The sequence below is a fragment of the Phoenix dactylifera genome, chromosome 9 (genome assembly GCF_051530095.1).
Source record: "Phoenix dactylifera cultivar Ajwa chromosome 9, Ajwa_hap1_PhDact_Kaust_v1.1, whole genome shotgun sequence".
Classification (NCBI taxonomy): domain Eukaryota; kingdom Viridiplantae; phylum Streptophyta; class Magnoliopsida; order Arecales; family Arecaceae; genus Phoenix; species Phoenix dactylifera.
Genome location: NC_143198.1, coordinates 14443495 through 14515583, shown reverse-complemented (window position 1 = coordinate 14515583; position 72089 = coordinate 14443495). Strand labels below are relative to the sequence as shown.

At 40.0% G+C, this 72089-nt stretch overlaps 4 protein-coding genes across 7 annotated transcripts in view; all 4 read left to right on the top strand.

The window, feature by feature from the left end:
• Nucleotides 1-2935, top strand: part of LOC103698186 (5-methyltetrahydropteroyltriglutamate--homocysteine methyltransferase 1-like) — a 6292-nt gene extending 3357 nt beyond the window's left edge. For both annotated transcript variants that reach the window (XM_008780173.6, XM_008780174.6), the window contains exons 6-14: nt 76-278; nt 361-524; nt 759-839; nt 924-1090; nt 1181-1286; nt 1502-1752; nt 1847-1919; nt 2013-2141; nt 2276-2935. In XM_008780173.6, the coding sequence (XP_008778395.2) occupies nt 76-278; nt 361-524; nt 759-839; nt 924-1090; nt 1181-1286; nt 1502-1752; nt 1847-1919; nt 2013-2141; nt 2276-2644 (1543 nt within the window). In that variant the 3' untranslated portion in view covers nt 2645-2935. The remainder of the gene's footprint in view (nt 1-75; nt 279-360; nt 525-758; nt 840-923; nt 1091-1180; nt 1287-1501; nt 1753-1846; nt 1920-2012; nt 2142-2275) is intronic.
• A 10667-nt stretch (nt 2936-13602) lies between these two features.
• LOC120105443 (uncharacterized) lies at nt 13603-20826 on the top strand. Its single transcript, XM_089925636.1, has 11 exons — nt 13603-13680; nt 17618-17849; nt 17923-18167; nt 18284-18487; nt 18590-18682; nt 18772-18873; nt 18970-19362; nt 19467-19531; nt 19763-19971; nt 20063-20142; nt 20517-20826. The coding sequence occupies exons 1-8, from the start codon at nt 13603-13605 to the stop codon at nt 19512-19514; spliced, it is 1395 nt and encodes a 464-aa protein (XP_089781762.1). The 3' UTR covers nt 19515-19531; nt 19763-19971; nt 20063-20142; nt 20517-20826.
• A 20057-nt stretch (nt 20827-40883) lies between these two features.
• Nucleotides 40884-65335, top strand: LOC103697756 (double-stranded RNA-binding protein 1-like). Of its 3 annotated transcripts, XM_039117846.3 has the most exons (7): nt 40884-41224; nt 62738-62973; nt 63058-63277; nt 63433-63606; nt 64529-64990; nt 65070-65113; nt 65178-65335. In XM_039117846.3, exons 1-6 carry the CDS (start codon nt 40975-40977, stop codon nt 65084-65086), a joined length of 1359 nt encoding a protein of 452 aa, XP_038973774.2. In that variant the 5' UTR covers nt 40884-40974; the 3' UTR covers nt 65087-65113; nt 65178-65335. The 3 variants fall into 3 exon arrangements, 2 of the variants coding, with proteins under 2 accessions (XP_038973774.2, XP_038973773.2); XR_016396431.1 differs by having other exon boundaries at nt 64529-65113; XM_039117845.3 differs by having other exon boundaries at nt 64529-65335.
• LOC149752850 (uncharacterized) lies at nt 58944-61871 on the top strand. The gene is made up of 4 exons (XM_089925326.1): nt 58944-60163; nt 60248-60381; nt 60470-60545; nt 60638-61871. The coding sequence occupies exons 1-4, from the start codon at nt 59356-59358 to the stop codon at nt 61660-61662; spliced, it is 2043 nt and encodes a 680-aa protein (XP_089781452.1). The 5' UTR covers nt 58944-59355; the 3' UTR covers nt 61663-61871.
• Nucleotides 65336-72089: the final 6754 nt, after the last annotated feature.

Sequence of the window (72089 nt, the reverse complement as noted above, 5' to 3'; positions counted from 1 at the left end):
TTGTTTGCTTACCTGTACCTCATTGTTTTTCTTTTGGGTAAAAAAGAGTTGAGTCATATTTCTCGCTTATTTCAGGACTGTCACTGCCTTGAAAGGTGTCTCAGGTTTTGGATTTGATCTTGTGCGTGGAACCAACATACTTGATTTGATCAAAAGTTCTGGTTTCCCTGCTGGCAAATTTCTTTTTGCTGGAGTTGTTGATGGGAGGAACATCTGGGCCAATGATCTTGCTGCCTCTCTCAGCACTCTTCAGGCTCTTGAGTCTGTTGTAGGCAAAGGTACTAACACTCACATGCAATTTTTTTCCTCTTTTTGGTTAAAGTTTTAGGCATTTTGGTAATGGTTGTTGTTTGCTCATAGACAAGCTTGTGGTCTCTACTTCCTGCTCGCTTATGCACACTGCTGTTGATCTTGTCAATGAGACAAAATTGGATAGTGAAATTAAGTCATGGTTGGCTTTTGCTGCACAAAAGGTGGTTGAGGTTAACGCACTGGCTAAGGCATTGGCTGGCCAGCAAGATGAGGTACAGTCTTTCATAATCATCAGATGGTGCCTGTTGCTAGTTTTGTCATCCTGCAAATATAAGTTTCAGTGTTATCTGAAGAACAAGTTCTACAAGCAGCTTTGTTTTCAACAACATTGCAATGCACATACCTGGCTTTTAAACAATTTAAACAAGTTTCTTGTGGATATAATTTTGTAATGTTGGGCGGTTTAAATTCCACATTATAGCATCTCATTGTTCCACTATGTACAGGCTTTCTTCTCTGCAAATGCTGCTGCTCAGGCTTCAAGGAAGTCATCTCCTAGGGTGACAAATGAAGAAGTTCAGAAGGCTGTAAGTGACTATAATTTGGTAGCTTATTTCTATTTCTCAGAGAAGTGGTCTTGCTTATCAATTTGACTGTGGCATTGCACTCAGGCTGCTGATTTGAAAGGTTCTGACCATCGCCGAGCCACAAATGTTAGTGCCAGATTAGATGCACAACAGAAGAAGCTGAACCTTCCAGTCCTTCCTACCACCACTATTGGTTCATTTCCTCAGACCATGGATCTCCGAAGAGTACGGCGTGAATACAAGGCAAATAAGTAGGTGCTCTCTCAACAATGGCTTGTCAATTTTTTTTAATGTTTTTTTTTCAGCAAATTTCCTTTATTTATTACTTTGTTTTGTTGCAGAATCTCTGAAGAGGAGTATGTTAAGGCCATCAAAGAGGAAATTAACAAAGTTGTCAAGCTTCAAGAAGAACTTGACATTGACGTCCTGGTCCATGGAGAGCCTGAGGTGGGCAATTTTTCATATGCTACATCATCCTTATAAGATGTGCTCTATTCAATTTTTTAAAAAACTCCAGCATGCAAGAAATGCGATGCATAAAAGATGTGAAGTTGGTTTCCAGAACTTTGTTTATCCTTTTCAACATCTTCATACATGTTTGTCATAACTGTTTGTGTGCAGTTTCTGAAAAAACTCATTTCATCAATGCTTTATTTTCACAGAGAAATGACATGGTTGAATACTTCGGGGAGCAGTTATCAGGCTTTGCATTCACAGTTAACGGCTGGGTGCAATCTTATGGGTCACGATGTGTTAAACCACCCATCATCTATGGAGATGTGAGCCGTCCTAAGCCCATGACTGTTTTCTGGTCGACAATGGCCCAGAGCATGACCACTCGCCCAATGAAGGGAATGCTGACAGGTCCGGTCACGATCCTTAACTGGTCCTTTGTCAGGAATGACCAGCCAAGGTAAGCCCAACTGCCTAAATGCTCATGATGGAGCTTCTAGTGCTACCTTCTCGTCATTTAAGCATATATAACTTGATACATGCTTTGCTACTAGGTCTGAGACCTGCTATCAGATTGCTCTTGCTATCAAGAAAGAAGTTGAAGATTTGGAAGCTGCTGGTATTCAGGTTAGTCTTCCATCGTTGTCTTAATAATTTATTATATACGGTTAATCATTTCCTATACCCATAGTCCTGAGCTGTTGCTTTGCGGTTGGGTAGGTTATCCAAATTGATGAAGCAGCTCTCCGAGAAGGCTTGCCTCTGCGCAAGTCTGAGCAGGCTTTCTATTTGGAATGGGCTGTCCATTCCTTCAGGATCAGTAACTGTGGTGTCAAGGACACAACCCAGGTTCTTTCTCATCCTCAAATGCCTCTACCTTCTTTGGAGTAACCTAAAGATTGAGTTCTAATTCTGTAATTGTCAGTTAAAATCCCCAACTAGATTATTTGTTTTTATCTTGATGCCTAAAACTGTTCTTACAGATTCACACCCACATGTGCTACTCTAACTTCAACGATATCATCCACTCAATCATTGACATGGATGCTGATGTAATCACCATTGAGAACTCCCGTTCAGATGAGAAACTCTTGTCTGTGTTCCGTGAGGGAGTGAAGTATGGTGCTGGTATTGGGCCAGGGGTTTATGATATCCACTCTCCAAGAATCCCAACCACGGAGGAGATTGTTGATCGCATCAACAAGATGCTTGCTGTGCTTGAAACCAACATTCTGTGGGTTAACCCCGACTGTGGGCTCAAGACCCGCAAGTATGCTGAGGTCAACCCAGCACTTTCCAACATGGTTGCTGCTGCTAAGGTCCTCCGCACCCAGCTGGCCAGTGCCAAGTGAAGCTTGCTCCTGCCTGCGTTAATTCCAATGATTTATAGTTGAAGAGAGATTCTCCACTTATCTCTAATAATATATGGGTCTGTGTTTGCTGGGCATGTGGCTAGATTTTTGATGTGGGTATTTTTATCTGTTTCTTTTCTCCACTCAAGATTATTGGGACAGTTTTCTGTCACTGTGTGCCGCGATTAGTTTGAAAGCCAAAAAAAATGCTATTACTTCGTTTTTGATAGGTTCCCCCTGTTTTTATGCTCAATAGCAATGATTCCTACGGACAATAGGGTCTTTTTGAAATTGTGATATCTGTTGACTGATGAAATTGTAATTGCGAAAGAGAACCGATTTTAGACAGGTGTTTGATTCAGATGTCAATATGAATTACTAGTGGAACGGAATGCAGGCGTTCTCCATGCTCCCACATCTGTAGAACTGGGAGTACCAATTACCATGGAAATTGTAATTAGAGTACCGTCTGATGATCTAATTTATATATCATATTTCCCTCCAATATTATACGCCCCTATTTTCCCACTGGAGGTCGGCAAAACTAGTCATATGGACGGTGGTTGAAGATCGGTTTATTTAACTCGCTCTGTATGATTACCTGCTCCATCTGCCCGTGCCATGTCTTCCATCATATATTTACTTTAGTGGCTATTAACAGGTAAACTGAAGCAGACTACTTCTGGCATGATGTCATTATTATTCTTATAGTCCATTGGCATTCGGAAAAGGAATATTTTATTGACCTAGGACAATTTGAATCGCCATACCCGAGGTTATTTTGGCTTGTATAATACAAACATATGATGACTTAATTCACTACCCAGAAAGTCAGCTGAGGTGAATAAATAGAACAGGTCCTACATAGTAAGATTCACCTCTCGTCAATCTTTCGCTCTCTAGGTCATCAGGGAGAAGTGAAAAAAAAAAAAGAAAGATCTTTCACTCTCTAAGCCTTGTCTACAAAGAGACACTGCTTCATTTCATCAATTAGAAAAAAGGAACATATCTGAGATTATACTTAGGAAACTTCGAATCTATATAATGAAAACTATTTCTTCTCATCATTATAACTGGCTAATTGACCATTAATGATCTGAACTTCTCTTCTTGCCTATCACTAATCAAGCATGCACCTAGTCCTCACAAATGATCAGGAGGCCCTGGAAAAAAGCCATAACTCTCTTAAAATCCTCTCTCCTTGTCTATATCATAATTTTCAGTATAAATGGAACATTTGTTTAGTATAATCATCTATAAACATCTAACGAAATAATCCACTTGCAACAGATTGTAGGCTCTGGTGATGCATGTTATAGTAGAACAAAGGAAGAAATCTTGGTCATGTAATTCGGATACATTTCAATTTACAATATGATCATCCAAATATCTACAATTTAGTAGTTTGGAGGGAGAGACGGAGAAAGAGAGAAGCGATAACTAGAATTTAAGCTTGGATCTTAAGAAATCAAATTTCATTGTAGACCATTGAAATTGTATATGTATATGTATGCACAGAGAGAGAGGTGGACTGGATCTGGTCAACCGGATTCCAAATCAGAATCGGTTAGTCCTGAATGGACAATAGGTGCCCAATACTGATAATTTAAGCTATTGGATATAATGTATTATCTCTAAACTGTTTATACACCAAAAATTATGTGATTAGAAGGCTCTAAGCCTATGCATCAAGTAGCCCAAGATGAACAATAGATTTAACACAAAATAAGTATATATATTTTTTGACCACTCGATTATAAGTTAGGAGTCTCATAATTTTTGATATGTAGGTAGTTTATAAATAGTAGATCAACATAATGACTCGGATCATGTATGTTGGGATCCTATCTTCTAACTAGTTAGGACCGGATATATTCTAGCCAACTTCATATAGATACACAAATATCTACATATGCATGTATATATACATATGTATGTGTATATGGATATATAGGGTTTTTTTTTTGTGAATATCCTTTTAAATATTTGAATTTTGATGAATAGCTTTCCAAAATTGATATTGGTACGTATTTCCTCGTAAAACACTATTTTTTGCATGAATACTCCTATATATCAATTCTCCTAGTGCCATTAGTCAAAATAATATATATTTAAATTAAAACTTAATTAGAATTCTAAAATTATATTTTTATTCTTGAAGCAATTAATGAGTTAACGGGTCTTAGGAAATCCGACCTATCTATCTTGCACGCATGGTGGCTCTCTTCCACTCGCGATTAATCTATTCCCATGATCCCCGAAGCACCGCTATTTCCCTAGTCTCTCTCAATCATGATCCAACTCTTCCCTCGACTCGATTCCCGCCGTCGGCAACCTTCTCCCTCTCTTCCCTTCATCATCCGAGTCCCTTTCATTGCCGATCCCTTCCGTTCGTTGGAGATCTTCTCACTACTACCTACCCTCTGCCGGAGATCTCTTCGCCACTCTCTTCGCCTGGGATTTTCTTTTCTTGATGGGGAAGTAGAAAAAAGAATTGAGTTTTGATCGAGTCTTGCTGCTGCTTTCGAAAAGGAACAGAGAGTCAGCTTCTCTCCCTCGCTTGCTTCGTTACCTGTCTCAACGTTCCATCCCATATACGCAGACTGAATTTTTCACTTGCCGAGGTATTGAGGTAATAATCTCTGTTTTTATCTGCTTTTGGAGAGCGGTTTAGCACTCGGTTCTGGTTATCTTCTGGGGTTTGATGTCAAGGGATCTTGATTTGGAGCTTGTTAGCTGTTAAGTTGTTATCCCCATGTAGTAGTTTTGATGGCACGCCATCTGTTTGATAGATTGACTGTGAGGATTTGGAGCTTGTTATCTGTTAAGCTGTTATCCCTGTTTAGTAGTTTTGATGGCATGCCATCTGTTTGACAGTTTGACTGTGAGGATTTGGAGCTTGTTATCTGTTAAGCTGTTATCCCTGTTTAGTAGTTTTGATGGCACGCCATCTGTTTGACAGTTTGACTGCGAGGATTTGGAGCTTGTATGAACATGTGAATGTGATGTTATCCTCACTGTTTTTTATGAACCAAAAAGTAGAATGCTAGCTTTGGAGAAAGTAAAGAGCTTCATAGGTTCTGATGTTAGTTTTTCGTCATAATATAAATTGCTACGGCCACTCAGGCAATACTAATGCAGATCCAACAAGAAGGTCCTTGCTGATTGAGAAGCTAGTTAAAGCTCCCAAAGTTCCTAATTACTCTAGATTTCACTTAGAAAGTAGGACCTTAATCTTCATCCACACATTAGCAGCTTCAGCCATTATTTGATACTATGATTATTGTCATATATTCAATAGGTTCTGCAATTGCAGTTGAAACAATTCTTCTAGGTTATAGCAAAATAAATGTTCCAGTTTTGGTTTGTAGTTCTGACTTGCTTATCTTGTTTAGGTTTCTGTAAGGCCCAGTACTTTGTCATCTAAATTTGGATTGTAGTGCTCTGTTATTTATTAACTTCTAGTTATGAAAGCCTGTTATCATTTAATGACTTCGCATTTTGTTAATGAATCCTCTCATTTGTTAAGGTTCAAATATCATCAATATTGTAAGATTCTTATGTTGTACTTACAATCTGTTAAAGATTCTTCAAATGTCATCAATATTGTAAGGTTCAAACAATCTGTTAATTTCTTCTAGAGTGCTAGTCTGCTCTTTCTTTTAAAGAATATTATCCTTTCTATGTTACAGTTATAACGGGTTGTTGAATTTATTTATGCTTACTAGTTTTTGCTAGAAATGCCAGCTTTTTGAATAAGTTTTATCTTTACCATTTTTGAATAGTTTGGTATGATATATTGTTTGCTGTTAACTCAGTTAGTAAGAACTTACAATCCGAAGACATGCATATTGATTTTGCTATAGATCAATTAAAATACCTTCTTTCTTATTTGAAAAGTTATAGAGAAAATGGATTCATGACTGCTTTGATTTCATCTAAAAAAATTGCAAATAAAATGAAAATAGAACCTACATTTCATGAAAAATGTGTGATCCATAGGAGAAAATAATTTGATGATCATAGTGATGATGGGACAGCAAGATCAGCTAAAGAATCTTTTAGAATTGATTTCTTTTTATATATAATAGATCAAGCTATTTCTTCAATTGAAAATAGGTTTGAACAATTCACCATATATCAAAATATTTTTGGTTTTTTTCTTGATTTTAAAGTTAAAATCTTTGAATGAAGAGAATTTGAAAAAGTGTTGTCTTAATCTTGAAAACTTTTTAAAGTATGGAGAATATTTTGATATTGATGGTCTTGATCAGTTTTTAGAGTTAAAAGTTTTTTTAAAAAATTTACGAACAGAAACTAGTACCCCTATTGATACTTTAAGTTATATAAAAAAAAAGATTTTTTTCCAAATGCATGCATTGCTTATAGGATCTTGTTAACAATACTTGTAACAGTTGCTTCTGTTGAAAGAAGTTTTTCAAAATTAAAGTTGATAAAATCTTATTTGCGGTCAATTATGTCACAAGAAAGATTAAATGTATTAGCTATATTATCGATTGAAAATAATATTTTAATAAATCTTGAGTATAAAAGTTTGATTAGTAATTTTGCATCTCAAAAAGCTAGAAAAATTATTTTTAAATAAAATTTTAAAGTATTTTACACTTATTAAAAAATTATCATTTAAAAAAAAAAGGCCTCTCTTAGTGAGTTTGTCTTAGACCTCCAAATGCATTGGGCCGCCCCTGCGCATGATTACATTAGCCATCCCTGGCGCCGAAAGTAACTAGGATGCTAAAAGTTTGGTTTTGGATCGAGTTTTGCTAGAGCTGTCCTCGCCACCAGAACTCTCCTCGTCGTGGGAATTTGAGCCCTATCATCGCATCTCTTCTCTTCATGATTTGATCCATGGACATGATCGGCTGCCATGGTTCGCTGAATGCCAAGTAAAATGGCTGTTAGTTTCATGTCAAATACTTAAAGAAAAATATTTTAATGGCATATTACTGTAAGGGTTAGAGAAATAATAATCAATTGGTTTACCTCACTGATTACTCTAGCTGATGTTATTTCATTCCAAATTATATCGCTATGAAACCATTGAAGTCTCGCTTCGTGGTTTCTAACTGCATATTCTTATGTACACATATACCGATAATGTATGTACACATATACCGATAATGCATGTGTGACTTTATACACATACATACGCACACAACACTGAACTTCATATCTATTATTTGTTTAGATATATCATTTGCATGTTTGTTTGTGTACACATATGCATGTATATGTGTCCATACATACAGTTATATCGGTACATGTTCGTTTGTGTCAGTACATGTTCATTTATATGTGTTTGTTTATCTTTATGCTTGTTTTGAGTTTTGGATGTTATACATGTTTTGATTGGTATTTTGCTTAGAATGTGCCAAAATATTCTATCAATTTTATCTCTATTTTTTGTGTGGTTATGATTACGTGAACCGGTAAAAGCATTATTCTTCCATTTTTTTCATTTTGTTAGTGCAGTTTTGGTTGATAAACTTTGTCTCTTATAAGCTATATCATGAATGTTTACTTATTCCATGTACGGCTTCTTAAAATGAAGCAACCACTATTCAAATTGAAGGTGAAACTCGGAGGGTATTTTAAGAAGGTTAAGAATTTTGCATGGATGAAGAATCACTTTGGGAGACAAAAGAGCTAATTAGTTGATGTTGATTGTTATTGCTATAAGGACCTATGTGATGAGATAGTGCACACCTTCAATTTGAAGCTTGAAGAGACCATAAAGATTTGGTCTGTGGTTAGAAAATTTATCTCCTAAGTCTTACATGATACTAGAATAGCATAAATCAATGAGTTTGTTTGAGAAGTATAAGGATTTGAAAGAGTGCTTTTTATTTGTCATAAAAGATCCTAATATTATACAACTTTCTCAATCAACACTAGGCAGCCAAGACCAAATTAAAATGTGTAGAAATATTGCGCTGTAATAGGAGAGATTCGAGTGGATGACCAAAGGAAAAACTAAAGGCTTTTAAAAGTGAGCGTCTAGCTGCAATGGGGACTGATATCTTAGTTCTTGCTGTTAAGAATAATGGCTATGTTAATGATGAAACTATATTTCAAGAGGGGAAAGAATCAGATACCAAAATTAATGATTTTGAGAGTAGTTATCATTGTATTTGAAGTAGTGACTCTGATGGTGGTGATGATAATGATGATATCAGAGTATGAGAGAGAGAGAGACATATGAGATGGATATGAGAATCCTAACATGTTAGTAGAACCAAACTGTGCAAATTAAGAACAGTTTAAGGTGACACTGAGTTAGTATGCTATATTGAATGAATTTACTGTAAGTGTTCTTAAAAAGTGAGCCAGGTAAAATGACAGTAAGTTGTAAAGATGAAGCTTGTAATTGGAGACTCTATGCTTCTCTATTATGTAATGGTCATACATTTCAGGTATTAGGATATATCAATCTTTTGCGTTATAGTGCTTATCGATAATGTTGCATGGATTAATATGTTGCTACATTTGTCTGTGTAGGTCAAAAAATTGAAGGAGCCTCATACATGCTCATCTGTGAACAAGTGTGGCAACAAGATAGCTACATAATTTTGGATACGTGACAAGATGATTGATTGGACAAGAAAAGAGGGTGACCTGTAACCTATTAAAATAGGAAGGAGATTGTTACAGTTCCATCATCTTAAGCTTCTATATCATAGAGTTTGGTGAGGAAAGGAGCTTGCATTGTCCATGATTCATGGAATTGGGTAGATTTGTTGAGAGAATGGAGGATTTTATGGAAGAGCTTTTGAGAAGAAACCGAGGTAGTCTGCTAAAGCTAAAGTTAGATGTGGTTGGTGACAAGCATTACTTACACCACTTCTTTATTTCTTTTGGGGCTTGTAGTACGGGCTTCTTAGCCGGCTGTAGATCTTTTGTAGGCCTGAATGGTTACCACTTGAACAGAAAGTTCCGAAGTATGATGATGGCTACTATAGCACTTGATGGAAATAATAGTTTATTTCCAGTTGCCTTTGGTATTGTAGAATCTAAAAATGGTGATAGCTAGACTTGGTTTTTTAGATGTACTTAAAGAATCAATTGAAACTCTAGAAGATCTAATACTTATGTTAGATTGACAAAAAAGACTAGAAGAAGCAGTGAAATATATATACCCCGAAGTAGAACATAAAAAATGCATGAGGCACCTGCATCAAAACTTCCAAACAAAGTTCTTATGATAGTGGTTTAAAATCAAGGTATAGAAGGCTGCAAAGACATTCACAAAAGGTCAACATGATAATATCATGGATCAAATTAAGTAGGCTAGCTTGGAGGTATTCAAGTACCTTAGTGCTGAAAATATTAGTTTATGGAGAAGATCTCAATTTGGCATCACAACTAAGTGCCCGCACATAATGAACAACCTTTCATAGTCATTCAATGCTTGGATTTCTGAGGTTAGATATAGACCAGTTTTTGATTCATTCGATGTTGTAAAGAAAAAAATTATGGTGAAGAAGGAAACTAGAAGGAGAATGGTTGCCCACTGGAAGGAAAATTTAATTCCTATGCTAATGAAGTATATAAGAGAAATTAGCCTTAACTTAGTTATTTATGATGTCTATAGAACTAGTGATTCAAAGTAGAAATTGTGAGTACCCATATGGGTGTGTGTTTAGTCCCACATCGGTTATGCACTAGGTAGATCTTGGTATTTATATAAGACCTAATGGATGAAAGTTGATATTGGATACAAGGTGTTGCCTTCGAAGCTCTACCTAAAAAAGAACTAATGTGAATACACCAAAGATGCACAAATGTAAGCATTGTGGTGAGCTTAGGCATCATATAAAGACTTGTAAAAATCTAGTAGTGGATAAATCTCAAGTTTTAGTATCCTTATTATTTGCACCAAAGAAGCCTAGGAGTAAAAATCTAGTAGTGGATAAATCTCAAGTTTTAGTATCCTTATCTTTTGCACCAAAGAAGCCTAGGAGGTAACACATAGCACTAATCTGACTTAATGATGTTTATCCTATATCAATTGCTTATCACCGAAATATTGCGGCTTAAGGGAAATGGCTCAAGAAGAAGAGTGTCAACCATAGGAGATACATATGCAATGTTCATAGCACCAAGAGGGGGAAAAAAGCAAAGGAAGACCTTGCAAGCAAGCTAGAAGAATGGAAACTATTGATGGAGATGGTAATTCCTACCCACAATCTTGATTTGTATATGACTAGATATACCTATTCTCAACTTTGCACTTTATTTGCTTTCATGTTATTAGGATCACTGTTATAATTGTTATTAAACATAATTTGTTGGTTGATATAGAGTTAAATCTCATTCTTAGTTTTTTTTTTCCCTAATTGTAGATTTGATCTCATGTTTTGCTAGAGTAGCGGAGATTATGTTGGATCTTGATTTGATTTAGTTCTAGAATGGCAATTTGTTCTGTTCTACAATGATGAAGTCATGGTTCAGGAAGTTCTTTTGATTGAAGAAATGTGAATAATTTTTTCCTATGTATTTTTGCATTATGTGGATAAACAATATTTTCTTGCAATGAAGTTAAACTTCTCATGCTTTTGGTTGTTATGTATGAGCTGCAATTCTAATTAAGCAGCAATTCTAATTAATCAAGTAATTTCAGATCTTGCCTAGCTGAAAATTATTTATCAGCAAGTTCTTTAATGTTCAACTGGTGTAAAATGCTATAGCACCTGCTCACATTTTGAATGGAATATACAAAACCACCCTCAAATCCAAGATTTCTTCCTCAAGTCCAACTCCAACAGAATGTTGACCTGTCAAAAATGTCGACCAGAAGGGAGAGCTCGAAAATGCTACTGATTGACTTTGAAGGTCTTAGAAGGTTGGCGCTCATGACTGCTGGAAGGAAGTGCAGATGTCACATGGTGAAAGAATATACAAACTGCTGTTGTACCAAAAAAAAAAAAAAGAATATACAAACCCGACTCGCCATGATATTTCCCTTACACTGGCCGATTACAGGCCTTCTGAATTTATATCTAGTATTAGATCACGTAACTCCGGGGACACACAAATTCCAACATGCTATATGCAAGCTGCTTAATACATTCAGTAGACTACAGATGCAATATGTTTCCATAGATTAGAAAACAGTTTTATCTTTGATTCACATTAAATCAAACATGCCATTGTTTTTAGATGAGCTGACCTGGAAAAAGTAATACATATCCTTTGTACAACGCCTGTATTGACTCCCAAACCAAAATATCAGATGAGACTCTGATATTGTCTGTCTAAAAATAGCTCTAGCACTCATTGTGTTAACGCTGTAGTCTTGCAATGGCATCTTCAAAAGTTCCTCTGTTTGTTGTGGTTCTGTCCATTCAAAACATGCATGGAAACAAAAGAATGACTTGGCTGTGGGAATTGCAAACCAGGTAACGTGGATAGTGTTTAATCTTTTTCTTTCATTTTGTTGGTTTTTGGGCTTCTGATTGGTTATGTACGAAAACTAGGTACCATATGCTTACAGGAATGCAGATATAGAACAGGATCAATGCCTAAAAACTATTAGGACCGTGCAGATAGGTCAGATCAGAAAATGTGTGATGCTTATTATGCGCTAACTAAGAAACACTTTAACCGATAGAAAAATCATATTTACCCACATTCAGAATCTGTACACGAACACTATCTCACCAAGTATAATTTTCCTAACATCACTTGTTCTACAAGCTGCTTCAAGCTACAGCGCGAAATAGCTCAGTCTGGTCGCCTAGGCCAGAGAACCTGCTTTGAGTAAAAGCAATTATAAATAAAATTCAGGACAACTCATTATTTTCCAAGGATATAATGAAACTTCAGAGAAATTTAGATGATATCGGCATATAGCAAACTTTCATGTTTCCTCCAATGATTCACTAGTGAACTTTCACCACTAAGTGATTTTCTTTTTCTTCTCCAAGTAGGCAGACTGCACAAGTTATATAATTACCCAAAAGGACATGATAAAACACATTTAAGAAAAGTGGAGAAATGCAAAAATGGACTCATGGTAAGGAAAAGGCAAAGTTGACTTTCATTTCTTCATTACCATGCATGGAAAACCCAGTCATAAACAATTACAGAATTGATTACATTAAAATAGATTTTGTTTTCTGCGTGAATACCCTTCTAAATGTTGTGCCAACCTAAATGCTTTGGATTACTATTGTAATTGGAACTCTTTGGGTTTTAAGACTCCACCCTTTGTCAACTCCACTTTTTGACAAATTTTCAAATATATCCTGACTTCCCATTCCTTGTAACTCTACATCTATTCTTTTTTTCCCTTTTTTTTCCTACATCCACAAGAATCCCCCAGCTAGAGCCATCAAATCTAGATTGTGCCCTAATTTTTGTCTTTTTCCAAATACAGGAGATACTCTCCATTTCTTTTTATTTTTATTTGTTTTCTTTTTATTTAATTGGTGTTTGTTGACCTCATATGTGCATTGTACATGCACTGAAGTCTCGTTCAAAATCATTGAAACTCATGTTTAAAGGTTTTAGAACTTCCTATTATATTCATTGAGTAGTCATAGGATAGAGAATTCAATGGATTAATGTATTATTAGATTTCATTTATTATTTCAATGTATACAATCTTCTTAATTTGGATCCATGTTGTTTATACGCCATCTCAGCAATCTAGCTAGCAGCTGAGAGCAAACGCCATATGGATCAGGTTTGATGGAACCAAAGTAGATGAGGGTCATGTACTCTTGCTAAACTGGGTAATAGTTCAGCTGCGATATATTTCATTAAGTGAGAAGGCACGGGCTGAAAAAGAAGGGTTTGGTCATGGTATTGATAAGTATGACGAGAACTCAAGACTTGGTCATAATTAACCATAATACATTAGAGTAGATTGAGGCGATTGAAGTGGTCTCAGAGATACTCCCAAGTACAAGAATTCATAGGTCATAATAAAAGAGATGGCCAATATAAGCTATGTCAGGATAAGTAAGACCGATGAGATTATTGGTCTAACAGTTGATGCAGGGCACACTACAGTAAAAGGGGGAAACGCCGACGCTTAAATGCCGACGCTATTGAAAAGCGTCGGTAAATTCTTCTCCCGCGCTAAATTTTACCGACGCTTTTAGAGAGTGTGGGAAAATTGAGGGATTAGACGACGCTTAAAAGCGTCGTCGTAGACTGAAGCCAAACGACGCTTTAAAGCGTCGTTGTTGATGGCCTAAGACGACGCGTATATGCGTGGTTAATCCAAACGGTAAAACGACGCTTATAAGCATCGCCGAAGGCACCTTAAGACCCACCGTCCCGCAGACTTGCCCTAGCTACTCCCGAGCCCCCTCTTTCTCCTCCTCTCCGGCGCTGAAGCCACCGAACCCAGCGGCCTTCGTCTTCCTCCTCTCGGCGTTGCCTTAGCCCCCATCTTCCTCCTCTCCGGTGCGGATCGTCCGACTCCTACCTCCTCCTCCCTCCTCTCCGGCGTCGACCGACCGACCCCAACCCGCTCCGCCCTCCCGAGGTAGTTTTCTTCTCCTCCCTCCTCTCCCTCCTTCTCGCTTGTTCTGCTCCCCACCGTTTCTGTTCAACAGTTTCCCTCCCGCTTTCGGCAAGTAAAACGCTAGCCCTCGTGTTCCGTTCCTTCCACCGTCTCTCCCTCTTCAGTCCCACTCGTCGTGACCTCTCTCTCTCTCGGCTTCCATCTTTCTTCGCGAAATCCCTAAGAGAATTTTTAGGGTTTCGTTGCGCCCGATCCGGGCCGGCGTATGAGGAGGGGCTTCCATCCCGATCACCGCCCGGGGCGGCCGCCATTCCGGCCGGTGCTGGGCCACTTCGCTAGGGAATGCCCTAACGTGAAGTGAGATCTACCGTTGCTAATCCTTCCATCCTTTTTCGGCCTTTTAATTTTGATCTTTTTCCCATCTAATATATGTGTTCTTGGTTGCTGATGATGGGGTTTATCCTTTTTTTTTACATTTCTTTCTTTAAAAATGGATTCTGGAAATGGTTTTCCTTTCTCGTGTTTTGCTTTGGTTTCAATAGATTGTGGCTTATATTGGGCTTTTGTGCTGAGCTTCGAGGGAAAACAGAAATCAAATGGTCTATGTATACACTCTTTGAGGGTCTATCTCTTACACCCCTCTCTCTCTCTCTCTTCTCCGCGACCCACATATGCCTTCTGTTTGATTGTTTTGTTTCGTGTAGTTTGATCTTTGGTGTATTAGTTCTTCGTAATCTTTCTGGTATTTTGTTTTTGTGGCTATTAATTAATCAGTTATGTTCTTGTTTTTTTTTGTGTCTATTTTGGGGTAAATTTTGCGCAGTAAGAATTCCCCTTATTTTTTTTGTTCAAGTGAAGTGGATTGTTTTATGCGTGCCTTCTGTCTGATAGTTGTGATGAGATTGGCTCAAGTTTAGGATATTTTTTTAATGGAAATACGTAGTTAGTTGATTACATGCATATGCTGAAGGTGATGCCTTGCTTTGATTGTGGCTTGTGTCTTTGTGTTCTGCTACCTTTTCATGAAGTGCTATTATTTTTTAATATGGAAAGTTGGGGCATGGTGTTCTTTTGGGTCACTTGTCGACATGAGTGCTGTAAACCTGAGTACTGTTAAGTTGGCTGTGGGAGAATTCTCTGAAGCCAAACATAATTGATATCAGTCGTGGATGCCTTTTATGCTAGTATTCTCTGTTCTTCAGTTTATTTACTTGTTCTTCTTCCTGTTGGGAAAGATAAAATCCTTTTGAAGTTTATTGTATTGTTTTTATTGACCACATCATTTGAGCACTACAGGAAAATTGGGAAAAGGCGACCCTTTTTTGCCGACGCTATCCACAAGCGTCGGGAAAAAATACCCCAGGCGTCACATATCCTCACGCTTCAAAGAAGCGTCGGTGGCTACATGTGTATAAAGCATTTCTGTTGTCCCACCTACACATGTGAAAATTTATGTGTATAAATTGGATATATATACATGTGTATGCATGCATTTATGTTCATAACTCACATGGATGCTCTCAGATAAGCATATAGAGGTGCCATGGATCAGGAAATCACCATATATTGAAAGGTATGCTTAACTGTTCATGTTGATATGATTTTGTCTTGTACAACTCTATTCAGATGAAAATTGAGATTGCTCAAAAATTCAGCCGGTGTCCATCTAATTGTATATAATCATTCCTTTTGTTCTCCCAAAGTTTATTCTGCTTATTAGGTTTATCCCAAGTTTAGAAGCACATATAAATGTATCTAATATCATCTATCATGGAAGAAGCCAATGGTATATAATTATGTTTGGATGAATTTACTTGGTGTTAATTGTCTCTATCTGTATTAGTTCCTTTTTGACAGCCAATCCTTCCCATTAGGAAACAAGATGGAAATCTTGAACTCTTGATTGAATCTTGGGTGAAAATATTTTGTATTTTAATCTCGTTTATAATTTAGATAGTCTGCTAATTAATTATTTAGTTGTGGATTCTGTTGAATAGAAGCTACTGCTGACTTGTTATTCTTCTGCTCAGATTGGTAGATGAGCTTGTTCTTTTGTGCAAAGAATCTGCAGTAAGAAAGAGCCGTGAAGTTATCCGCAATCACATTTTACAATTACTGTTGTTGATTCAGAAGTAAGAAAAAAATGCCCTATTTATTAATTGTTTCATTTTACAAAGCATTTCTTTATACATTTACTTTATACACATGTGAAAATTTACTTGGGTTCTCATGCTCCAAGTAAATTTCTTGGGTTCTCCTGCTCCAATATACATTTATGACATGACACAAGAAAAGAATATGATATGGCACAAGAAGCCCACTTGTGCCTTTCCCTTCAAAGCAACTGCATTTAATGATATGCATTTAACGAGCAGAAATATCAATGGTCCTGGGTTCTTAAAAGATAAATTCATAAAAGAAAAAAAAAACACTTGACAGGAAGTATACATCATATGCTAATGCCATCACCAAAGCATGAAGTAACAGAGGACGCTTGGTTAATTTATTAATTTATTTTTTTTTAGGAGGTACTCCTTGTCATTTGCTGTCTAATGTTTTTAAGGGAATGCAATGAAATCTAGTATGATAAGGCTCTAAAGATCAATATAACTGAAAGAAGTACAAGGAATGCAACTTCAATGAAAGCAGATACAGATATGATGCTCCATTTCAAGGGATAGCTATAAATTCTTCCACTAAACTCATTTTAATTTCATTGGACCAATCAAACAAAACAACAGAGAAGTAGACAACGATGAGTTGTACCGAATTATAGATGTGATTATATGCATTTTGGAAATTATGTAACCAGCACATGCATTAGAGAGTCGTAGTTAAGGCAGTAGAGCATTCAGAAAGTTGAGTACAAAATGTTGGGTAATAAAGTTGATCCAATCAAATGAGTGTGGTAAGGATATTAAAGCTCAAGGTAATGCATGGTGAGAAGAAAAGGTTACAATGGTAGTGGGTGTATGATTGCAATAGTTGAGGACAAATGGAGAACAATTTATTGAAATGGTAAATGCATGCAGAATTAAAAAAAAAGGTGGTCCTTATATATGAGTGAACCTTAGCCTCATGTCAAAGGGCTAGAAACTAAAATTTGGCAGTCTAGGATAACAGGAAGTTATTGGAAAGGATTTTTAAAAGCCCCAAAAGCCAGCAGTGACTGGTGGTTATGGCTAGTAGAATTTTCGATAATAAGGTATAGACAGTAAATTACTTATTGCGCTTCTAAGACCTTACTTATGTGTATTCTATTATCATATTCCGAGTTCTGCTTTTTCCCACAAGTTCAGTTACCATGAAATTGCAGAAAATTAAACTATAGAACAAATCTAAAGCCAAAGTTCTTTTAGCTATCAACCAAAACCCTTTCACACTTAAATACCTTTACTGCAAAGATTCAAGAAGCCAATAGAATTAGAGCAATCAACCACCTATCCTTGTATGACTTTTGAATGTTCTGTTGTTAGAATCAAAAAATAAGGAAAAAACAAAAGGGAGACGATTCTTTTTTGTGCATTCCAGGTAACAATATACCTCGAGGGAGACGATTTAGAGATGTGGAGTTCCAACATTCTCAAGTGGGATCTACTTCTGAGCAGTCCCTGCAGTCCCAGCAGCCATGTGAGCACCAGCAGCACGAGTCAGGATCTCAGCACGAGCCTCCTGCTGATTGTCCGGAGGATGAGCTCCGGATCCAGGGTAATTCGATTTAAAGTTCATATTTTATGTTCATATTTGTCTTCAATTTTTTAAGACTTTTTAATTTTAATAGATGGACAAGGGACGGTGAGGACGAGACGGGGACCCACTCAAGCAAAGGATGTGTGGAAGCTTCCTCCGGGTGAGAAGATCATCATCCGATGCAACGAATTAGGGCAGCCCATCAATAGAGCTGGAAGTCTACTATCAAGCTTTTTAGGATCGGTTGCACGCAAGGGTCAGCTGTGTCCACTCAACTATACGAAGTGGAATGACATGCTTCCTTCGTATAAGGTTGAGCTTCTTAGACTTATACAGGTAATGAATTGAATTTATTCTTTTTAATTCGACACCTCCTGTATATTAATTTGTTTAGTATCATAATTTTATTTTAGATGTTTAATATTATTATAACATTCTGAATCTTGTTGTAGGATAAGTTTGTACTCCCTCCAGAGAGCCATGATTGGGTGCTAAAGTCCCTCAATCGCAAATGGAAAGAATATAAAGTAAAATTGAAGACGGACTTCAAGCGCGAGGGTATGACAGAGGAGGAGGTTGCTCGTGTGACTCCTCCTGATGTATACCCTCAGCAGTGGAGGGAGCTTGTTCACTACTGGTTTTCTGAAAGAGGACAGGTCACGTATATTGTTTCAATATTTTATATTATCTTTAGTATTAATATAGATTGCAAATATATACATTGAATCATATTATACTGTGTGCTTTTATTTTGGCAGACATATTCTAATATTGGCAGAGCTGCACGAGCATCTCAAGCAGTTCCTCATACTTCAGGCTCGAAGAGTTATGCGAGACGTAGAAATGAATTCGTAAGTTCTTTTGAAACTATTTGAAATTTTACTAACATATAGCACGTATCATAATATATAGTTTGCCAATATACTTTCCGTATGTGTAGATAGTAGAGCATGGAAGGGAGCCTGGTGAGGTAGAGTTTTATAAGATGACCCACACTCACCAAGATGGCAGCTTTGTCCGGGACGAGTCGAGAGATATAGTTGTATGTATTCATTTTTTGCTTTGTTCAGAATATTTTTTAAAAAAAATTTAAATTTTTTTAAATATTAATGTGACATTTTTTTTGAGAGATATATAGGAAAGAGCTACAACTCTTATTTCAGAGCGTGTCGGGGAGTCATCATCATCCGATGCGGCCAGTCGCGTCGAGGCTCAGGTCTATACCGAATTAATGGGCCCAGAACGTTATGGTCGAGTGAGGAGTTATGGTGTTGGAGTTACCCCCACTCAGTTGTCTGCAGTGAGCCGATATACCCAAGATGCTAGACAAGGTAGTAGCACTGCAGAGGTTTGTAGTCTGAAGGCAGAGATGGCACAGATAAAGCAGTCATATGAGACAAGGATAGAGGAGATGAGTCAGAGTCATAGGACCGATATGGAGGAGTTGAAGCAGAGCCAAGAGTTGAAGATACAATCTTTGCAAGATCAGCTTGACCATATTTCATCCTTTTTGCAGAGATTTGCTCCTCCGGTACATAACTAAATCTATTTGAATATTTTATGTAATTATAATGTATTCTTGTATGAGCGTGATGACTTTCGTATTTTTAGTTTCTAAAATATTTTTTTTTGTAGGTTGATGATACTTCATCTACTCGTAGAGATGATGATGCCGACCCTTGATACATATTGTAGATTGTGTACGTAGGAATTTGACTTGTATGTTTTTAAAATTTTGGAGATTCCTTTGATTAATCTTGTATGATGATCATGAGATCTTTTTTGAGCAACATGATAAGTAGAATCTATCAAAACCTATGTGCCTTCTTTCGCTTTCCTTCATTGTTAGAATGGAATGCAACATCCATTCATTTGCTTTTCTAATTAATTGCTGTGAGTTCATTTTGAATCATATTTTATTCTATGAGCAGGTCACTTGACAGCTAGGAGTGATGTCTACAGCTTCGGGGTTGTCCTTCTTGAGCTCTTAACAGGACGCCGGTCTGTGGACAAGATATTCTATATTTTCTGATTGTATCAATCTTTTTTCTGAATGGAACAGGCATGGAGGCAGGGCTTATGCTTTGTGATTGCCAGCTTGTCCCAGGATCACTACAGATTGGCATTTATGGACGACTTTGTACGTACGGATCACTTGATACCATTTTCAAATTATTGATCATATTGTTTCTTGATGCAAGGTTCTGAGGTGTACTGTCCTTTTCTTTCAGTGAAACTTAGCATCAAGTCCTTCAAGGTGCCAGAACTTTTTGTTGAGATTCCTCAAAATGCTACTGTTGGTTCCTTGAAGGTACATGATCCCCTAATATCTTTTTATTTCATGTTCTGCTTTGTTACCAACATTATGCACATTCTTTATTTTATCTGTTCCATTTGGTACAGACCAAAGCCTTTGGAATCTCGCATTGACAGGATTTTTATATTTTTATTGTATTAAGCTGCCTGTATTAATGCAATAGAAATCGATAACCCGATAATCTTATAATTGTTTTACTATAGCTGACAGGTTAGCATGTGAATTTGTGAATGTTACGTTCGTGGAGATTACTTAATGTTTTATGACTCTTAAAACCCTACTTCCTCAAGGCTCATTGTAGTTTTGCAGCACACACTTTCTATTATTATATAATCTAACCCAATAAATGGTAATTTTTGTTGTTGCAGTCGCAAGAATTCTTTCAATATCTTTTAGAATGTTTAATGACAATACTCGCCCGAGCAAGGAGCGGAGCAGAGCAGAGCTTAAGAAGACTCCGGTCTGTGGACAAGACTCGCCCGAGCAAGGAGCAGAGCTTGGTTGACTGGGCTCGCCCCAAGCTTAATGACAATATTGTAGAGATGATGATGCCGACCCTTGATACATATTGTAGATTGTGTACGTAGGAATTTGACTTGTATGTTTTTAGAATGTTTTTGAAGTACAATGTAATCAAATATGATAATATGAATGTAATCAAAGTTCTTGTTTGTGACTCGTATTTTGTTATATATGTGATTCAGTGTATTTGTTTTTATTGTTTTGTTAGAATTTAATGTACACAGAGTACTTAAAAATTACTTTCATAAAATTTTTTTTTTTAAAAAAAAAATTAATGCCGACGCTTATAAGCGTCGGGAAAAGCAACCGGAACGTAAAGTATTGGCACGCCTTTAATGACGCTTATAAACGTCGGCGTCTTAGGAAACGAACGACGCTTAAAAGCGTCGGCATAGACCGGTTAAACCCGACCCACGCCCAACCGGAACGTAAACTGGCACGTCTTTAACGACGCTTTTAAGCGTCGGCCTAACCAACCGTTATCGCCGACGCTTATAAGCGTCGGCGTCTTATAAAAGGAACGATGCTTAAAAGCATCGGCAAAGACCGACGACGCTTTTTTAACGCGTCGGGTTAAACCCGACCCACGCGCACCTGCCCGACGTCTGACCCACGCTTTGTGAAGCGTGGGCTAGGAATTCGCCGACGCTTATAAGCGTCGGTAGAGGCAAAAAAAACCGTCGGGAGTTATTCCTTCTTTTGTAGTGGCAACTATGCTCATGAACATACATAGTGAAGAATAACTAGCATTAGTTATCGGAATAGCTAGGAGTGGGGCCCAGACATGGTGGCAATTGTTGGAGTTGGCGCTGATTATTTTTTAAAATAAATAAGTGAAAATTGCACCTTGTAAAAATTCTTTGACAATCAAAATCAATGTTGTTTAACTTATCTTAGTTCTTAATCTACCTCTATCCCTAGCTAGATTGATCTCTTTCAAAATAGTGGTGTGATGGTGGCAAAACTTTTTGAAGGTCAAGGCATCTGGACTCACATTATTCTCTATCCTCCCTTTAATTACTATCTTTCCAGCAAATCCAGCATTAGTAGCATGTCTATAAATCCATCTACCTTTGATATTAGACTTGTGCTAACAAGATCTTTGGCACGCCTATCCCCTTTTGGAGGTGCGGAAGCAACTTAGCACAAATAAATTTTATGACATGCCTTTTGGAACATTGTGTAGTTGCCATCATTCTCTTACAGAAGGAAGACAAAAAAGTAGCTATAGAGAAAGTTGTCGGATTAACCCCGTACACGTTGCGACGATCGCAGCGGAAAGACACGCGCAGGGTTGTTCATCTCATGAACGTTCTATGGAACGTAGATTTCAAAAAAAAAATTAGAGTTCTCTAACTCGGATTTATGAAATCTAAAGGAAAGATTAAAATTAAAAGACTAGATTAATTTCAGATAAACTACAATTCCTAATTATATAAAATTTATAAAGATCTAATCTTTACCTTTGAGCGGATAGAACTTCATCGCTATCTGATGATCGCAGGATTTCTGGTTCTCTTGAAGCCGCGCAAGCGTCCGACCTTTACAAGTATCCACACGAGGTACAGATCGCTCCAAGATCTCACCGGGGTGCTAGCTCCCTTGCAGAGATCACCTTTGATGGCTAAATTTCTCTCCTTTAATCAACTCCTTGATCACTTTGAGAGGAAGAAGAAGGAAGATGACGAACATCGAAGGGGAGGAAGAAGAAGACGGCGGCTCTTCTTCTTTCTCTCTTGCTCACACCAAAGGGAAGGAGGGAGAGGGTGGCGGCAGCAGAGGGCTTCAATGCTATTATGCTTCACACCAGGGTCCTTTAAATAGGCATCTCATACTTATACAGACAAGAAATAATTTCAGAGATCAATAACTTCTTGATTCATCCCTCTAAAATCTGCAACATCTCTTACTTAATTCTATCACAACCCTTACTTAAAAGAGTTTGAAGAGAATCCAAGGGATGTGCTCATGCCATGTGGCAATCCGCGTGAACGAGGAGGAGGAGCATCTGAGCCCTCCATGTGGCATGGGACCTAACTAGGAAGGAGGAGGGGCAGACCTCCTTCTTTCCTTCTTTGCTCCACTCGGCATAAAGGAAGATTTTTTCCTAGTTTTCATGCATTGATTTCCTAATCTAATTAGGAATTATATGGTCCCACTTTATCAATTGAATTCTAATCCAATTAGAACCTAATGTGTCCTCCAAATTGATTTATATGAATCCTAATCCAATTAGGACTTGAATTGGACTTTATGAATCAAGTTCCTTATCTAATAAGGAGTCTTAATTAATTAGGCCTTCCCATCCTTATTCAATAAGGTTAAGCCTAATTTAATTAGGTCCAATTAAATCAATTAAATTGTAATCCAATTACAATTCCTTCTTCTTTTAACTTACTAACTCTTAGCGGGTTGATTCAATTGACAATCAATTTTAATTGCGATTCTAAATCGCTATCCAACCGTCGGAACGATCAAAACCTCTAATGTGTGTGACCCCATAGGTTCTATTCTGACTGGTAGTGAGATATATTATGATCCCTATCATAATATCATCGAAACTTTTTTCAATGGATGAAACGATTTCAACTCTACTCTTAGGGTTCACTGATCACCAAGTGAATGCCTTCGAGTCTCGCAATCCACTAGTGACACCTAGCAGCATATAGTGACAACCCAGCAGAACAGAAGGGATGAACCTCTAGGTGTAGTTAGCGTATGATACAATACCTCTATCATGGATCTTGACATGACAGAGGTTATGGATAACTCATCAAACCCATCATTTGTCTTATGTCAAATTTATTTGACTCAAGTTCGAGATTAGAAAACTCTTTTTCCAGAACTGCCCTGGCCAAGGTCTTTCGAACTTAGTCTCATAAATCACATAGGATCACTCCTAGTCTATCAAGATCGATAGATTCCATCTAGATGCAACCCTAATCCGACAGTAAAACTACTGTAGCCAATCTGCATCACAAGGACCCTTAGGACCCATGTTTACGTGCTCGTCAAACTACAGCAACCTTATCGTGATTAGCAGAGGCATCGCAGGTCTAAGTACTAATCATACAACTGCAGTATCAAGTAAGTCACTGACGAGTGGATAGACATCAAGTGACTTATTGCTTTGGTCACGCTCAGTATTCTTGTTCTCTAACAAGCACTTGCACAATCACCCCAATGTCCCCACACTATGGACTTAAGACTCGTCCATCAAAGAAAGTGATCTGTGCACTAATCTCATTGAATCGATCATCGTTCTACGTGATGATCCTGTTGGAAATTATGTCCTAAATCCAATCAATTGTTGATTGTAAATGTATTTGAATCAATTATAAATAACATGGTATTTATTCATCACCAGAACATCTTCACAAACTCCGATGTGATGAAGTCCTTAGGACTGCTTTGTGTAATGAAATATGATTTTGTCACACAGGTCCTTAAATGTTCATGACCGTATGATATACTATTAATAGGACGATAGTATTATCGGGCGTAGGTCATTGTGTATCATATTTGTTGGTTGTCTTCCAAACCAAAGAGTATAGAGATACTAGTATGGTATACAGGTGAATGGTAGTGTATGTTCACTGAACGTGACCAATTGACGGACTCTCTCTTGTCAAGAGTTGTTCCGAGTGGATATGGGTATATGTATCCTTTAGACCTGAGATTGCAACCGGTGGCTTGCAAGCAACTCACTGTACTTTGGTGCCGGACTACCTGAATTTCTAATCCAGCGACGAAAGGTTTCTGGGTCCAGTCAAGTACTTGTGGTAGTCAGTTGCAGATCAAGATGGGATTGACCTCCCTTAGAAATAAGGGTGAATGCCTTGTGTTTTCAATTAAGTAGTACCCTGGCCAGGGAAAGTCAAATCACTATCACTTGACTTATTGAATTGAAACATATTTCCGGATGGATCGTTTCAGGGTAGACAGACTCTAAACCCATCCTGGGCATTTTCTGGTCAAGAGGATGAATTATGCAGTAACCATAGTCCATAGGTTCTAGAATGTTGCTTTGCATCTATTCGGCCTATCCGGTCGTCGGGTCCCATTGCTAGATGGTTACTTCGATTAGTGCAGGAAGTGTTCTTGTACTACCGGCTTAGGTTCGAACCTGTGAGGTCACACGCTTAGAAGTTTCTGAATTGATCAAATGGCTGATTGACGATTGAGAATCGTCTAGAGGTAAAATAGTCAATGTGATTGACTGATTGCCCTAAGCAATTGTTGCTTGGAGAAGTTAATTGGTGATTAGATCACTGATTAGACTCAATTTGATTGAGTAATAGAGATTGGGCTTGACCAAATTCAAATATGATTTGAAGTTGGTAAAACCGTAATTGACACCAAAATTGGTTTGGTGAAAATGTCTAATTTGCCCCAACCAAATCAGATTTGGCTTGAGTCAAATTGGATTAAAATCAATTATGATCCTAGTATGACTAGGACTTCCTTCCCTATGTGGGACCCACATACTGTATGTGGGACCCACGTCCTGCCTAGGTGGGACCCACATACTGTATGTGGGACCCATGTCCTGCTTAGGTGGGACCCACATACTGTATGTGGGACCCACATCCCGGCCACCTCACCCCTTTGCATGCGTGACACGTGGCGGAGCAGGACACCTCTTTTGCTTGCATGCGTGACACGTGGTGGAGCAGGACACCTCTTTTGCTTGCATGTGTGACATGTGGCGGGCCTGGACACCTCACACTCCTCCTGATGTCATCCATGACCTCATCTGCCTCATGAGGTCATCCATGACATCGCCCTCCAGGCCACCTCACCCCTTTGCATGCGTGACACGTGGCGGAGCAGGACATCTCTCTTCCTTGCATGTGTGACATGTGTCCTGGCAGGACACCTCACAGGACACCTCATAGGGACACCTCACCTTCTTCTTGGCCTATAAATAGGCCACCCCTCTTCCTTCTTCCCAATACATGGAGAGCACCAGAGAAAGAGAGTGAGAGGAGAGAGTAGTTCTGAAGGTGAAAGCCCAAGAAGGAGTTCTTGAGCTGTGAAGGTCCATCTTCTTCCTTCTCCCTTTCAGCCAACCTTCTGCCTCCCTGCGAGCTAGCACTCCCCGGGAAGCTGATCATTCCGGAGCTTCGCGTGGACGAGTCATCGAGGCCGGACGCTTGTGCGGCTGCGAAGCATCCTTGAAGGAACCCCCTTCTAAAGGTAAGAGATCTGATCTCTTTTATGGTTGAGATATGATCTCAATCTTCAAATCACAAGAAATTGTGATTTATGCATATTGATTTGAATTACACAATCCTCGGGATCTGAGGGCTTTGTGATATATGGTGTCAAAGCAAAGGATTAGTGGAGACTATCCGATTCCCGGGAACTCTCACGCGTGATCGTGTGACGAAGCGTGGCTCTCCACCCGGGGGCTCATATGATGAGTGCTTTGATAGGCACGCGCGGGTGTCACCCTATGTATTGGGACTGAGCCTGCGCCACATGTGATGTGCAGTTGAAGACTGTCTTCGACTGGTACCAGAGTTAAAATATCTAAAATATCAAGCATGTTTTTGGTTAAAATGTTTAACCCGTTCTTTCCGCATAAAAATTTTCTGAAATTCATGCTTAGCCCTCTGCACGCACACCATCAGTGGTATCAGAGCCCGTCCAGGTTCTTTGTAATATCAAATATCTATGCAAGATGTGATCTTTTACATATGATGTAAACTAATTATATTATTTCATTATGTTATTCATATGATGAATGAACATGTTTGTTTGCATGATTAACTTGAATCTTAAAAGTGTTTTAACGATTTAAAGTTACGGAGCATGCAAAACAAAGATAAGACATGAATAATGTAATATACTTAATTATGAATTGAGTAATGATATAGATCCTAGACTTTAAATGTGATTTGAATGTCTAAGACATTGCATAATTCATGGGGTAATGGGTTAGCTAAATCAAATCCAAATGATTTGGACTCAATGGTTGAAATCAAACTTGGTAGAGTAGTTGATCTAATCTAATTAAAGTTGTTTCTTAGATTGGGTCAAGATTGCTCTTGATCTTTGCAATAGTTGTAGTTGATCAAGTCCATGTCTTTGATTAGACCAAATGGATGTTGATTTAGGCTTCGTGGTTGAGCTTGAGTTATGATATTGATCGAATTGAAATTGATAAACCAGCTGGTGTCAAAGGCAACTGTAATCAGTAGGTTTTTAATTGGGAGCTACTTGCTGGGTTTCGGTCCAGTCAAGTTAATGGCATACCCTTCCGCTGATCTCACTTACCTGGCCATCTTGGTGAATCTCTTTTGATCAGATCTCTGATTGACTCTAATTGACCCATGCCTGTAAGAAAATCAGTTGGACTGATTTAGGTGCGCTGACTTGAATCTATTTCCTATGATACCTGACTTATGAAGTCAGTGGGAGGATTTGGATTGAGTCAGCTTTTTATTATAAAAATCCTCTAAATTATTAGGTCCATAAAATGATATGGTTAATGGAGATGACCACGTCATAGCCTCCCATTAGCTGTGTGATAATGAGTCCAATACGTCTATATACATTGGAGGCACGTGCGCGCACTGGTGCGTATCGGCCATTGGAATTGTCATACAATAATGATGAGTCGGTTGCAACTATTGGAATGGGTGGTCCGGTTGGATACCGGCCAAAGTCGGGCTTGACCATCTATTAGATAGTTTGCATTGATTGCTACATGTTAATGGTTGGACCTGACCGGGACTTTTAGTAGTGTCGATATACGCCTGCTGAAGTGCTTCCTGGGGCAGAATGATCACTAGAAGTTGTTTAGTTGAAGCAATTTGTTATGAACCTACCTTTAGGTGTATTTGGGTTGATACCGACCAAAGTCGGGCCCAGGTATAGCCTATTGGATTCTAGTGCCCACTAAAGAATTAAGAGTAATTCTTCGGATTAGAGGTAGAGGCTCCTGATTCGTATAAAATAGTGGAAGGATCTTTAGACTAAAATCCATGTCTTTAGATTAATTGATTCATTTACTAATAAGGCCATGGTTTTATCCTTTATGCAGAAATGTCCTCTTATAAGTTCCCCCTATCACTATTGGATAGTGATGAGCCGACTAGACCTTTGATTAAGAATCAGGCTAACTCGAGTGCTAATGAGAGAAATCAGCAAAGAGTTGCTGGTCAAGGTGGTTATATGATAACACCTTATAATTTCTCTGTATGTGATATGATGACTTGGGTATTGGATACCGGAAGTCCTTTTAATATCTGTAATACGTTGAAAGGACTGCAAGTCATTGAGAATTTCGATAACAATGAGAAATTCCTAAATGTTGGAGATGGAAGAACTGTTCCAGTTCTTGCATTAGGTAATATTCAAATTGTTTCAAATTCTCACATAATTGCCCTTGGTGAATGTCACTATTGTCCTAGTTTCTTAATGAATGTCATTTCCGTTGGTCATTTGGCCTTAAACGGTTATGAAATTTGTATAAAGAAGGATTATTGTGATATCATTATGAATGGTGTTACAGTAATCAATGAACGATTAAATAATGGCATTTATGTATTGTCACAACCTGTTAGTGTAATGTACACTACAAGTAAACGCCCTAGATCTGATGATGTCTCTGATATCTACCTTTGGCATTGTAGGCTAGGTCATATTAACAAGAACAGGATCAACAGGTTGGCCTCACTGGATATTTTAAATATTAATGATTGTGAATCATTACCTACCTGTGAGTCTTGTCTTCTTGGAAAAATGACCAAGTCGCCTTTTACTGGAAAAGGTATACGAGCTGGTGCTGTATTAGGTCTTGTACATTCGGATGTATGTGGACCTATGAGCACTAGTGCAAGAGGTGGATACAGCTATTTCATTACATTTACCGACGACCTATCTCGGTATGGGTATGTGTTTCTTATGAAACACAAGTATGAATCATTTGAAATGTTCAAATTATACCGTAATGAAGTAGAGAAACAAACTGGACAGTGTATTAAGATACTTCGATCTGATCGAGGTGGTGAATACCTCTCCAGTGATTTCTTGACATATCTGGAGGAGAATGGAATTCTCTCTCAGTGGACCCCTCCCGGAACACCGCAGCATAATGGTGTGTCTGAAAGGAGGAATCGGACTCTGTTGGACATGGTCCGATCCATGATGGGGTTTACAGTTTTGCCCTTATCATTTTGGGGTTATGCACTTGAGACCGCTTGTTATATTCTTAATAGAGTTCCCAGTAAATCTGTGACTAAAACTCCATATGAGATATGGACCGGTCAAAAGCCTGTACTCTCTCACCTTAAAGTTTGGGGGTCTCCAGCCTACGTCCGTCGTTTGAAAGCAGATAAACTGGAAGCTAGGTCGGAAGAATGTCTTTTTGTCGGCTACCCAAAAGAAACCAAAGGGTATTATTTCTACCAGGTTAATGAACAAAGGTTGTTCGTCAGCAATAGAGCTATCTTCTTGGAGAAGAAATTTCTTGGTGAAAGAACGAACAGCTCTAAGGTTGAGCTTGATGAAGTTCAACAGGTAGAGGATCAGACAACTAGAACTGAACCGTTAGAGTCTGATTTGATTGGATCAAACTCAGAACCCATTAAGGTTGCACCCGTTAGGCGATCCGGTAGAGTACCGCATCAACCGGATAGATACTATGGTTTTCTTGTCCGGGACGATGATCCCATTGGTCTCGATGAGAACGATGAGGATCCCGTCACCTATATGGATGCTATGCAAAGGTCTGACTCTGATAAATGGCTTGGAGCCATGGAATCTGAAATGGAGTCCATGAAGGTCAATGATGTATGGACATTGGTTGACCCACCCGAAGGATTTAAACCCATAGGGTGTAAGTGGATTTTCAAACGGAAAAGAGGCGCAGACGGAAAGGTGGAAACCTATAAAGCTCGTCTGGTTGCCCAGGGATTTCGTCAGCGTTATGGTATTGACTATGACGAAACGTTTTCGCCTGTGGCAATGCTGAAATCCATTCGGATCATGCTTGCGATTGCGGCCCATCTGGACTTTGAGATCTGGCAGATGGATGTTAAAACCGCTTTTCTAAATGGAGATTTAGAGGAACAGGTGTATATGATACAGCCTGAAGGTTTTATTTCTGCAGATGAGTCTAAGGTGTGTAGGCTGCAAAAGTCCATATATGGACTAAAGCAGGCATATCGGAGTTGGAACATTCGTTTTGACAGGGTTATCAAAACTTATGGCTTCGTTAAGAACGAAGAGGAACCTTGCATATACAAATGGGCTAATGGTACGGTAGTCTTATTTCTTGTACTGTATGTGGATGATATTCTCCTAATAGGGAATGACATTGCTGCACTACAGGGAGTAAAAATATGGCTTTCATCACAATTCTCCATGAAGGATTTGGGAGAAGCATCCTACATCCTTGGGATGAAGATCTATAGAGATAGATCTAGGAGGTTGCTCGGTCTGTCCCAATCCATGTACATAAATACTGTGCTGAAACGTTTCAGCATGGAAAATTCCAAGAAAGGCTATCTTCCGATAGGTCATGGAATTACTCTTTCTAAAGGAGATTGCCCCACAACTCCCCAAGAAAGAGAGCGTATGAGTAGAATTCCATATGCCTCTGCTGTGGGATCTATTATGCATGCTATGACTTGTATTAGACCAGATGTGGCGTATTCACTAGGAGTAGTGAGTAGGTACCAATCTGACCCAGGAGAAAGCCACTGGAAAGTTGTAAAGACTATCCTCAAGTATTTGAGAAATACTAAGGATAAGTGGCTTGTTTATGGAGATACTGAGTTGAGACTTGTCGGTTATACCGATTCAAGTTTTCAATCAGACCGTGATGATAGCAAGTCTGTGTCTGGTTATGTTTTTACCCTGTGTGGTGGGGCTGTCTGTTGGAAGAGTTCCAAGCAGACTACTATAGCGGACTCTGTGTGCGAGGCGGAGTACATTGCGGCATCGGATGCGGCAAAGGAAGCTGTGTGGCTGCGGAAGTTCATTGCTGAGCTCGGAGTTGCACCCTCCCTTAGTGGACCAGTCCTTGTCTATTCGGATAGCACTGGTGCCATCGCTCAGGCCAAGGAACCAAGAGCTCACCAGCGCACCAAGCACATTCTGCGCAGATATCACCTGGTTCGTGAGATAGTAGAACGAGGTGACGTTGATCTTCAAAAGATTGACGGGAAGGATAACTTAGCCGACCCCTTCACTAAGGCCCTCAGTGTAAAGGAGTTTGACCATCATTACTTGAAGATGGGTATACGATACTGTACTGATTGGCTTTAGTTCAAGTGGGAGTTGTTGGAAATTATGTCCTAAATCCAATCAATTGTTGATTGTAAATGTATTTGAATCAATTATAAATAACATGGTATTTATTCATCACCAGAACATCTTCACAAACTCCGATGTGATGAAGTCCTTAGGACTGCTTTGTGTAATGAAATATGATTTTGTCACACAGGTCCTTAAATGTTCATGACCGTATGATATACTATTAATAGGACGATAGTATTATCGGGCGTAGGTCATTGTGTATCATATTTGTTGGTTGTCTTCCAAACCAAAGAGTATAGAGATACTAGTATGGTATACAGGTGAATGGTAGTGTACGTTCACTGAACGTGACCAATTGACGGACTCTCTCTTGTCAAGAGTTGTTCCGAGTGGATATGGGTATATGTATCCTTTAGACCTGAGATTGCAACCGGTGGCTTGCAAGCAACTCACTGTACTTTGGTGCCGGACTACCTGAATTTCTAATCCAGCGACGAAAGGTTTCTGGGTCCAGTCAAGTACTTGTGGTAGTCAGTTGCAGATCAAGATGGGATTGACCTCCCTTAGAAATAAGGGTGAATGCCTTGTGTTTTCAATTAAGTAGTACCCTGGCCAGGGAAAGTCAAATCACTATCACTTGACTTATTGAATTGAAACATATTTCCGGATGGATCGTTTCAGGGTAGACAGACTCTAAACCCATCCTGGGCATTTTCTGGTCAAGAGGATGAATTATGCAGTAACCATAGTCCATAGGTTCTAGAATGTTGCTTTGCATCTATTCGGCCTATCCGGTCGTCGGGTCCCATTGCTAGATGGTTACTTCGATTAGTGCAGGAAGTGTTCTTGTACTACCGGCTTAGGTTCGAACCTGTGAGGTCACACGCTTAGAAGTTTCTGGATTGATCAAATGGCTGATTGACGATTGAGAATCGTCTAGAGGTAAAATAGTCAATGTGATTGACTGATTGCCCTAAGCAATTGTTGCTTGGAGAAGTTAATTGGTGATTAGATCACTGTTTAGACTCAATTTGATTGAGTAATAGAGATTGGGCTTGACCAAATTCAAATATGATTTGAAGTTGGTAAAACCGTAATTGACACCAAAATTGGTTTGGTGAAAATGTCTAATTTGCCCCAACCAAATCAGATTTGGCTTGAGTCAAATTGGATTAAAATCAATTATGATCCTAGTATGACTAGGACTTCCTTCCCTATGTGGGACCCACATACTGTATGTGGGACCCACGTCCTGCCTAGGTGGGACCCACATACTGTATGTGGGACCCATGTCCTGCTTAGGTGGGACCCACATACTGTATGTGGGACCCACATCCCGGCCACCTCACCCCTTTGCATGCGTGACACGTGGCGGAGCAGGACACCTCTTTTGCTTGCATGCGTGACACGTGGTGGAGCAGGACACCTCTTTTGCTTGCATGTGTGACATGTGGCGGGCCTGGACACCTCACACTCCTCCTGATGTCATCCATGACCTCATCTGCCTCATGAGGTCATCCATGACATCGCCCTCCAGGCCACCTCACCCCTTTGCATGCGTGACACGTGGCGGAGCAGGACATCTCTCTTCCTTGCATGTGTGACATGTGTCCTGGCAGGACACCTCACAGGACACCTCATAGGGACACCTCACCTTCTTCTTAGCCTATAAATAGGCCACCCCTCTTCCTTCTTCCCAATACATGGAGAGCACCAGAGAAAGAGAGTGAGAGGAGAGAGTAGTTCTGAAGGTGAAAGCCCAAGAAGGAGTTCTTGAGCTGTGAAGGTCCATCTTCTTCCTTCTCCCTTTCAGCCAACCTTCTGCCTCCCTGCGAGCTAGCACTCCCCGGGAAGCTGATCATTCCGGAGCTTCGCGTGGACGAGTCATCGAGGCCGGACGCTTGTGCAGCTGCGAAGCATCCTTGAAGGAACCCCCTTCTAAAGGTAAGAGATCTGATCTCTTTTATGGTTGAGATATGATCTCAATCTTCAAATCACAAGAAATTGTGATTTATGCATATTGATTTGAATTACACAATCCTCGGGATCTGAGGGCTTTGTGATATATGGTGTCAAAGCAAAGGATTAGTGGAGACTATCCGATTCCCGGGAACTCTCACGCGTGATCGTGTGACGAAGCGTGGCTCTCCACCCGGGGGCTCATATGATGAGTGCTTTGATAGGCACGCGCGGGTGTCACCCTATGTATTGGGACTGAGCCTGCGCCACATGTGATGTGCAGTTGAAGACTGTCTTCGACTGGTACCAGAGTTAAAATATCTAAAATATCAAGCATGTTTTTGGTTAAAATGTTTAACCCGTTCTTTCCGCATAAAAATTTTCTGAAATTCATGCTTAGCCCTCTGCACGCACACCATCAGATCCATCGATCAGGAGCTATTCAAATTAACTATTAATTATACATGCTTTAAATTCTCAACTCTTGAGAATATGTATTATTATTTTATTAATTTCTAGGACGATTCATGGACACATAATAATATGAATGAACAAAATGCCTAATTTTATTAATTAATAAAAGATCAAATTCAAATTTCATGCCTCCAAAACTATTACAATGCGTCTGCCAAATTGGCTAATAGGGCATACTCCTAACAAAAGTAACCGTTGTGTTAAGGTCACTTATGGAATGATATGTAGCATCTTTGGCATCAAAGTATAATATATTGAAAAACGTATTTCTATGGTGAAAGCCAATATGTTCAACCATAGTACATTCAACATATATTGTGGAAGAGGAAACCAATTCCATCCTCATGGGGAATGAATCGATTTTATATAGATTTACTATGGTTTGTGAACAATCTAAATTGAAGACCACTCATTAGGAGAGATTGACCGAAGACTATTCGTTTGAGCCCTTGGAATCTATTAACTGAGGTAGTATGGAATTTACGCTAGCAAGGTTATGTCAGACTAAACTAATGAGGGATACTTCTATCAATACTTGGACGATATTGGAAATTATCGATCATGGTGAACTGCAGAGGATCACCGGTGTAGTTAGCAAGTCCATGCCAACAATAATTCATGATCATTTGCCCAAGAGTGAAGGACAAAATTATAATGGCATTATAACACGAGCCATAAACATCATGAGGGCTGGGGAACAACCTACTCAAAGGGTATTTCTAGAATTTTTCACTATGACATGTATTCAAAGTGTGTATGCCAAGGGCAACATGACAACACAAGCGTCGATTTATCCTGGATAGTATTGATCTCGATACAATATAAAAAAGCCATTGGAAGATTAGAAAAGTGATAAATTTGGTTTGAAAGTGAAATAAATAAATAATTTTATATTTCTAGTAAGAAGTAATTCTATAAAAGTTTCAGCCAAGAGACTCATACAAATAATAATGCCTTATTATGATGGATTCCATTCTACATTCTTTTCACAATTCTTTTAGTCTCTTCCACTCTTCTTGGAGAGTTTTGGATGTCAGGTCGTAGGCTACTCTTGTTCTCTCTTTAGAAGTCATTATTCTTAGTGAACATCAACTCTACTTCAAGAGACTCAATCCAATTCTTCTGGGTTGTCTAATTAATTATGAAAATAAAAAATCTTTGCGAGTTTGTGTTGAAGATTATTGGCTTAATCCGTTGAAAGTAGGCTGAATGTTGAAGCATATTCATGGCTGAGCCATTAATGAGAAGTACGTAACCTTGCGAGTGGCACACAAGAAACCACAAAATTTAGAAGGCCATGCTACTTTATTACTTTCAACTAATACAACTACATCAGTATCACAAGCATAAACACAAGAACAAATGAACTAATACTCTCAAGATGCCCATTTCCCTCCTAAACTATGCTAATAGGTCCTTTGTCGTTGTCTCGTCAAAGCTTTAGGACGATCCAGTGGTCTACCCTTACACATCATCTTCAGTTGCAGTGGAGGTAAATTGTGTGCAGCAAGCTTAGAGCTTGGGTGTGGATCCAACTGATAGAAGCAAAAATGGGAAAGGGTCCATCTGAACCAGCCTAAAAAAGTTGAGGGCATGGGATTGGCCAAAGGCCAGTTGAAAAGATGTTGATTCATCGATTTAGAAGCCCTAATCAAGCAAGCCTCTAGTGATAGTATTCCAATTCGGCAATACAATTTGTTTGTGATGATACCCCAATTTGTGATGGTACTCCAATTTGGCTAATCAGTTAGAAGTCGATAAATCAAAACAAATGGGTTGCTCCAACCAATACTCAATTCTACTCATCATAATAAATAAAAGGAGATCAAGGAGAGGCATGAGTAGTGGGAGAAGGAAGAAAGATAAGCACCAAGGAGAAAGACATAGTGCCTATTTATAGAGAAAAAGAAAGCCTTATTGGAAAGTAAATCAAAATCTCCATTAATACAAAAGATAACGTCGGATCCCCATGGATATGGAAGATCCTTTGAGTAATGTGTGCAATGATCCAATACACAAGAGTATTCCATGAAGGAAGATGTGTGGCAAAAGCAGAGAGCTCAACAGAAATAAAAAAGATGTAAGCAGATTATCAAAAGTAGAAGTGATGCTTCGACATAACGTCAATACTCAGTTAACAAATCAAGACTATAATTGCAGAATTTTATTTTCTAGGTATCGAGAGGATGATGACAAATATCTCATCAGCCCCTCGATCATTGGCTAATGAGATATGGAGAGCATTGTTTCCATCCCATCATAGCAATCTATGTGGCAGTTGAGTGTAAACACAACGTGGATCGTTGTTGATGGAATCAGAGCAGATGAGGGTCGTCATAAATTTCACCAAGTGAGAAGGCACAGATCGAAATAGGAGGGTTTGGTCATTTTATTATAAGCAGGCTAAAAAGCTTAAGACCTAGCCATAATCAACTACAATACGTAGAAGTATACAGAGACGATTGAAGAGGTCTTAGAGATACATACTGCTGAGATACGCCCCGTATGATGCGACATTCGCAGCGGAATTCGCACGGAACGTCGTTCATCGCATGAACGTGCCTCGGATCGTAGAATTCAAAAAAATTTCTGGATCCAAATCCAGAAGATCTTTGAACTCATTAGGAAGGAAAGATTAGGATCTGAGGAGGGTTGATTAAGATTCATAAAACTAAAACGAAAATCAGAAGTTATAGATTTGAAGATCTCATCTTCAAAAATTCTGCAGGTGTAGAACACCGTAGCCTGATGATCTTTTTAGGTTTCTAGTTAAGCCGCACACATGTCCGGCCTCTACAGATATCCACACAAGGATCTAATCATCTGAGATAGGATCTTACCGGAGTGCTAGCTCCTTGCAAAGACCTCTCATTACTATCAAATAGATTGGAAGATAAAAATCTGCAGCATACCTCTTTGAAGAAGAACCTTTTCTACTTCAATCTTGCTCGCGATGGAGGAAGAGAAGGATGATGCTTTTACCGTGGAACTTCCTTGCCTTGCTACCATGGAGGAAGAGAAGGAAGATCCCTCTTGCTGCCATAGACAAGGAGGAAGAAGTAGGGCTCAAGGCATGGGAAGAAAGGACTCTCCTTTCCTTGGCATATGGCTCTCTCCCTTTGATTCTTCTTGTCTCTTTCCAACGCCTTGGAGGAGGAAAAAGATGGTCTTCTCCTTGCTGACGTGAGAAGAGGAGAAAGCTCTCCTCTTGCTGCCTTGGAGAAGGAGGAGAGGAAGAGGGTGGAGGCGTGGGAAGAAAATCATAAAGAAGGCTCTCACACGCCTCCTATTTATGGATGAGGGCCCTAGGGTTTTCCAATTCCTAATCACATTAGGACTTGATTAATCTCCAATTCTTAATCACATTAGAACTTGATTAATCCTCAATTCCTCACCTTAGGACTTAGGCTAACTCTTAATCACATTAGAAGAATTAATTGGGAGCATGCATCCTACGACGCCATGTGGACTTTAAAATCTGCATAGTGTGAACACGACTTAAGTCATATTCATTCTACGACGACATGTCGACTTTAAAATCCACACAAATTCTGGTTTAATCAAATTGACCCAATCATGAATCCAAATCAATTTGGGTCAAACCCAATTTGATTTGGCTCATTAAATCAGCCCAATTGCAATCTAATTGCAATCAATTCGACTTAATTATTCTTCCATTAACTCACTAACACTTAGTGGGTTAATTCAATTACCAATCATATTGATAATTACTTTAATTGAGATTCTAAATCACAATTATGATAGTCTGACTAATTAAATCCTCTATGTGTATGACCCTGTAGGTTCTATTCTGACTGGTATGAGACATATTGAGATATCTATCTTAATATCACTGAAACTCCTTTTAGTGGACTGAAACTATTTCAATTCTACTCTTAGGATTCATTGATCACCAGGTGAATGCCTTTGAGTCTCACAATTCATTAGTGACATCTAGCAGTATGTGGTGGCAACCCAGCAGAATGGAATGTTTGAACCTCTCAATGCAGTTAGCATATGATATAGTCCCTCTATCATGAATTCCGACATGACGGAGGTTATGGATATCTCGTCAAACCCCATCGTCCGTCATATATTAAATTTATTCGACTTCCAGTTCGAGATATGGGAAACTCTTTTTCCAAAATACCTGATCAGAAATTTATCGAACTCAGTCTCATAAATCACATAGAATCACTTCTAATCTATCAAGATCGATTGATCCCATCTAGATGCAGCCCTATTCCAAAATAAACCTACTGCAGCCAATCCGCACTACAAGGATCCGAATGGCTTGGGCCCAAGTTCAAATGCTCGTCAAACTACATCAACCTCATAGTGAATAGTTGAGGCATCGCAGGTCAAAGGACTAGTTATACAACTGCAGCATAAGTAGTCACTGACGAGTGGATAGACATCCATGTGACTACTTTCTTTGGTCACGCTCAGTACCTTGTTCTCTAACAAGTACTCGCACAATCACTCCAATGTCTCTACACCGTGGACTCGAGACTCGTCCATTTGACTAAGTGATCTGTGCACTAATCTCAGCGGATCGATCACCGTCCCTCGTGATGGATCCATCGATCAGGAGCATTTAGAAATTAATCCCTAATGACACGTGCCTTAAATTCTCAACTTCTTGAAAATATGTGTCATCATCTATTAATTTCTTGGACGATGCATGGATACATATAAACATGAATGATGAACAATTGCCCAATCTTATTTATTAATAAGTATCAAAATACAAATTTATGCTCCAGATTACAAATATGCGTCAGCTACCTTGGCTTCTAGGGCATACTTCTAACACATACTTCCAAGTACAAGAATTGTATTATACACTGAATAAAAGAGATGGCAAATGTAAGCCATGTCAAGATAAGCTAAGGCTGATAAGATTATTGATCTAACATTTGATGTAGGGCGAACATGCTAACAAACATGTGTGGTGGAGGATAATCAGCGTTAGTTACCGGAATCGCCAAAAGTGGAGGCCAGATATGGTGGCAACTATCAAAGAGAAAAATTATTATCTTTTACTATAAATAAGTGGAACTTGTACTTTGTAAAAATTCTTCAACAATCCAAATCAATACAACTTATTTTATCTTATTTCTTAATCTACCAGTAGTTTCTATCCTAAGTAGCTGTAACTTAGAATTTCTAACATTTTAGCCCAACGCTATACCCCTATCCCTATCTAAATCTATCTCATTTGAATGATAGTATGATGGTGGCAAAAGTCCTTTAAGGTTAAAACACTTAGACCCATACTATTCTCTATCCTTTCTTTGATCACCATCTTGCTAACTGATCAAATACTGATGGCATGCTCATGTATCCATCCACTCTTGCCATTAGTGTTGACAAGTTCTCTGGCATGCTTGTGCCCTTAGATGGTGCGAGAGCAACTTAGTGCAAACAAGCTTCGTTGCACGCCCAATGAGACATTGCGTAGTTGCCATCATGCCATTATGAAACGAAGATAAGAAAGTAGCTGCAGAGAAAATGGCTCCTATAATTAGGCCACTCATGAAATGATATATAGTATCTTTAGCTTTGATAGTAGAACAGGATGAAAAGTTTGTTTCTATGGTTGAAAGTCGATATGCTTAGCCATAGTACATCTTAGCACATCCTGTGGAAGAACTGATCCTATTCTCGTAGGGGATGAATTGATTTTAGATAGACGTATTGCGATTTATAAAGAACCCGAAATGGAGACTTCAACTTATCAGGAGAAAATGATAGAAGACTATTCAATGGAGCATTTAGAATTCATTGACAAAGGTAGCACGAAAATTATGCCATCAAGGTTACGACATACCAAACTAATGAGGGTAATGCTTCAATCAATACCTGACTGAAATTGAAAATTGTCAATCTTGGTAAGCTGTCGAGGATCATTAATGTAGTCGGTAAATCCATGTTGATAGTAATTCATGATTATTTACCTAGGAGTGAAGGGCAAAATTATAACAACTCTATAGTATCGCTTGCAAGCATCACGAGACCTGAAGGGCAACCTACTCAAAGGGTACTTCCAAAGTTTTTCTATGTGGCATGTATTCCAAGTGCAAATGCCGGGGAGCAACATGATAACACAAGAGTTGATTTGGATTGGTACACGGTAGTATGTATAATTAGAAATCCTCATATTGATTATGGATAGTATGCATCCTAGTGCTATACAGAAAAGCTACTAGAAGATCAGAGAAGTAATAAATCCGGTCTGGAAGTTGGATAAATAAAACAATTTATATTACCTAGAAGAAGAAATTCCACAAAAGTTTTGGCTAAGAGGTCGATATGGATAATATTCCCCTACTATGATGGCTTCCATTTTACTGGCTTTTCACAACTCTTTTAGCCTCTTCCACTTTTCTATGAGAGTTTTGGACGCTAGTTTATAGGCTACTTTCGTTCTTTCTCTGGAGATCATGCTTCTTAGCAGACATTGGTCATCTCTGCTTCCAGGGACTTGAATCAGTTCTCCTAAATTGGCCAATAGATGGTGAATATCAAATCTTGGCCAGTCTATGTTGAAAATCATTGACCTGATCTGCTAAAAAGTAGGTTGAGTGTTGAAGAATATTCATGGCTGAGCCATCAATGTGAAGTATGTAACATTGCGTGAGACACGTAAGATAAATATAAAATTTAAAAGGCTATGCTATTTTATTACTTTCGACTAATATAATTACATAGTTACAGAAGTATGAATATATGATCGAATGAACTAATATTCTTAAGATGCTCACCTATCTCCTAACTAAGCTAATAGGTCAGCCACCATTGTCTCGCCAAAACTTTAGGACTCTTAAGGTGCATGCATGATTAGCATCCTCACTTGTCTTGCACTGTGCTGATTATACATACTGTGCTATCTTGCGAACCTAGATTATGATTCCAATTAGATACTTTAAAAAGATAATGCAGAGGTGTAAAAATTTAATGTTATGCATTGAACAAAAAATGATGCATTTTTATTAGAAATAAACCAAAATATACCTATCTTCCGCATGATGATTCCTACAAGGTTAATTTGGTAATTTAGCCTATTAAGGGAATATCATTGTAAAGGCATGCATTATTAGAAGCACTAAAATACCCTCACATAGAAAATGTATCAATAAACACAACGATGACATTATTGAGTTTCTTAGAAAAAAACTACTGAAAATGATAAGGAAACACGATAACTTCATCGTCATTAGTTATCTTTCAAGTTTCCTAGTCTGGGAAAAAAATGACAAGGATCTCAATAACACATTAATTCTATGCTCATAATAAACCAAAATCACGATTTTACTGTTTGTATAAAAAAAGGAACATCATTCATAATTTCGCATAGCCATTTTTCCTCCAAGAAATTTTTTTGACAGCGGGGATCACTGAAAATCCTAGAAAAAATGGTATTAGAAAAATAGAAAACCTATAAAAAAGAGGTAAAAAGGAATCCTATAAAAAAACATGGTTATTACGGTGTGAATGGCCTAGCCCGGTCACTCTTACTGGGCTCGTCGCTCCTATTTCACTCCTCTTCCCCCTTCCCTCCGGTGGCCGTCTCTCGCACAGGGGAAGCGGGGACCAATGTACAAGAGCCGGCTCCAGGAGCTGTGCCAGCAGCGGCTGTGGGCTCTCCCGGAGTACACGAGCAACCGCGACGGCCCGGACCACGACCCCCGCTTCCAGGCCTCCGTCACCGTCGACGGCGTCACCTTCCATGCCCCCGACCTCTCCAAGTCCTCCAAGGAGGCCCAGAACAAGGCCGCCCGGGTCGCCGTCGAGCATTTCTCCGCCGCCGCCCCCTCCCCGCCCCCGCCTCACCCCCTCCCCTCCGGTGAGTAACATAAAAACCTTCTCCTCAAGTAACGATCCTTTTTTTCTCTATAAAAATGGTTCTGCCTGTTATTCGAATCATTTCAGGACTCGCTTGGTTTTCTTAAGATCATATCTGATGGGAAAAAAAAAACTTTCTTTTCCTTCATTTTCCTGTGGTTTATTCTTTACTATCTCGTTCCTTATGATCTTTCTGGAGCGGTTGTTTCTTAGGAGTGTCAATCGCGTAATGAGACTGGTTCTGGGGAAAAACTGCTCCTAGAATCACCCCTAATTTGAATTTTTTTTATAAAAAGATGGTATTTTAATTGGAATTTGGAAGTTGGTACTGGGATTCAGTAACTGGAATGGGAAACGTGCAGTTGTGTTGTTGCTGTTTTATTCTTTTCTTTTGGACTTAGTTTAGTGTTCGCCTGGTCATCTTTTGGTCACTCTATATTTGTGGGAAAGAATCGATACTTTACTCTGGGTTCTTCTTTAGTTTCACATTCTTTATGGTCTTTTTGGGGCGAAAAAATTGTAACCTTTGGTCGAAAATGCCTTTTTGAAGATTGGGTATTCAGTGCTTGATCTTCTGTTAGAAATAAAGTTTCTTTATATCAAAATTTTGTGGATTCTATTGTTATTCTTGATTGGAGATGTTTTCCCGGACAAAAATTTATCATTTGATAGCTAATATATTGATTATATTCGTAGAAAAATGGAGTGCAGGGAGATAAAACAAAGAACTAATTGTTGTTCGTACTAGTCAGGAGTCCAACTTACTTGCACTGTATTTGATATGTTGATTAGAATCACCTTCTCGATGAACAAATTATCTAGTATCTTTAAGGGGAAAAAAAATAAATTTCTTTAGATAACTATTGTTCATGTTCCTTAATTTTTCAATATGGGACTGCAATTCATTTCACTCTTTGGCTAATTTGTGCCTTAGAGATGAGTACAGATCCCTACATCAAAAAATCACCTCCCCCCCTATCTTTTTCGATGTGTAGAAAAATTTTGAAGTGTCTCTTCTTAGTTGTCTGAAACTAGCAATGAGCAGTAAGATAGATCTATCTACCTTCAAGTTAACCCTATACGTTTCATGGTAGCTCCATCTCTTCCCTAAATTTATCTTGGCCTAGAATCCTGAGCGAATATAGAGCGGCAACATCAGATTGACAGCTGATTGTTAAATTGGCTTGATACTTCCAATGAAGACTTCTCATCTTTTAGTTGTTGTTCTCCTAGTCGACAAGGCCTGTATGTCTGATGGGAAAAGTTTTGAACAATGATTGATGTAGTTCTTCCAAATTAAATTTAGTTGTTCTAATTTTGGGTTTTAGTCTCAATTGATTTGCCATTTTTATTGAATCTTGGATGTCTTTTTTAAGTCTTCAGGGAATAGGTAATATTTGAGTCTTATATTCTTGTAATTTTGTGTCAGCTTTTAGGCTACCCGAATCTGCATTTAGTTAGAAGATTTTTAACGATTGTGTTTTGGAAAGATTTTGATTATCCTTTATGTGCAATAATATGGGATTGCGAATTTACTTTTTTAGAAAGTTTTACTTATCTTTTGTTAGGAATGTGAATAGATTTGTTATAGTGGAGTTTTTCGTTAATTAGAAGTCCTAATAAGTTAATGTAATTTAGAGTCCTCGATCCATACTGGATAAGTTGAGAGTTAGGAAACATTGTTTTAGGGTTGTTTAAGTGTCTAGAAATGTGGATCTATGAAGAGTGATGAATTATGTATGATGTATGATTTATATATTATCATGAATGAAGTAACTCCTTTTTGGAGATTTTACCCTATAATGTTGTTCTCTTTTTTTACTATACTTCTTGTCCTCACTCAAACTCTTCCTTTTTTTTCTTTTCTCCTACTTTTACTTTCTTTCTCCTTGTTTCTAGATGAAATATAAGATAAAAAATTGAGATCTATTCAGATCCTAGATTTACTTTTGGGCACATCAGCTTTATCTGTGGCCTTGTGTTGAAGGGTTGCATCATAATGATATCAGAGCCTCAAAGCCATGTTAAGTTGTGACAAATTGATTCTTAAATAAGGCACCGACAAGATGATAGTGACTTTGATGATGGAAGGAGTGGCGTCAACCAAGATATGCCATCTCGATATCGGGCCTTGTACTGGTACCATTTTGTTATTGTGTCAGTACGCTTAGTGCGAGAGCTGGTTCAATGTACGGAATATCAGTACGCCTCTCGTACCATATACTGGTGCCGAACCGGTATGATATGGTGCGCCCCATATTGTCCAGTACGGTATGGTGTGCCCCGTACTGCACGGTACGGTATGGTGCGGTATGGCATACTTTGGCATCAACAATAGGAAGAGTACAATTGTTGTATCTCCATGATGTCTAATGCCATCCTTACCTTAATCAATGATTTCGAAAGAGGCTTTTCTTTCTTTGGATTTTTTGAGCCCCCTGAGATGCATACAGATTGTGGATACATGAAAGTTGGATGAAGACCCTCCATGTCTAGATATGAAGCTCGAGATAAAGATGAATACCAAAAAGTTGAAGATCAACCATCTACAATTCTTTTGATTGAAAATTCATTGACTTAGAAAGTTCATCAACCTCAAATGGATCTGAAAAGAGCCATCATTTGAACATCTAAAAATTTTGACCGTCGAAAATATGCTTAATGTTCTTTTGTTGAGCAACATTAAGATTAGACACCATTGATCCATTCCTTGACAAATTTTTCAATCTAATGCTACAAGCTGACATCCATCAAACTGTTGGAGGCATTGAGATTATTGGTCAAGATATGATTCACATTAGGATTCAAAAGCCCTCCTAGAAAAATAACCCTAAGGGGGTATTTGGTAACCCCAACAGGATCACCACGGTGATCTAAGATCTCTGGTGATCCGAATGTTAGGGTGATTTGATCCCCAGTGATTTAAGATTAATGTGTTTGGTAGGCCATGGTCCAGTGATTAAAAATTTTCGGATATCCATGAGTAACTTGTTTGATATGGTACGACGATCCAAGATCATCGACCACATAATACCACAAATACCCCTGATATATTTTAGATGGATTTTTTATGTGTTTTTAATTCTAATGAATCAAAAATGTCAGTCAATATGCTAATTCCTATAATACCTCCATAATTTTGTCACATATTCTACTTTTAGTAGCCCTTATCATATATTTATTAATCATATAAAATATATTATAATAAAATATTAATATATTTATCAATATATTAATTATTAATATATTTTATAAAAATATATTTATTACTCCTATAAATTATTAATCTTATAAAAATATGTTAATTTTCATATAGAATTAATATTTTTATTTATACTTATAATAGATTTTTTAATAGTAATAATTATTTTGATTAGAAAAATAAGGTAAATAGGAGTAATATATTAAATATTTTCATTATATAAATATAAAATATAATAATATATTTCTACTATAATTTAAAATTATCCTTCAATAATAATATGATAATAATATGATTAGTAATATATTATAATATAAGATATATCATTAATATAATATATAATATCAACATAATATTATATATATATAACATTGACATAATATATTGATGGTATATTGATATATCAATTTTTCTGCTAAATTAAGGGGTATTTTTGTCTTTAACTTTCAACACAGGATCACTGTCCTGGGGTAATTTTGGATTTCCGATCTCAAGGATGGGTATCCTGTCACTAGGTTGGGCGGTGATTTGAGGAATGGAGGTGATTTAGGATCACCGCCACGTAGGATCACCGTGGTGCAATCAAACGCGGTGATTTCATCACCTCCACCTACATCATCCTTGATTCTGGGACGATCACCCCATACCAAACGCCTTCTAAAGTGCATATAAAATTGTAGAAAAAAAGAAAAAAATTACTCTACTCCCTGAAGATTGATATAAAAGATCTCTAGGCCTCAACAAAAACAAGCAAAATAACTAAAATCATAACAAAAATTAAAAACAACAAAACTAAACCTGATTTAGATGCAAACCACATCAAGCACTTTCATTGTGCGAATCTTGTCCACAAAATCTTTTTGATGCTACGTGTTTGTCCAATCCACCACGGGATTTCATAACTTGATTATGAAGTTCCATGGACAAGTTCCTTGCAATCAATCTATTGGAAGGTTAAAGGTCCTGTAAGTCTCTAGGTTGGCTTAGAAATGTTTTAAACTCATTAGGAATGTGATCGGGAAAGATATTCATGGTCTTTTATGCGGGATCATAAGAAATTAGGAACTAAATATTTTCTTTGATAGTCTTCAGTTATTTTTTGTTAGCAAAGTGAGTGCATTTAATATAATGGAGTTTTTGGTTGAATATGAGTCCTTTTTTGAGTCTAAAATATAAATTAGAGTCCAAAACCCATAACAGGTAATTTGGGAGTTCTTTCATGACTAGGAAATATTATTTTAGGGTTGTTTGAATATATAAAAATATGGATATATGGGTAGTGAAGAATTATGAATGATTTATGAAGTTTATTGATTGAAGTAACCCTTTTTGGTGATTTTCCCCTTTGATATTGTCTCTTTTCTCTCCGTACTTCCCCTCTATTCAAACCCTTCTTGTTCTCTTTTCTCCTACTTTTACCCTATTTCTCATTTCTTTGAATGTAATAAAAGAAAAAAAATTTCAAATCCATTCAGATCTAAAATTTATTTCTGCACATATCCACTTTATTTGTGGCCCTATCCTGAGGGGCTGCATCAGTGATGTTGACTGAATAATTCTATCCAAATTCCAAATTCTTTGGTCAGGTGTTTGTATGTTGCATGTAATTAGTGCAATACTTTAATTTGAAGCAAATTCACAGGCTTTATGAGCAAATAAAACCACCAAGATGGAACTTTTTATTTGATAAAAAAACACCAAGCTATTGGGTGAACTAATTAATAACAACTTGAAAAATATCAGTTCTAGGGCTTGTAAAACCCCTCTCACATGCTTATATCTTTATCATCTCTATGCCCTTTCCTCTAAGTATGGAGTTCTGAAACAGAATCCTGTGGCCTTTTCGTTTTAGCATGAAGCCTTCCCTAGTGTTCATAATTTTTTTAGAAGAACGAGAGTGTGAAAATTTTATGTAATGAGAATTGGTGTGCTGATGCAAATGAATGTTGTGCTGCATGTTCTCTCAGGAAACAGTTTGTCGATGCAACTTTCTACTAGGCAGTTGGCAAGCACATTTTATTGAGTTTGCATTCAGATTACTGATATCGACATTTGGCAGTCTATTTCCTCCCTTTGCCAGGGATATTTAGTTGATTCCTTGGGTTTTAACAACTCAAGTTTAAAAGTACTATTCACTGTTTAGATTTAGGTAACCGAGTTTCCTAGAGAAACTTCCAACATTTTCGTTCTTACTGCTTGGATGATATTCTGTCTCATCAAACATTTATCTAAAATTCCAGTATCTTCAAGCAAACCAATAGGTCAATTACAAATGTTGCTTTTCTTGAGAATATGATTAGGACCAATCATTGTTATGAAGTTTTGTCCAAATTAAAAAAAGCTTAAGAGGTAATTACCTTATTTTAAAGTTGGAGTATTCTTTCTTGCCAAAATGGCTGGGTATTTCCAAAGTCTTATCAAGATGAATTTAAGAGAGCTATAGCTGGATGGTAATACTGCTAGACTCGAAATCATTGTAATTAAAAAAAAAAAATTCTTAGGGTGGTTTTTGGAATTTAAATTAGAAGGATGTGTAATTTTGAGAATTAGTTGTATGTTCGAAAAAGGAGTAAAAAACATACCATCTAGGAAGCACGGATACTTCAAATTGCATTCTTATCTGTATTGGATTTGGTTTGCTATCGATATTTGCCAAATACTTATAGAATATGTTTCAGATTCTTATTCTAGGTATTTTTTTTCGAATGAGAAAAGATCTCCTAATATTTCTTTGATAGAACTAGGGTACTTGACTCCTCTGGAGATGAGGGAAGGGCTTTCATTTCTTTTGTTATCCCTTTTTCTTTTTGCAAATGTCGATCATTTAATGATGGATGGATAAATTTGAACATTTGAAGTTTGTGATGTTGATATTATTGGAGTATGAATTTTAAATTTTGGTTTGTGATTTTTGTTATGACCCATGTTACGTGGACCTTTTGGTTTGCTTCAAATTGATTGCACCTCTTTTAGAAGTGGGTAAGGACAAGGATTAAGGGACTGACAATATTGACACATCCCGTTGGATTCTCATTTTTCCATAAAGATGATGGTATGCTGGATGGATGTGGAACATTGATTCATGCATGAGTCACACTATCTTGCTTGGAATCGGTCAGGATGGTGTAATGCAAGGCTGTTTCAGCTGGAACAATTGGGACCCAATTAGGTCCCTTTGTTTAAAAAGAAAAAAGAAGAATGTAGCCCCTGTGCTTGCTCTCATGTGTCTTCATTTGTGAAAAGGGTCTCAAGCTGAGAGAAAGAGAGAAAACGGGAGAGAAGGGAGAGAACAGAGGGGAAGGGGGGAGGGTAGCCGAGTACGACATACACTCCCATCATTGACTCAAAAACCATATTTAAGGACATTATAATATTTAAAATATGTTAAAATTTATTTAAGACAAAAAATTGAAAAAATAAAAAAAATATAAAAGCACATACGGTATTGGATGCTAGATTGTCCCAAGAAGCATATTGGTACCGTATCGATATGGGACTAGACTGGAATGATGGGTGGTATTGGGATTTGAACTCTAGGGTAAAGGTATGATACATGGACATGAGTTTGCAGTGAGAATTCTTGAAGAGTTGAGGGCTCAGATACCCATGTTCCACACTTGGCACATTCACTTTTCCATGTAACATAAATTCTGATTGAAGAATGGACTTGTTGATGCTGATCTTTAATATAAATTGTAAAGATCTGCCATTTCAGCATATGAAGATTTGCCATGTAATGTAAATTATGATTCAAGATTTGCCATTTAAGAGTAGAAGGCCCCTTCTTTTTTAAATACATGTAGAAAATATTTATTTATTTGTTTTATCCTACTTTGTAAGATTTGCCATTTCAGCATATCAAGATCATGTTGTATTTGTATCTCCTATCTATTTCCATGCTCTACAGATGCTACTTTTGTGATAGGCCTTTTAAGTGAAAACAATAATTATGGATGTGTCAATGTATCTTTACCTGAGGATGTGATAAGGAAAGCCCTCAAGACATGTATCTGACATCTTTTGTTATTTCTTTATGATCAAAAGCAACACCAACATACATGCATACTTGCACTCATCATGAGCTTTGACATTTAAAATTAAAGATTCTCGTTTCTGTATAAATCCATGAGATCAAATTTAATTGTGTTCATGAACTTCTAAAGGACATTCAAACTATATAGGATTAGCTATGAATTGGTAGTAAGCAAAAGTATTATGATCAAACTGAATTAAAGAACAAGTTAGTAGGCAGAAAATATGAATAACTAAGGGCCCATTTGGTATTGCTTTTGTTTCTTTTTTTGTTTTTAAAAAACCCAAGAAAGATTAAATAGACTGAACATCATGTATGATGAAACTCTTTTTTGAAAACTAGTCTGTAAAATCTTTGGAGCTTTTGGGAGTGAAATTTTACTGCCTTGGAAAAAGAGTGAAAGAAACAGCAAGAAACAGCAGAAGTTTTGCACAACTGCTATCTTCAAGATCAATCTCCATGAGGTATTTCACTAAGTACAAAAATAACAGTGGTGACAAATGGGCCTTGAATAACTTTAAACCATCAATTGCCATCTGATTGCTTTGAAGATGATTTAGGTTTGTGGTAGTGAATGCAATCCATAAATTACCGTGAATGCATTCTACTTGAACAATGCCGATTTTCTTTTTCCATCTCCATGTTTTATGTCTAGATTATGTCGAGTCATTTTTATCCTCTCTTCTTCTTCTTCTTCTTCTTCTTCTTCTTCTTCTCTCTCACTCGTTGGTTCAATGGTTCTAATTAAGATTTGTTTGTCGATTAATCGTTCTATTAAGGATTTACCTCTTTGACTGGTCATGTTCTCTCTCTCTCTCTCTCTCTCTCTCTCTCTCCCCCCTTTATTTTACTTGTCGATTAAATGGTTCTAAAATTTATTGAATAATTGGTTCTAATTAAGAGTTACCTCTTTGGTTGGTCATGTTCTAACCACGAAAGTGAACCATTTCTTTTGTCTTAAACATTGAGATAAGGGTGAATGGGAGAATGGAGAAGGAAAAAGTTGCAAGCAAAATTGTAAATAGGATAAAACTGTTTTAATTGTCTTAAGCCAGCCTCATGGTTCATCCTTTCAGAGAACAATTTCTGCATCATTCACATTGCCATTTGATGAGGAGATCGTTGATGCAAATTCTCGGACATTTGAGCAGATCTTTGGATTTTCATCAATTCAGTAATGAAATATGTGGAGTTGGATTCTTTTCTTGATGGACAAAATCAAGGAATGCCGTACCGGTCCGGTCCTTGACCGGTACCGGAAACAGATGAAAACCGGTATTTTCCGATTTTCTTCTGTGAACCGGCCGGTACCGCTTGGTACCGGCCTCGTACCGGTGCGAACCGGCCGGTTCGCACCGGTACGGTGTTTTTTTTTTGGGGGGGGGAACCACAGCGCCTCGCGCTGTGGTTTTTAAAACCACCGCGTGGCGCGTGGTTTCAAAAACCACGCGCCACGCATGGGCCACTTCTAAAAAAAAAGCCGTTTTTTTTTTGTGGGAACCACAGCGCCACGCGCTGTGGTTTTTAAACCACCGCGTGGCGCGTGGTTTTAAGGAAGAAGTGGCCCACGGGCCACTTCTTTCAAATAAAAAAAAAAATAGGGTTTTTTTTTTGGGGGAACCACAGCGCCACGCGCTGTGGTTTTTAAACCACCGCGTGGCGCGTGGTTTTTAAAACCACGCGCCCGCGCGTGGTTTTAAGGAAGAAGTGGCCCACGGGCCACTTCTTTCAAATAAAAAAAAACAGGGTTTTTTTTTTTTGGGAACCACAGCGCCACGCGCTGTGGTTTTTAAACCACCGCGTGGCGCGTGGTTTTTAAAACCACGCGCCCGCGCGTGGTTTTAAGGAAGAAATGGCCCACGGGCCACTTCTTTGAAATTTTTTAAAAAAAAAGCTGTGGCCGAGGCCACATCTTTTTTTTTTTTTTTTGATGGGAAAGGAAGTGGCCTCCGGCCACTCCTTCCCATAAAAAAAAACAAGAAGTGCCACTTCTTTTCTGATGACAGCACCCTCGCTCGTTCGGTTATAAAAACCGAACGAGAGGCATTGTTAATAAAAAATTCAGGAATGAGCCTCTGAAGAATAATCAGAGACGGAAAGATTTGAGAGATAGCCCACAAATTGAGGAGGAGGTCCTGCCCAAAAAATCCAGCGGAGACTATTTAAGGTGCGTTTTTTTGTCCTATGTTATTTCATTAATTTTGTTAATAATTTATTTAAAAAAATAATTTATAAATTACTTAAATAATAAGATAATGAAAAAATTTACTTTATTAGCTTAATTTTTTGATAAGTTGTCCTTTTATGATAGAAATGGAGCCATCAAGAAAAACGAACCCTGCAAAGCGTGATATTGGCTGGTCTTATGGGCGAAGACTTGGAAGTGAGGGGCAAAGACACCAGTTTCAATGCAAATTTTGCGACAAGGTTTTCAAGGGAGGAGGGGTAACCAGGTTGAAGCAACACTTAGCCGGAAATTCCGGTGAGGTTGCTACGTGCTCAAATTGTCCTAGCAAGATTCGTGTGCTGATGAGGCAGAATCTCGCTGAGGCTAAAGAAGCGAAGGAGATGGCTTCCAAGAAGAGGGCGGAGGTCGATCGCCAAGCGGCAGAGCCACCTTCTTATCACTCTAGGGAGCCAGAGGAGGTCAAGAATCTAGATGAGGAGGAGGCAGATATTCAGGCGGCAATGCATGCAAGCCTGGATGATCAGTGGCAGCAGGAGGAGGTGGCCAGGTATAGGGCTCGATTTGGGCCCTCTGCATACGAGTCGGACGGCGGTTCTAGGAGCACTAGACAAGATCCAGAGTTCTTGAGGACAACTTCAGTCAGGGAGGGTGGTGCGGACACGAATACTGGACTGATTATTTTGCGGGATTATGGTCGGCGCAGGAAGACGGTCCAGCCACTCTCATTGTGGCTGGATTGATTGATGTTTTCTTTTATTATTATTTATTTTGATAGGATTAGTTTGCATATTGTCTTGTGAGGACCTCTTTCGAATTGTTTTTTATTGGGACTTATTTGTTATTTGGTGGCCCTATATATATATAGGGCATGCATTTGTTATTTTTTAATGAATTAATGAATGAAAATTGGTCTTCTTCTTCCTCCTCTTCTCCTCCTTCCCTTCTTCTTCCCCTCTTCTTCTCCTCTTTCTCTCTGTATTTCAATCCGTACTTCCGTCCTGCATCAGCTTTGGTATCAGAGCAGGGCTGACTTTGCCTCTGTTGCTGAAGTCGAAGGATCCGGTTTATGGACGGACCCCCGCCGATTCCTTTTCGGCCTTTTCCTCACCTGTATTTTGCTAGATCATTTGCACCGCAAACGCCGGAACGCACGGAAGGTCGTCGCACGGCACGCATCCCGAAGAAGAAGGGGCACTCCATTTCTTCCGTATTTTCTTCCCTATTCATCACCTCACCCGCTGTGAAGAAAAAAGAGGTGGAACCCTCCCGTCGGTCGGCTGCTACCCGGCGTCGATCCACAGAGCTCCTTCGCAAGACGCCGTCGCCGCCTTCATTTCCCTCCGCCGCTGCCTCCGACGCTCTCTCCCTTTCTTGGCCGTCCTCCCCTGTCGGATCTCACGCAGAGAAGGAAGGCTCGGTCGCCGGAAACCCCCAAGGCAGCCCGGGAGGCAAATAAGCCGGCCTCCCATCACTGTGAAAGCATCATCCGCCGCCACCGTTTCGCCGCGCCGCCGATTTACTTTCGATCGCCGCCGATTCGCCTTCGGTCGCCGCCGTGCTTCCCGGAAGTCTCGAAAGCAATTTGCTGCCACCGACCGTGGCCGGATCCAAGTGAAGGACGTCGCCGCCCCGATCACTGCCGCACCAGCACCCGCTCCACCGGCGCAACGTCTTCCCGCACCCACCGCCGCAAAATCAGGCGAGATCCGGCGGAAGCGGACGGTCGGTCGAAGGTGGAAGACGATCTACAGTACGGGTAAGGTCTGTACCCGTTAGCCCGTTAACCCATTATCCATTAACCCGAGTCATTTCAAAAAAAAAAAAAAAAAAAAAAAACATTGCGGGTCGGACTGTCCTAGCGGGTTGAGTCTGTTAACCCGATAACCCGACAACCCGACTTGAGTTAAAAAAAAAAAAAAAAAAAAAAAAAAAAAAAAAAAAAAAAACTGGTTGACGCACGTGACGCGTAAGTCGCGCACGTGTGGGAGGTTTCCTCTTTCCTTTTTTTATTTCCCGATTCCCTGGTTTCATTTTCTTCTTCTCTTCTGACCACCGTCCCCCGTCAACCCCACACCGCTTCCTCTCCGCCGTCGACACCTCCGCCCACCGCCACCGCTGCCGCCGTCAATTCTTCCGCGTCACCACATCTCCCGTTTCTTTCCTCTACCATAGTTGTGTCACTCCGCCGGCATTCATCGGCCCGGCCGAATCCACCACCACCACCGTTTTCCGCCCTCCCACCACCGTCAACTTCGGCCTTCCACTGCTGTCAGCGCTCCCCGCTCGCTCCTCACCGCCGCTGCCACGCCTGCTGCTGCACCCCTGCGCTGCGCGCTCCCCCTGCACCTCTTACTGCCGCTCGCCGCTGCTAAGTTGCTGCCGCGCCGCCGTGCCGCCGGGTTGTTCCCACCGCCGCGCCGCCGCGTTGCCGTCGCCGCCGTCGACTGCTGCACCACCACTGTCGGCTCTGACAGTCATCACCGCAGACAGCTCTAATTGTCCTGCATCAGCTCCTCCCTGCCAACAGTTGCTCCGACCACCACCACCGGACCTTGCACCGCCGTGACCTTCTTCCCAGCACCATCTCAACTGGAACATCTTCGGCAAGTACAGGCCTCAATCAGCTCTGGTAAAACTCTGTTTCCCCTCCCCGCCGGTTAAATCTGTTAATTTAAGTTGGCATCAATTGTCAAATTTTGTGCTTGGTGATTAAGTTCCATATATTCTAACACATGCAACCACATACATCCACAAGACAACCAGAAACCCTAGTAGTCACATTTCCTTAATATTAACTGGGGAGCTAATTCAAATCAAGGAGACATATGTGGCTCCGTGACACCTTGCATAGTTCGATAACTTGGTACTACTTGTTTGCAGCTACTTGTTAGCCTGCGTATTTTATTAATTTTCAGTTTGCAATAACTATTTGCTAGGGAGTAGTTTTAGTTTATATTGAGCATTTACTTTGCAATTGTGAATTCATTTCATGCATTAGGTCTACTTAGGAACCTTTATAGTTGGTCGGCTCATACATTTGGTCATTCATTTTATGCATCTACGTAGTGGTCGTGTCGCATCTCATCTTGAGTTTCCCCTAGACATGGATTCCAAAATTGAAGCCCTATTAAAAGCTATCCACGACACTAATGGTCAAGTCCAAAATACAAATGCCCAAGTCCAAGCAAGCAACGCCCAAATTCATGACCTAACCACAATGTCCACCCAGGTTAATGCTCGACTCGATTCAATTGAGGCTTCACTACAAAGGGTTATTGAATCCCAAAAGGTTAGTACTCCCCATTTACCGGATCTTGATGAGGACGATACCCTAGAACAAATCCTAGAACAACAAGGTTCGGTTCGGCGGGGCAACTTTGATCATAGGTCTGTTCCAGGTCACCATTATGCCTACCCTCGCCCTAGAGGACCTGGCCCCATTCCTCCTGTTGATAGAGGTCACCGACATACCGTAGAATCTAGAGAGCCTCGTGACCCTGATGAAGATGTAATGCGAGGCATTAGGATTGAAGCCCCCACTTTCGATGGTCGTCTTGATCCGAAGGTCTTCTCCGATTGGCTACACGAAATGGATCACTTCTTTGAGTGGTACAATCTGTCGGAAGAGAAAAAGGTCCGATTCGCTAGAATGAAACTCCTTGGTCGGGCTAAGTTGTTTTGGCAAAACACCGAACAACTGTTAGCCAGGAGACATCAACCTGCTATTACCGATTGGGTAGAGATGAAAGAAAAATTGAAAGAAAAATATCTTCCATTAAGTTATCAATCTGACCTCCTAGATCGATGGAACAATTTACGACAAGGTAGCCGCACAGCTACTGATTACATCGCCCAATTTGATGAATTTATGATGCGAAGTAATATAGCTGAAGATGAACGTATGATCTTAAGCCGGTTTCGACGAGGCCTAAATGATGAGCTTAGGAAAGAACTTGTCCTTCGTGAAGTGGCCACCGTAGACCAAGCATATACATTTGTGCAAAACTACGAACAATTCTCCAAATCTGTATTTGCTAGGCGCCCTGACACCAGGCGTGTTCCCACTAGTGCCCAACCATCTGGACCCAAAACCCCAGTCAGTTCTGTCCCACCTAAGCCCTTTTCTTCTCCTCCTATCCAAAATCGAGATATTAAAGGCAAAGGAATTTTAGGTGAACCTCCAAAACCAAGCTCACGAATTCAGTGCTTTAAATGCCAAGGGTTTGGTCATGTTGCCTCCCAATGTGCAAATCCGACCCTAGTTATTGACACACATGAACAGAAGGATGACATAGATAACTTGGAGGAACAAATTTATGAGCCTAATTTAGATGATATTCAAGATGTCGAAGATGACCCCGAGGACGATTCACACACTTTAGGTTGTATCCGACCTACTCCCCAGATAATTGCCCACGAACCTGACCGATCCACTGTGAATGTAGTAAGGTGTGCAATTACCCAGCCTAAAGAGACTGATGACTGGAGACGAACCTCAATTTTCCACACTTACATTAAATGCGGCGAAAAAGACTGTAAAGTTATCATTGATAGCGGGAGCTGCATTAATGCGATATCTTCCAGCATTGTCGCCCGTTTGGGTCTGACTCCTGTGTCCCAACCTCACCCTTATAAGGTCTCCTGGATCGACACGTCGTCCATTCACATTAAGGAACGGTGTCTTGTACCTATTCAAATCCTCTCTTATAAAGACACTGTCTGGTGTGACGTACTCCCAATGGACGTAGGTCATCTGATATTAGGTAGGCCTTGGTTGTTCGATCTCGATGTCACCATCTACGGTCGAACTAACTCTTGCTCCTTTGTATTCCAGGGTAAAAAGATTAAGCTTAATCCTTTACGGCCCAAAACGCTAAATAAGAGTACAGACAAGAGTAAATCAAAGGGGAAGGAACTGCATATCCTTAACCCCACGGAATTTGAGAGGAACGTCTTTAAGGACTCTCCGGTGTTTGCCCTGCTAGTTAAAGAACTTCAGCCACATCTTAAAAGCACATTATCGGCTGAATCCCTCGCTATTCTCGAGGAGTTCAAAGAAGTTTTTCCGGAAGACCTTCCAGATCATTTACCCCCTTTGCGTGATATTCAGCACGCCATTGACCTAGTCCCGGGAGCTACCCTTCCTAACCTGCCCCATTATCGGATGAACCCTTCTGATCATGCAGAGCTCCTAAAGCAAATTAACGAGCTTCTACAAAAGGGATTTATTCGAGAGAGTCTAAGTCCTTGTGCCGTACCTGCCCTTCTTACTCCAAAAAAAGATGGGACTTGGCGAATGTGTGTAGACAGTCGGGCTATTAATAGAATCACGGTCAAATACCGTTTTCCTATTCCCCGGCTCGACGATATGCTGGATATGATGGCAGGTGCCTCGATTTTCTCCAAGATTGACTTAAAAAGTGGCTACCATCAAATCCGGATTCGTCCAGGAGATGAATGGAAGACAGCCTTCAAGACAAAAGATGGCCTCTATGAGTGGCTGGTAATGCCTTTCGGCCTCTCAAACGCTCCAAGTACATTTATGCGAGTGATGACTCAAGTACTCCGACCTTTTATGGGCAAATTTTTAGTCGTGTACTTTGACGATATCCTTATTTATAGTCAAACTAAGGAGCAACATTTAGGCCATTTAAGGCAAGTTTGTACGACTTTACGCAACGAGAGCCTCTATGCTAACCTTAAGAAGTGTTCATTTTTCACTACTCATGTAAACTTCTTAGGGTATATAGTCTCCTCTGAAGGTTTATCTGCTGATCCTGCGAAAATCACCGCAATTGTTGAATGGCCTGAACCTAAGAATATTACTGACATCCGTAGTTTTCACGGCCTGGCCACATTTTACCGTCGTTTCATTAAGGGCTTCAGTACACTTATGTCACCTATCACTGATTGTCTTAAGCGAGGTGATTTTCAGTGGACACGCGCAGCCGCTAAAGCATTTAATGACATTAAGAGAAAAATGACGGAAGCGCCAGTTATGCGACTCCCTGATTTTAACAAAGTTTTTGAGGTGGAATGTGATGCATCTGGCTTAGGAATAGGTGGTGTGCTTAGTCAAGAACGTCATCCTATAGCCTATTTTAGTGAAAAGCTGAATGAGGCTAGACAAAGATATTCCACCTATGACAAGGAATTTTATGCCATAGTCCAGGCCCTACGGTATTGGCGACATTATCTCCTTCCTAATGAATTTGTTCTCTATTCTGACCATGAGGCACTTCGTTTTCTTAATTCCCAGAAAAAACTTAATCATCGACATGCCAAGTGGGTTCAGTTCCTCCAGGATTACACTTTTGTCGTCAAGCATATGTCCGGTGCTGCGAACAAAGCTGCTGATGCGTTAAGTCGTCGAGTAACTCTGTTGTCCGCCATGTCTGTTTCCATCACCGGTTTTGATAGACTTAAGCTTGATTACTTGTCTTGCCCAGATTTTGGCCAACTCTATAATGCCCTTGCTGATGGATAAGGTCCTTTGATTGATGGTGTTTATCTACAAGACGGGTACTTGTTTAAAGCTTCCAAGCTCTGCATTCCGCGCACTTCCGTGCGCGATTTCTTGATATGGGAAGTACATGCCGGTGGTCTCTCTGGACATTTTGGCCGTGATAAGACCATAGAAGAAGTTGAACGTCAATTTTTTTGGCCAAGTTTGAAACGGGATGTTGCTAAAATTGTGGGACAGTGTCGCACGTGTCAACTAGCTAAGCACAAAAAACAAAATACTGGCCTATACACTCCGTTACCTGTCCCAGATCGCCCTTGGCTTGACCTTAGTATCGACTTCGTACTCGGCCTTCCTCGCACATTTCGGAAACATGACTCCATTTTTGTGGTTGTGGATCGTTTTTCTAAAATGGCCCACTTCCTTCCTTGTTCCAAAACTTCTGATGCCTCTCGAGTAGCCAAGATATTTTTTGATGAGATTGTTAAGTTATACGGTTTACCAAAAACCATTGTCTCCGATAGGGATGTCCGTTTCATGAGCTATTTTTGGAAAACCTTGTGGCATCTGGTTGGCACCAAACTTAAATTTTCTACGGCTTATCATCCTCAAACCGATGGCCAAACCGAAGTCGTCAACCGAAGTCTAGGTAACCTTCTGCGTAGTCTAGTCGGGGATCACAATCGTAATTGGGATTCTATTCTGCCTGTCGCCCAATTTGCATATAATTCGTCAGTCAATAGATCTATCGGGATGAGTCCATTCGAAGTGGTCCATGGTTATAAAGCTCGCAAACCTGTAGATCTCCTACCTATGTCCCCCCATATTCGCATTTCTGAGTCTGCACATGCATTTGCACAGCACATTCATAATCTGCATCAGGAAATTAGCAAGCGCATTCATATGAGTAATGCTCAATATAAGCTACAAGCTGATTCTCATAAGCGAGATAAATCATTTCAAACTGGGGATTATGTGATGATACGTATTCGGCCTGAGCGGTTTTCATCTGGAACCGTCAAGAAACTGCAGGCTCGTAGTGCTGGGCCCTTTCGGGTATTGCAACGCGTGGGTACTAATGCTTACGTTCTTGATCTTCCCTCTGATTTTGGTATTAGCTCCACTTTTAATATTGCGGATTTGGTTGCTTACAAGGGCCCCCTTTCTATTCCTACTGATCCTTTCGCTCCGCCATCACTTGAGCTTGATGATACTCCTCTTCTTGATTCCATCCCATCCCCGACCAATCTAGCTTTACCACCAGCACAAAAAGAACATATTGATGCCATTTTAGATGAGCAGACTGTTTCTACCAGTGATGGGGGTGTTCAGCGTTTTCTGGTTCGTTGGCGAGGACGCCCGGAGTCTGATACTACATGGATTACCCGTGCGGAGTTACAGCGCATTGACCCAGATCTTTTGGAGTACTACCAGAGTCATTCGTCGGGGTCGACTTCTTCTTACCCGGGGGGAGTTGGTGCGGACACGAATACTGGACTGATTATTTTGCGGGATTATGGTCGTCGCAGGAAGACGGTCCAGCCACTCTCATTGTGGCTGGATTGATTGATGTTTTCTTTTATTATTATTTATTTTGATAGGATTAGTTTGCATATTGTCTTGTGAGGACCTCTTTCGAATTGTTTTTTATTGGGACTTATTTGTTATTTGGTGGCCCTATATATATATAGGGCATGCATTTGTTATTTTTTAATGAATTAATGAATGAAAATTGGTCTTCTTCCTCCTCCTCTTCTCCTCCTTCCCTTCTTCTTCCCCTCTTCTTCTCCTCTTTCTCTCTGTATTTCAATCCGTACTTCCGTCCTGCATCAGAGGGCGTCGGCAAAGAACGTGGCCGGATTGCATCTATGCTGGATAGTTTTGGTAGCCGAAAGAAATCATCTAGAGGAATTCCACAAGGAGCGACAATTCATGATGTAGATCCGCATGCTCTCCCCAGTAGAGATTCAAGGCAGCAGAGGGTAGACACAATGTGGATGAAGGATAAGAAAAAAACTATGTGGCGAGCTATTGGATCCTGGTTTCACTTCAGCCACATTCCAGCGAATGTGGCAGACAATACATACTACAGGTCTGCCATTGCCGCCATACAAGCTGCCGGTCCCGGTGTAGCTCCTCCAGGCCCGAAGGACATATACGGTGAGCTTCTTGACAATAATAAGGAGGAGCTGGAGAATTGAATTGACTCCTACAAGAGCAAGTGGCCCATATATGGACTAACCATCATGTGCGATGGTTGGACCGGTCCGACCAGGCGGAGCATCATCAACTTTCTGACATACTGTGATGCTAAGACCTTCTTCCATAAGTCGATTGATGCTTCGGCTTATGTGCACAACACCTCGTACATGCTGAAACTTATGGAGGATGTGATTGATATGGTAGGAGAGGAGAATGTCGTGCAGGTCGTCACTGATAATGGGCCGCAATATAAGGCTGCCGGGCAGGTCTTGATGGAGCGGCGGCCACATATTTTCTGGACCCCATGTGCTGCACATTGTATCGATCTTATGTTGATGGACATTGGAAAGATCCGTAGGGTGCAACAAACGGTGGAGACAGTCCAACGCATTACCAGGTATATTTATAACCATAACTGGGTCTTTTCATTGATGAGAAAGTATGCAGGAGGAGAGATTCTGAGACCAGGAGTCACACGGTTTGCTACCAACTTCATCGCACTTGATAGCATACTCGAGAAGAGAGGAGCCCTACGTCAGATGTTTGCCAGTTCCGAGTGGTATGATAGTAGATATTCTTATGCCGGCACTGAAGGGAGCAAGATAAAAGACTTGGTGACGAGACAACCATTCTGGCAGCGGGCTACTGCAATAGTCAAAGCTATCAAACCATTATATGAAGTGCTGCGGGCTGTAGATAGCGAGATCTATCCCCAAATGGGGTTTTTGTATCACATGATGGTCAAGGCAAAGGATCAGATTATGGAGGCAGATCCAGCACATGGCCGGTCATACATCAACATCATTGAGCAACGGTGGGGAGCGCAAATGGGTACAGAATTACATCTAGCAGGTAAACTAAGATATAATTATAGTGACAATTATAGTGATGGATATAATTATATAATTAGCCTAAGATAGTCTCGTATATGTGCAGCATACTACCTAAACCCCCGGTTTCAGTACAGCGTAGATGGAATTGGTATGGATGAAACACTTCTGGATGCTTTGCGTAATGTGATTTACAAGATGGAGGCAGATCCAGAAAAAGCGGCCCTATGTCTTGAAGAGGTAATTATGATTTAGTAATTACCAGCATGCGTAAGTATATCGGCATCTTCAATTATTAACATAGTTTTCTTATGCTTATTTTTCACAGAGCAAATTATTTAGAGAGGGCAGCTACAGTTTTGGCCAACGAGCGGCTGTCGTTAGCAAACACAATATGAATCCAGGTACGTGACACATCAGGAAAACATTCACCTGGTGTTACTTAGTTACTATTATGGAACTATCATATATGTAATTTTCATAAATATTTTTGCAGCTGAATGGTGGGTGCATTTTGGCGGATCCGCGAGAAATCTAAAGCGGATAGCTATCCGGATCCTCTCCCAAACAGTCTCCTCTAGTGGATGTGAGCGCAATTGGTCCATCTTTGCCCTTATCCACAGCAAACAAAGAAACCATTTGACGCAAAAGCGCCTCAACGACCTTGTTTATGTGCATTACAATTTGCGGTTGAGGCTAAAGTGCATCCAGGAGGAAGTGGAGCTCAAGTATACAGATCCGATTTACGGGTCCTTCACCGCTGATGACGATGATCCACTACTCGGCTGGCTTGTAGGCCAGCAGCAGGAGCCCGAGCTTAACGAGCCAGGATCGCCTCCACGACCAGCTACCTTCATAGCCACCGAAGCTGGGGTCGATCCAGAGCAATGGGCTGAGCGTAATATTCCACGCACTCCCAGAGCTGATCAGCCGCAGGCACAGGGGAGCCAGACAGAGAGGGCTAGGAAAGGAAAACAAAGAATCCCAATGGAGAGTGTCGAGGAAGAGACTTGGACTAGCAGCGATGAAGGTCCTGGTGGTGATGGATCTTCTAGCCATGGAGGGAGCGGAGGACAGTATGATACTCATGAGACACAGCCGGAGGGTGGTCTTTATTTCACCGGTGAGTCCCAATTTATGGGTGCTACACAGGATACGGACCACGGTCGACCACCTGATAGATTTCGTGAGGATATTATTGGATATAGAAGACGGGCTCCTCGAGGTCGTTCAGGAAGAAAGGATACGACTGCAGATCCGACAACATACGGATATGGATTCTATTATCCACAGCCTCAGCCTGACGAATATGGATATGGTGCATTGGATTTTGCTTCCGCCATATTTGGATGGGCCCCTACACAATCAGAGGACACCTCTCAGAGCCAGAGCGTGAGCGAGAGATCCGACAGTTCTTATAACCTGGCGCGCGTTCCTTCTGATTGGGTTGATTTGCCTCCTCCTGATTATACTTATGATCCAGATATCTACGAGAGCCATCGGCACTCGTCCCTATTTTAGATATCCTAGAGTACTTTAAATGTATGTAAATGATTGTATCTTAATTTGAAGATATTTTTTGTGTATGATTTTATCATTTGGAACGGGAGGAAAACATAACATGCAATCATGCATCATATATGTTTCAAATTTCAACCCTAAATTTAAATATAAAAACATCAAAAATCATGAAAAAAGCAAAAAAAAAACATCAATTTTCACTTAATTTAAGATCCAACAGAGACAACATTTTTAAAAAAAAAATGTCTGGCTCGCGGTACCGGCCGGTACGGTACCGGTTCAGACCGGTACGTACCGGTCCGGACCGGTACGTACCGGTCCGGACCGGCCACCGGTACGCCGATCCGGACCGGTACGGCGTACCTTGGACAAAATAGTGAAATGGAGTTCAATAGTTATCCAATATGCATATTTATTGATAAGAAAGAAACCAGAGTATCATTAGATACATAGTTTTCGAAAGATTTGTGCTTTTGGATAGCAATCGGGCAAATAATTACTGTCTCAAGAATCAAGAAGAGTTGAACATCCTGTTCATAGAAGTGCTGCAAGTTTTTCAAGGATAGAGGAGGTGCCTTCCTTCTCTCTCTGTCTGTTTCTTTCCATATATCTGGGTACATTGTTGATGTGTTCTGGTTGAACATATTTTTGAAAATTATTTTTTTCAGTCTTCAAGTTGTACCTGTCCTCAAATGCTGGGTGGATGAATAATTTTATGCTATGCTTCTATATCTTTGCATTAGTAAATAACATGGATTTCATTTTACTGTACTGCATGATCTTGCTTATTCTGTTGGACAATGGCTTTTGTTATCATTATGTTGGAAATTCTCAATGATAGCTATACTTTAGTAAAGCAAGTGAAACTTTGAATGCTTTTGGAATAAACACATATAGGACCTTTTAGAATGAATTAAGATGTCTAGTGGAAGACATATTTGCAAGTGTCATCCTGTCTATAAGCAGATGAATAATGCCCATGTTGTGTCGGATTACTTTACCCATTTTGTCAGTCAAAATATGCTGAGATAATTTTATTCCTTCAATGGACTTAAGTTAAAGCTTTTACTTGTAGAAAAACAAATCTCATACAAGAGTCAGCTGCAGAATTTTGTGCAGAAGAAAATTGTTGATGTACCAAGATATACCGGTGTTTGCGAGGGTTTACCTCATGCTCCTCGCTCTAAGGCTATAGTTACAGTTGATGGAAAAAATTTTGAGAGTTCACAATATTTCAGCACACTGAAGGAAGCAGAACATGATGCTGCAAAAGTTGCTTTGATGTCTTTTTCTATGGAAGAAAATCAGCTGGCAAGTTTGGAATCTTGTCCTCCAATTTATATTTCTGATTAGAGGTTTACTAAGCATAATCATCAATATGTTCCTTGCTTGCAGGGTGAAACAGGTTTCTACAAAAACCTTTTACAGGAATTAGCACAGAAAGAAGGCTTTTCCTTGCCAACATACACGACTGTCAGGGATGGTGCTTGTCATATGCCCATTTTCTCCTCCACTGTTGAGGTTGAAGGTGAAAGTTTTCAGGGATATGTTGCAAAGACTAAAAAACAGGCAGAAATGAATGCTGCAAAGGTTGCTTGGTGTCAGCTCAATGAACGTAAGTCATCGTATTAAGTTCTGATTGGTTTTAAAAAGTGATTTTATATTTTAATGCAAAGAGGTTAAAGTTGTTTGGCGTACCTGTTAGTATGTTATTCCTCTTCTGGATGGGTTGGAATGGAAGAATGTTAACTTGTTTTAATGCCTTTTTAGGTAGAATATGCAGATTTCCTTCTGGTCTTTCCTCAAGCTGCCAACTTCAAAAGGAACCTGCATCTGCGATTTCAAGCTCAGAGTCAGCAGTTATCATGAACTTGCACAAGCGAAGAGATGTCTCAGTTCCAGTTTCATGGGTCAAGGTTGACAAAGAGGATGAAGTTGCTTCAGGTGAATATCTCAATTTTCTTGTGATTGAAGCTAAAGAGTTGAAAAGTTTTTCATATACATATTTTATTTTTCTGATCTCGGTGTATTAGTCAGACTGATGCTCCTTTTACACAAGCATATAGAGAGTCTCTTTCATGTAAATACATGATCCAAATTTTCTGCAGATGATTTTGTGCCTGGTTGACTGAAAACTCCTATACACGACTCAGATGAAGCCCTGTCAATATATACTTCCAGATATAGCTGATTACTCTATTGAGACACACACATGTATGCATGTGTGCCACAAAAATAAGCACAACCTTACTCCAAAACCCATGGCATATCAGTCACATGCCTCAGGGTTCAAAACTAGTACTGCCTCCTTGTAGAGCTACCACAGAATAAATGTGAATATGCATCCTGTACAAGTAGTGCTGATTTTGGAGTAAACTAGTACTGCCTCAGGGTTCACAAAAATAAGCACAACCTTACTCCAAAACCAATGGCATATCAGTCACATGCCTCAGGGTTCAAAACTAGTACTGCCTCCTTGTAGAGCTACCACAGAATAAATGTGAATATGCATCCTGTACAAGTAGTGCTGAACGTAGACTTGCTCATTTTGTTCATTGTTTTTTGGCTGACTTTGCATATTCACGTACAATATCATTCATCTATATTGAATCATAGACCTTTTACAAACCATGACTTTCTTATTGATGTTCTTGTGACTGTCACTCACTTGTTACATATGTTTGTGCCATGTGCAAGCCGTGAAAGTTGTTTTTCTTGGATATATTTCATCAGATATTGATGGGAAACCAGTTTATTCCTGATGATTGATGTTATTATGGTTGTGAAGATAACCTCAAACATGCCAGTATATGCAACATGAAAATTCCCTTGTTAAGAGGCTATAAATTCTCCAATATTTTTGCAGATAGGCATGACTGCATCACAACTGATTCAATGCAGTCTCTACCTGATAATCAGAAAAACCATTCACCCAATGGACTCATGGACAGCAATGTTGATTCTCACAATGATCAGTCTGCTACTGTTCATAATCTAAAGGATCCTGAAATCACAATGAAGGGAGATCCCATGGCCCATCTTTATAATCCAGACGCTGAGATTGCATCAAAGAAAGAGCATATAACTTGGCAATGTGCCTTTTCTGAAGATGGAATTTCATCAGATTCCAGTCTTTCTGATGGTTCTAATCATGGTGGTGCAACTGCAGATACTGAATTTCACAATGGAGCAACTTGCTCGTTATTGTGTAACCGGATTCGGGTATATCCACGTAAATCTGACCTGGTCTTGCCTGTTGGTGCCACCCTGCTGCCCTTCAGTGATGATAAATGGGTGGCTGTCAGCTTTGATTTCTCCAACCAGGAAGGTTACTCCCAGGATCTTGTTGTATGATAAAAGTTGTCATCTTATGCTCTGACATTTGCTTTGGTTCAATCTGAATGCAGGTGGTGCTTCTGTTTGACCTGTTCCTCAGGTAGAGATTGGAGGCCAAAAATTCCAGCTTATCTCTGATATTATCTTTCTGGTGGGACGGACTTTACATTAGGTTTTACGAATGGTGCTGTAGTTTATTCTGTACAAGGGAATCCAAGAAATGATGATGACTTGCCATCAATTTTATTTATTATCTGATCCATTGATGAAATTTTTTTCAAGATTCTATTTTTATATAAGACTTTCCCAGTTTAATTTTAAAATCTTATTTGAAAAATTCATAGGTCATAATGTGAAGCAATGTTAAGTTATGTTCAGAGTAATATCAATTACTTATGCACTGTTAGCCATCATTATCCAATCCCCAATCTTTTGACAATGCCATCGTCAGCTTACATTTGATCCCCTATAAAATTGTTGTCTACCGCTATAAATAGAAAATGTAAACCGGCAGCCTTTGACTGGCATTCTTGGGAATAAAGGATTAAATGTTGTAACTGCTGCAATTATCTTGTTGGGCAATACGAGAAATAAATATACCATGGTTTGAACTACAATGCGTTGGAGGTGTTTGTAGAGAATTCAGGATAGAAATTCAGGGCAACATGTGATGATTCAGTTGACAATAATTGTTTCTTCTTGAAATGATTCTTTAGATGGATGTCTAGAAATGTAGGGCAGCATGTGATGATCTTGTTGCCGTAAGATGACCCGTCTCCGTCAAAAATATAACTTTTTCGGCTTTTCCAGACATGCTGAGCATAATAACTTCGTCGTAAGCATGCTCAAGCCACTCATCTGGCTTATTTTGATATGATACCCTTAATACAAAGTTATAAGTAATTTTTTTTAGCTTTTCAAAGCTTAAGTCATGAATATGAAAACTTCATCATGACCATGCTCAAACCACGTATACTGGCCAAGTGTGACAATGATACTCGTTTTACCAACTTATGAAGCTGGTCTCAACTTCTTCGGTTGAGTGGTCAACAGATACCACAGATAGCCTTTGTTGGGTAACAGAATAATCGTGATGAAAAGAAAAAGAAGTAATGGCTCAATCGATTCAAAGGATAACGTTTTGCTCAAGGTAACAGTCATAATAAAGGCCGAGATGGCATTCGTGCGTATCTAGCGTAGGAAACCGGCAAGTAATTCAACAAGATGGCCACAAAATTTCATACAAAATAATCCGCCCTAGGACTTTTTGCAAGGAATTGTAGCAAGGCAGGGGAAGTTTGTCGAGTTTGTGGCAAAAGGAGATTGGACGTCTCTGAAGATCAGGATAATAATTGAAATGGATTGCAAAGTTTTTGTAAGCTCCTAAAAGTAAAAATAAAAAAAAAGCCTTAATAAGTAAAATTAAAGGAAATTACTAGGATTGTAACCATGGGTTGTGTAAAGACCAAGAGGACAACCAGGGAAAGGTTAGTACCTTCAAAACTGTCCCGACATTAAATCAAACCCATACTTGTCCTCTTCAAAAGTTTTTTGTCGCACATCGATGGTCACCACTTCAAGGACACATTTGGTGGGTTCGAAGAAACCGGGATGAGGGCTTTTCTCGTCTCCTTGCCTTTTCTGGGTAATGATCCAAGGTCTGTGAAAGGTTTATCGAGTGGAAGATGGCGTCAAAGGCTCTGCCTTGCATCCATTTAGTTCAATTATATTAAAATATAAAAAAATTAATACTAATTATCTAAGCTATAAAGAGCAAAAGAGATAATCTAAACCAAAATTGCATTTGTCAAAGCAAGGGTTACATTAAGATTTTAAGAATTACATTAATCCATATGAAATAAAAAAAGAGAGGAGTATAGTATATTAGAAGAATTAAAGCCAGAGGTGCTCCACGCCCCTCCTAGGAGAGGGCTCCTTGGAAGTGCAGTCAAGCATTTCTCCTGCGAGAGGAGGACCCCTTGATACCATGCATTTTGGTAAATCTCAAATTAATTGTGGGAACTTCTCAATCTCGCTAAAAACTCTTTCGATTATTCCAGATATTATGAAGGACCTTTATCTTTAAGTGAACTTACTTGCAACATACCATATATTTTTGAATTTGATAAAGATGGATTTGTGATTTGGGACTGGAGCACAAAACTTATAATGGCCAGTAGGAGTCCGAAAGGTGGAACATATGCACTTGATTGAACACATGCAACATCTTTTTGACTTGAAAAAGATTGTTGTCGAAAGGAGTCTAAAATTGGCCCACCACTCAGGGTACACCCTTGGTCAGGGGACGGAGAACTGCCACTAGCACTCCGCGAGTTATTGTATTTTGACTTTCATGGGTGTATTCGTACACGTACTGTATGAAATATCCGTTTTAAGCAAAAAAAAAAAAAAGGAGTCCAAAACTTATAATGGTTTAAGGCAGAGCCAGTTTGAGATTGGTCCCATGTTTTTCTTGGCTTTTAGATTTTTTCCCTTCTTCTCTGCTTCATAGCAACCAAATCTAAGGAGTGGCCGGTTGTGTTTTGTTGGGACCTCCGACCATGCTTGCTGTATTACTGTTGGACCACCTTTTTGTCTTCCTCCTACTTCTTCCCTTAGGAAGGCCATAGTGCCTATCTATATTTTTCCATTAAAATGAAAAGAGAAATAATCTCCTATTGTGCCCTTTTCTCTCTCTTCTTTCTCTTGTGTTAGATGGACCCTAACTGAGGGTCCCTGTTTTCATGAACTACCGTGTAAAGAGTTCCGAGCCACCCTGGTGGTTGCACATGTTGGCCCCTATCTCGGGCCTTGTCGTGCACTGCCGAATTCCATCATTATCCATCTCTTTTGATCTATGTGTATCTATCATGACTTTGTTTCGCGATTCTATTAGTTGGATTAATTAGATCGAACTAATCTAGGCCACCAAGTGACGCAGAACGGGAGTAGGGGTTATTGGTGGACTCGAACGGAAGGACTGATCATTGTTCTCTCTTTGTTTCTCTCAAGTGGCGGTTAGATATTTGATTGATGGAAGGATGAAGGAAGAAGAAGATAATGATGATGAAAAGATTGGGTTCTATGTGTCATGGACGAAGGGATCTCAGAGCGGATCCCAACAACGTGCGGCTCGGTCTACCGAAGCGAACCGATCAGCCTTCCTGACATGGAAACCTAGTCCCTATGACTTAGGTCACGCCTAACAACAATAATAATAATACAGCGAAACACGACTCCAGAAAATACTACGAAGGAGAAGGAGAAATACAGGGAAAGAGAACTTTATTGAATAACCACTCAATTGATTACAATAAACTCTCCTGGTCTCTCCAGCTCTACCGGATGCCACCCCTTCCCCTTTGAGGGTCCTTTTTGTAGAGGAGTAACCTCAAGTTACAAGTCCCTCACGAACTCCCCTCTCTCTCTACAAGATAAGGATGAATCTGAGATAAGATAGGAAAATCCCCATTCCTACAAGATTCTATGTAATCAGATAAAACAGCCAAGTTCGTGCCCCAAACGAACTCGGATTACTATGAAACTGGATTCGTTGGATTTAGAACGAAAAACCCTTTTAGATAGCATCTTTCCCAATTTGAACAGACTACTGTAGAGTTATCCAAATGCCCCTCAAAGTGAAAGTGTGTGGAAACAGCGTTATAGCCACGTTTTCTAACCATACACGTTTTCAGTTATAAAAACGTGTTAAAACGTATCCCTTGCCTTCTGGAGACTTATGCCACGTACCTCCATCAGTGGCACACATTTCTATGCATCCAAATTTTTCGGATTCAGCCCATGCTTCGAGATAAGCCCTCAACACTGAATCAGACTCGTTGCAGCAGTTTTTCTCCAGATGATGAACCAGCATGTATTCTCAACAATACACGCCTTGGAGCACGTGCCCACAGCCCCATGCTCTTGGGTATTCCTCCTAGATCTTGCACACGTTTCCCTAGGTGATCCTAGGGCCTAGATTTGGTTTCCAAGTAGCCCAAATTTCCAGAGAGCACGGTCAGACCTCGAACCCGTCCAGCGACTTGATCTGGTTTATACCTTGATCCGTGTCCGGTCCAGCCCCGATTCGAGGCGCCGTGACACCCTCCCCCACCTAAGCCGAAGTCGCCCTTGATGAGGCTAGGCGGTACTCATTGATGATGTCCTCGAACTGCCATAGTTTGTCATCATACTCCCAGCTTGCTTCTGAATCTGATAGTCCTTTCCATCGGACTAAGTATTGCACACGGTTACCCTTTTTCCTGTCCGTCTTGATTTTAGGAACCTTCTTGGTGTAATGAACTCGTACGGCCACTGAAGCTCGCTCGCTTTGAACCCGAGAAGAGTCAGTTGTGTCCTCTTTGAACGATTTCAACAAGGACATGTGGAACACCGGGTGCACTTTCAACTTGGAAGGCAGCGATAATCGGTACGCTATCTCTCCAATTCGATGTGTGATGATGAAGGGATCTTCATACCTCCTCACAAGTGCTTTGTGGTAGCCCGACTTCAATTTCATGTAATGGTAAAGCTTCACCAATACCCGATCACCAACCTGAAATTCAGCTGCCCGCCGCTTTATGTTAGCCCATTTCTTCATCTGTTTGGTCGCCTTCAACAAGGAGACTAAACCAAATCCGTATGCTCCTTTAGATCCCTCACGAACCTGTAGGCGGTCGGACTACATCCCATGTAGTCTGCTGCGATACTTTCTGGAGTGTCTGATTGCAACCCAGTAATCACCTCAAACGGTAATTTATCCGTCGACTCCGATCGCTGTAAGTTGTAGCTAAATTGGCCTTGGTCCAAGAGTCGAACCCAATTCTGCAGGTTGGCACTCACATAGTGCCTCAAATACATCTCCAATAATGCATTGGTTCGCTCTGTTTGGCCATCAGTCTGAGGGTGGAAGGCCGTGGACATCTTCAGCTCCGTTCCAAGTATCCGAAATAACTCCATCCAGAACCTCCTCGTGAAGCGAGCATCGCGATCAGAAACGATGCTCCGCGGTATCCCCCAATATTTCACCACATAGGTGAAGAACAACCGCACCAGTCCTCCGCATGGCAAGTAGTAGGTGCTGGAATGAAGACTCCATACTTCGAGAAGCAATCCACCACAACCATGATAGAGCTGTTCCCATCCACCGGAGGTAGTCTGATGATGAAGTCCATGGAGACACTCTCCCACGGATGCTCTGGTATAGGTAATGGTTCCAACAACCCTGCAGGCTATCGATGTTCGACCTTGTCTTGTTGGCATAGCAGATAAGTGCAAACATACTCCTCGATGTCATCCCGCATCTTCGGCCAATAGTAGTTATGTTCTATGAGAGCTTGGGTCCGATGCACCCCCTGGTGTCCCGCCCACATAGAATCATGGTGTTCTCGCAACACCTGGCACCTCAGGCCTCCACCTGAAGGCACATAGACACGTCACCCTCATGTCAAAATCAGCCCTCCTTCGGTCCAGAAACAGCGCGCCTTGCCGTCTTTGATGAGTTCACCCATGGAAGTGGCCCATGGATCCTTCTCCATCTCGATCTTGGCCCTCTCCATTAGGTTACTTGCTGGTCCGGAAAAGAAAGAAACCGCAGCCAACTGTGCCTTCCTACTCAAGGCATCGGGGACCGAATTAGTTCGGCCCAGTTTGTACTCGATGTCAAAATCGAATTCAGCAAGAAATTGCTGCCATCTCGCCTGCTTGGGGGTGAGGTTTGGCTGGGTCTGAAAGTAGCTTGTGGCCACGTTATTCGTGCTCACCACAAACTTAGATCCGAGGAGGTAATGATGCCAGGTTCGAAGACAGTGCACAATCGCTGTCATCTCCTTTTCATGAACCGTATACATGCACTCGGTGTCGTTCAACTTCCAACTCTCATACGCCATTGGGTGCCCTTCCTGCATGAGCACCCCTCCAATGGCAAAATCCGATGCATCGGTGTGGACTTCAAAAGAAATGGAAAAGTCTGGTAGCACGAGGAGCGGTTCCTCTGTGACCGCCTGCTTGAGACGATCAAACACCTCCTGACATTGGTTTGACCACCGCCATAGTCGATCCTTCTTTAACAAATCCGTCAGTGGGGCGCATAACTTTGAATATCCGGTGATGAACCTCCTATAGTAATTTGCCAAGCCAAGAAAAGAGCGTAAATGTGTAACATGTGTAGGTACCTCCCACTCGGCTATGGCTGAAATTTTCAAGGGATCCATCATGAGCCTTCCATCCCCGATGATGTGCTCGAGAAATGGCACTCTCCACTGCGCAAACACACACTTCTCCCTCTTCACAAAGAGCTGGTGCTGCCGTAAGGTGGAGAAGACTTGCCTCAGGTGCGCCAATGCTCATCCAACGTCCGGCTGTACACAACAATGTCATCCAAGTATAGTACCATGAATTTATCGATGAACTCGTGGAGTACACGCTACATTAAAGTACAAAAAGTTGCTGACATGTTGGTGAGGCCAAAAGGCATGACAAGATACTCGAAGCTCCCATACCTTGTCACACATGCAGTCTTCTCAATATCCTCCGCCACACGAACCTGATAGTACCCATTGCGAAGATCCAACTTGGAAATCCATCGTGCCTTGCCAAGTTGATCGAACAAATCATCAATTCGTGGAATGGGGTACTTATTCTTCACCGTGAGCTTGTTGAGGGCCCTGTAGTTGATGCAGAGTCTTAACGAACCATCGTGCTTCTTCTGAAAAAGTACCGGTGCTCCATATGGACTCTTCGAAGGTCGAATGAACCTGCTGTCCACCAACTCCGTTAGCTGCCTCCTCAGCTCTTGGAGTTCAAGTGGGGCAATCCTATATGGTGCTTGAGCTGGTGGACGAGCTCCATGCACCAAATCAATCCGATGATCGATTTTTCTTTTTGGCGGCAATTGCTTGGGTAAATCGGGGGGCATCACATCCCCAAATTTAGTGAGAACACCCTCGATGGGCGCTGGAATCTCCTCTCATTCCAGTAGTTCTTTCTCCTGAAGAGACGCAATATATGTTGGAAGTTCCCTTCTCAGCCCCTTAGCAAGTTGCATCGCCGATAGGATTCCGATGATCGATTTTTCTTTTTGGCGGCAATTG

Coding starts and splice junctions, on each gene's coding strand:
- LOC120105443 (XM_089925636.1), top strand. CDS start 13,603: ATGGCCAATATAAGCTATGTCAGGATAAGTAAGACCGATGAGATTATT. Junction 18,874..18,969: donor ACGAGTCGAGAGATATAGTT/GTATGTATTCAT, acceptor AGAGATATATAG/GAAAGAGCTACAACTCTTAT. Junction 19,363..19,466: donor TGCAGAGATTTGCTCCTCCG/GTACATAACTAA, acceptor TTTTTTTTGTAG/GTTGATGATACTTCATCTAC.
- LOC103697756 (XM_039117845.3), top strand. CDS start 40,975: ATGTACAAGAGCCGGCTCCAGGAGCTGTGCCAGCAGCGGCTGTGGGCT. Junction 62,974..63,057: donor CTATGGAAGAAAATCAGCTG/GCAAGTTTGGAA, acceptor CCTTGCTTGCAG/GGTGAAACAGGTTTCTACAA. Junction 63,278..63,432: donor TTGGTGTCAGCTCAATGAAC/GTAAGTCATCGT, acceptor ATGCCTTTTTAG/GTAGAATATGCAGATTTCCT.
- LOC149752850 (XM_089925326.1), top strand. CDS start 59,356: ATGTGCGATGGTTGGACCGGTCCGACCAGGCGGAGCATCATCAACTTT. Junction 60,382..60,469: donor CGGCCCTATGTCTTGAAGAG/GTAATTATGATT, acceptor TATTTTTCACAG/AGCAAATTATTTAGAGAGGG. Junction 60,546..60,637: donor CAAACACAATATGAATCCAG/GTACGTGACACA, acceptor ATATTTTTGCAG/CTGAATGGTGGGTGCATTTT.